The 72089-nt window shown below is 41.5% G+C and overlaps 1 protein-coding gene and 1 long non-coding RNA gene across 7 annotated transcripts; one reads left to right on the top strand and one right to left on the bottom strand.

Annotated features, from left to right (window-relative positions):
- Positions 1 to 28953: 28953 nt before the first annotated feature.
- Positions 28954 to 69038, bottom strand: Pttg1ip2 (PTTG1IP family member 2). 6 transcript variants are annotated; one of them, XR_010066086.1, is made up of 8 exons: positions 67391 to 69038; positions 61511 to 61557; positions 51151 to 51244; positions 49549 to 49642; positions 45871 to 45932; positions 44922 to 44986; positions 29281 to 29345; positions 28954 to 29081 (listed from the first exon to the last, which is right to left on the bottom strand). XR_010066086.1 is itself a non-coding variant. In XM_008762735.3 (7 exons), exons 1-6 carry the CDS (start codon positions 67536 to 67538, stop codon positions 44976 to 44978), a joined length of 456 nt encoding a protein of 151 aa, XP_008760957.1. In that variant the 5' UTR covers positions 67539 to 69038; the 3' UTR covers positions 43943 to 44069; positions 44939 to 44975. The 6 variants fall into 6 exon arrangements, 3 of the variants coding, with proteins under 3 accessions (XP_008760957.1, XP_038964508.1, XP_063142981.1); XR_010066087.1 differs by lacking the exons at positions 28954 to 29081; positions 29281 to 29345 and adding an exon at positions 41957 to 42437; XR_592010.3 differs by lacking the exons at positions 28954 to 29081; positions 29281 to 29345 and adding an exon at positions 43943 to 44069.
- On the top strand, positions 43958 to 64180 carry LOC108350663 (uncharacterized). The gene is made up of 5 exons (XR_010066089.1): positions 43958 to 47266; positions 51590 to 54931; positions 55608 to 60111; positions 62834 to 63046; positions 63958 to 64180. It is a non-coding gene; the product is annotated as an uncharacterized LOC108350663 (long non-coding RNA).
- Positions 69039 to 72089: the final 3051 nt, after the last annotated feature.

Here is a 72089-nt window from a genome sequence, read left to right as displayed (position 1 = left end):
AGAGAGAGAGAGAGAGAGAGAGAGAGAGAGAGAGAGAGAACGGAGTTGGGAAATGGGTTGGTCACAAACTCAGCTGAAGCAGCTATGTGTTCTACAGTGAGAACATTCTCCACTACTGCTTACTTTTCCCAGCAGCAGTTAGCAAGAGGGGTCTCCTATGGCTACTTCTGAGTCACTACCCACTTGCCTTAGGGGACACGGGAAAAATGAAAAGCTGGCAACACTCATCCCAAAATTCATGTAGTCGTAAGAATCAAACAAAATAGCTCCCAGTTAAAGGTCTTCTAAAAAGGAGGCTTGACATTGCCATGGGAACCCCAGACAGCCAGGGAGCACAAGCTAAGCTAAGTGCACGCCACCAGGATTTTCATTTATCAGCTTACCCTGGAATTTATGCTCAATAATGAAATCGACTATATCAATCAGAGTATCAGAAGTTTTTCATTGATTATATCGGAAAGACTATCTTAGGAAACATTCCCGAACCAAATTTTTTTTAAAGCAGGTACATGTTTCCTCTTCCTCCCGAATAAAACCTAATTAACACTCACCTTGCTTGTTTGCTTTTTGTCATATATATGTGTGTGTGTGTGTGTGTGTGTGTGTGTGTGTGTGTGTGTGTGTGTGTGTGTGTGTGTTTGTCTCATCTCAGAGGAAATAAAATAACCCCAGACTGGAGGTCTGACTACTGACAAGATGCAGATAACCCTTTTTGTCTGCTGCTCCCTGTCCTATGAGCATATTGGACGGCTTACATCCACTTGCAGCTCCAACACTAGGGGATCTGATGCCCTCTTCCACAGCCATTGCACTCATGTTCAAACCACACACAGACATACACACATATCCATGAATAAAGAAGCAAACCTTCAAAACCACAAAAAGAAAGCAGCAGCAGGGCGAGATCTGAATAATAGTGTCTAAAGAGGACTCTGAGAGACCTGGGTATGTGCTTGAAGCTGACCAAAGCCCAGTCAAGCTGCAGCTGGATGAGAGAGAGAGGAGCCCAGAGGTAGCTAGAATCACCGGCAGAAGCCCCTGGCACTTTGCAGACTGTGTGAGCACTTGCATTGCTCGAAGCACAGTAGCGAGCCATGCTGGAACGTTAGCCAAGAGAGACCCGTAATTTGATTTACATTTTTTAAAAAAGATTATTTATCTTATGTAAATGAGTGCTCTATCTATATGTACAGCCACATGCCAGAAGAGAGCATTGGATTCCCATTACAGATGGTTGTGAGCCACCACATGGTGGCTGGGAATTAACTCAGGACCTCTGGAAGAACAGAGAGTACTCCTAACCACTAAGCCATCAGATTTACATTGTTTAAAACATGGCTTTGTGGAAATGAAAATGTATCTTTTGAAAGTTGTTACATTTACAAGTATTTCAAAAACTCTAACTCTAATGAGTGCTCTTTTGTATATAAAGTCTATATCATGAGATTATAAGCATGTCACTGAAGTTCACTTCACATGTCAAACACAGTAGTGTGTGCTTGCAATCCTAATGTGTGAGAAAAGGAGACAGGGGTATAAATTGAAGGTCATCATAGGCTACAAAGCAAGTTCAAGCCCAGAATGGGCTTCATGAGAACTTACTGCAGGAAACTAATATATTCCCTTATGACTCTATTTACTAAGTAAAACCAGAGGCAGCCTTGGTGTCCCTGCCATCTAAGTTATTCTTAAGAGGAGCTCCTTGTGTGTTTTATCTCAACCATTCACATTGAAAAATTGATTTAGTTCTAATTTTATCTATTTTAATTATGCCAATTATATGGTGGAACTTGTTTCTTTGTGTGTAGGGGGGTAGTTTTTTTGCTTTTTTGTTTTTTTGTTTTGTTTTGTTTTGTTAATTCAACATAACCTAGAGTTATCTGGAAGGAGGGAACCTCAATTGGGAAAAATGTCTCCTTAAGGTCCAGCTATAACGTATTTGCTTAATTAATGATTAATGAGGAGAGGGACACACCCTTGTGGGTGGTTCCATCCCTTGCTTAGTGGTTCCGCATTTTATATAAAGGCAGGCTGAGCAAGCCATGAGGAGCAAGCCATTAAATAGCATCCCTCCATGGCCTCTTCACCAGCTCCTGCCTCTAGGATCTTGCTGTGTTTCAGTTCCTGTCTTGGTTTCCTTCAGTGATGGACTACAGTGTGGAACTATAAGGCTTCCCAGCTTGCTTTTGGTCACTGTGTTCATCACAGCAATAGAAACCCTAAGACTCTGTGTGTGCATGTGTGTGTGTGTGTGTGTGTGTGTGTGTGTGAGTATGTGTGTGTATGTGTGTGTGTGTGAATGATGATTGTGTGTGCATGTGTGCATGTTTGTGTGCATGTGTGAATATGTGTGTGAGTGTGTGTGTGTGTATGTGTGTGTGTGAGTATGTGTGTGTATGTGTGTGTATATGTGTGAATGATGATTGTGTGTGCATGTGTGCATGTTTGTGTGCGTGTGTGAATATGTGTGTGAATGTGTGTGTATGTGTGAATGATGATTGTGTGTGCATGTGTGCATGTTTGTGTGCGTGTGTGAATATGTGTGTGAATGTGTGTGTGTAAATGTGTGTATGATTGTGTGTGAGTATGTGTATGTGTGAGTGTGTGAGTGTGTGTGAATGTGTGTGAGTGTGAATGTGTGTGAATGTGTGTGAGTGTGTGAGTGTATGTGTGTGTGAGTGTGAGTGTGTGTGTTTGTGTGTATGAGTGTGTGTGTATGAATGTGTGTGAGTGTGTATGTGTGTGTGTGTATGTGAGTATGTGTGTGTATGTGTGTGTATATGTGTGAATGATGATTGTGTGTGCATGTGTGCATGTTTGTGTGCGTGTGTGAATATGTGTGTGAATGTGTGTGTGTAAATGTGTGTATGATTGTGTGTGAGTGTATGTGTATGTGTGAGTGTGTGAGTGTGTGTGAATGTGTGTGAGTGTGAATGTGTGTGAATGTGTGTGAGCGTGTGAGTGTATGTGTGTGTGAGTGTGTGTGTTTGTGTGTATGAGTGTGTGTGTATGAATGTGTGTGAGTGTGTGAGTGTATGTGTGAATGTGTATGTGAGTGTGTGAGTGTGTGTATGAATGTGTGCGAGTGTGTGAGTGAATGTGTGTGAGTGTGTGTGTGAGTGTGTGTGAGTGTGTGAGTGTGTGTGTATATGAGTGAGTGAGTGTGTGTGTGTGTGTGTGTGTGTGTGTGTGTGTGTGTGTGTAGAAAGTGGCCAATAGAGGATATCAGATCCCTAGAGCTGTAGTTACATGGTTCTGAGCCATTTGATGTGGGTACTGGGAAATGAACTAGCACAGGAGCAAGTATCTTAAGCCAGCCTGGGTTTTTTGTTCATTTTGTTGGTTTTTAAACCCTTGGCTAGGTGTTCCACTTTATCAATTTTAATCCCAGATGTGAAATGAGAACCCAGGATCAAAAGATAAGAGTTCCTTCCGCATTGTTCTACTGTCAACTTGATAAGGCTGGGGACTCTGTTTCCCACGATCCTCTCTCTATAGCTTAGGACATGGCTACACCTGGGAGATTTGTCTACTGGAAACTGGCAATGACTGCCTTGGCTTCTGAAAGCCCTAGCTGCCCGAGCAGAGGAGGATCCATGTTGCTGTTACTCTCTGCTAGTAATCATTCCCCATTTCAGATCCTGGCTGCAGGTCTACAGCTCTCTGGCTCTCCCAAGATTTTTACAGCAGCTCCCTGTTGGGAAAATCTCACATCCGTGTCTATGTTAACCACTCATAACTTTCTGAGAGCACTCATGTTTCTGAAGCACTCTGTCCACTTACTGCCATGATCCACAGTTAATGACTCACTGATTCAAAGCTCTCGGGGCTCTCTTTTCCCCTTGCTTTCCACATTTTTGTATGATATCTGTTCATATCATATTTCCCTTATTCTGTAACTTCTTCCTATTAGTGTGGTGTATTTGAATGTTCTAGTTACATACCGCCAGGGTGAGCACTCATTAATAATAACCAGTTTATGAAGACGCTCTCCTCTCCAGCCTCGTACCTGTGTTACGCTTTAAATCACTTCAATTTTAGTATGAAAAGTCAACAGGTGGCTTTATATCTCTTATACGGCTGATAAAATTAAACTTTGAGAGTCTGATACTTGTTTTATCTTTTTTATTGGGAATAGTTGCCATATTTATGGAGAGTTTAAAGTGAAAAACTTTTAAAACAGCTTTTTGAATGAATCCTTTTTGAAATTCACTCTCCACCCCCCATTGGTGATTCCTGCCCAAATTCCATCATTGACTTAAAGCTGTTTTTGAGCTTTCCTGGTTTTGTGGGGTTTTTGTTTGTTTGTTTGTTTGTTTTTGTTTTTTTCAATATCAAGTTACAAGTCAGTTGGTAGAAGGTCAATCAGTCAGAGCCTCGAGGTTGGAGTACAATGGGAACCGAATAAGCTGGGCTTACAGAGGAGGTAATCATGGCGGTGAGGAGGAGGACGATGATTTCAAAATTCCTAAACAAAAGCTCAGTGAGGTAGTACCAGGACAGAAATCAATAAATTCTGACAAAATGAGTTCATTTTTCACCAACTTCAAGTTCTCAGAAGGGAATCTGACCAACTCTATGTCGGATGCTGCTCTTCAGCTCCGTCCAAAAGGGTTGGTACAAAAAGCCCACAGAAGAGGACCCTTTTCTATGCAAGGTAGAAAGGAAAACACTGAAATTTACCATTTCCTAAGTGTCATTTCCAATTCGGAAAGTAAAAGGTCCCCAGCAGGAACTGGAGAGCGTCTAAGAAGAGAGAATGAGCTCTGGATAGCTAAGCTTCAATACTAAGGGCTAAGTCCAGCAGGTCCACATGGATTCACTCACTGGCATGTACAAGCTTTGAAATCAGAGGTTTATTTTAATACCAAGTATTTTGTGAACGATCACTTAGAAATCTATCGAGAAGAATATAAAACAGAAGAATCTCATTTTCAAGTTACTCTAAGACTGTCTGAGCACTTTGCTAATAGACCAAAGCCTTTGACAAGGGTTCTGAGTGTGTTTGTCACACTGTGGAGGAAAACCTCAATGTTAGCAATGTAAGTGTTCCTCACGATAGAGTTTCTCCTGTCTTGTGGCTTTTTTATGAGGACCGTGTGTTTGGAGAGGTTTAACAGATTTCTTAAAGTCCTGCCAGTAACTTTCAGCACCCATTCTGCATATTTTTTCATTTGTAGCTACATAGCTGAAATGTCAACAGGCATTATCAGGAGTCGTAGAGCCCTGACTTCTCTCCCACCTGTTCTTATAGCGATTAATTTTCAATAAGGATAAACAGTGAAGCCTGTTCCTCGAATTATACATTGAAAGCCAGTATGTGCTTGGCAGGTGGTTGGGTAATACGGTAGAAAAGTCACTCTGAAAGGAAACCCAAACAGGAATTTATAAGCAATTTTGAGTTTTTAAAAGGAAAAAAAAAGGCACAACCATAACAGGAAGGGTCAGAGTCGAGCTATAAAAACCTTCTTCCTTTTAGCCCTCTCTCCTTATTCTGGTCCCGCTTCCCATTTTTCTGTGTATCTCTAGCTCTCCAGTCGCTTCCTCTTCAACAGTCTTTCGGTTCTCCTTGCTGTGTTCCTTTCTGTATGGAAACCTGGTGCTGGAGCATTGTAGTAGTAAATATTTTTAAAAAGGAACACTGTCCCACGCTATGGCATGCATCATCGGCCACATGGCTCTCAGTCAGCCAGACTGGGCAGACTGTCTGGCCCAGAGCTCTCAAAACATCTTCACCCAACTCGCTAAGCTCCCAATTTCCATCCCTCGCCACCTCCAGTTACTCTCTGGGCCCTGCAGCGATCTAACAGCGCCATGGCCAGCCCCAGCAGCAACAGCCCAACTCGCGGTTAGCTGTCACAAGCCCTGCAACCCGACAATATCAAACTCTAAAAGCTTGTAATTTATCCATCAGATTTATGTCAGTAAATTCTCACCCCACCAAACGTCCACACAATAAACTCAGAGCCAATTGATACTGATATAAACTGCCCACCTAGATAAGACAAATTGTCCTGTAACCATCTGTCCCTTATAAGATATTCATAGTTACCTGTGGCCATTTAAAGCCACACACATCTGTGTCATCCTTCTCTACCTCCACCTTGGTTATTCTTCCTCTTCTCCTCCCTCTCCCGCCTTTTAAAAATTCTTCCGCCCACACCTGCCTTTCTTTTTCACTGCCCAATCACAGACCTTGTCTTATTTTGTGCCTGTCCTCACCTGCATATAGACATCAATCCACAGACTGATGACAATCTACAGCCTTGCTGGCCCTGAGGAACATAGGGGCAGAAGTGTGGGGAGAAGGAGAGCTGCTCACATTTAGCAGTGAAGGCACAAGCAGAAAGATCAGAGAAAGGAACCAGGGCGCCAGGCCTCCTCACCCCACCCACAGGGACTAACTTCCTCTGAGTTCTCACCTCCTCACTGCATTGACCACAGACCACGCCTTCAATACTTGACCTTTAAGGGGAGACCTTAGGTCTTTTAGGTCTCAGCAATAAAAGCCTGTCTCTATTAAGTGTCCCCTAATATCTATGTTTCCTTTAGCCCAAAGTAAACTGTGTTTTCTGCTAAACTCATGAATATTTAGCTCACCTCCCAGCTGTTTAATACCTAGCTGTGGGCCCATGACTGTCCTTTGACCAAAGCAGTGTGGCCAGAAAGAGTAAGTAGAACTTACTGGGAGGTGCTTTCACCTTCTTCCCACCTACTGTTCGTGATCCAGAGGATAATGTGATCCAGAAGGCAGACCGGGGTCCAGAAAGGAAGCCCACCATGGCACATACAGCCTGAAGGCCTGGATTGGATTGTAACTAGGAGATTCTCAGATGACAGAGAAACCACCTTCCTGTGTCACGGGGGCTTAAGTGGCATTGGTTCTTTCTTTCTCAGAGAACTATAGATATATAGATATACATATAGATGTGATAGATATTTATGTAAATAGATATTACATAGACTTAAATATATATCTAGATATATAGTGCATATAATATAACATATATACATGTGTATATTTACATTCCTTTAACAAGTGCTTTACTGACTGAGCTATATTCACAGCTCCCTGAAAATTCTTATGTTGGATTCCTAATCTTCAGTACCTAAGAGGATGACTGTTTTGGAAATAAAATCTTTAAGGTTAAATTGAGATCATCAGAAAGTGCTCTCTCCCAGTAGGAATTTAGACATTTAGACACCAGAAGGAACAGAAGGGCTAGATGAAGTCCCAGGGAGAGGACAAACACTGACAACCCAACAAGGGAATTCTCAGCAGAAACTTACGTCGCTAGCACCAAAATTCTGAGAAGAAATTTCTGTGACACGTAGCCTGTAACTGTGAGTTATGGCAGCCACACTAAACTCCTCTCTCTCTCTCTCTCTCTCTCTCTCTCTCTCTCTCTCTCTCACACACACACACACACACACACACACACGAAGCATATTAAAGGGTTTTCCTTTTTAATGAAAGAATATTCGATGATTAAATGTAACAGGCAGATAGAGACAATGTGGGAGGGGCTAGAGGGTTGGCTCAGTGGTTAAGAGCACTTGTTGCTCTTGCAGAGGCCCTGAGTGTGATTCCCAACACCTACATGTGTAGGAGGAACAGAAAAGTTCCTGCTGCGAGGGCAGTGGCTGCTTCCACACAAACTTTGGTAAACGTGTGTAGCCACAGAGGCAACTTCTGTATGAGGGCCAAACTGAAGCCTGCCTGAGAGCCTAGAGACTGGTGATACAGACAATGACAGCCAATCAGGAACTCCTACATAGAGGACATGCTTGCTTGGGACCAATGGGACATGGGTAGAGGGTATAAAGGGTGCTCCCTGAGACTGTATGTAGTATATGTATACACACACACACACACACACACACACACACACACTCATACACATAAAATTAAAATGAGTTATGGTAAGTCAAATGACAGTGTCCCCATAAGCCCTTATATTTGAATACTTGGTCCCCAGTTGGTGGAACTGCTTTAAGAAGAAGTTGGAGGTGTGACTTTGTTGGAATAGGTGTGTCACTCACTGTTTGAGGTTTCAAAAACCCAAGCCATTCCCACTTAGTTCTCTCTGTCTACCGCTTGGAGACAAGTGGATCAAGATGTGTGCTCTCGGCTACTGTTCCGGCACCAAGGCTGCTGCCATGCTCCCCTCCACGATGATCATGGATCCTATCTTGAAAGGATCCTATCTGATGATCATGGTCCCTCTGAAACCATGAGCCCAAAATTAAATACTTTGTTTTAGAAGTTGCCCTGGTCAGGATGTTTTATCACGGCAACAGAAAAGTAACTAAGGTAGAAATCTAGAGCGTTTTTGGAAAAGGAAAAAATATTTCTTTTTCTCAAGGAAAACATTTACGCTAGGCATCATTTTCATACGAGTCCGTTGACATAAAAGGAGAATGTCATGTGTGCTGAGGATTTCCATCAATGTGGACTTGGTCACAAATCTAATTTTGCTAAGAAACACAGGAGAGAGAACCCAAAAAATCTCACGATCATTACAAACTGCACCATTCATGCTACCTGCAGCCAAAGGGACTCATTAGGTATAACTTTCTTCTTATTTTTTAAATAGAGCTTTCCTAGGTAGCGTAGGAACAAATTCATATTTGGATGACAGCAATGACAGACTCTGGGCATGCTCAGACCCAAATGAAGCTACTCTTAAGATTTGCTTTTACGCTCAATGAGTTAAAGTCCACGGATACACGTTAGAAGAAAACTTTTTAAAATGTGTGTTTCTGTTAATTTCCACTGGAGAGAGCAGAGATAAGACAGAGCCCGACAAAAGGCTCGCATATCACGTGTCATAATGTGTTGAGAAGCTACACGAAATCTTTCTCAGAATCCATGGGTGACAAGTGCGGGAGCCTGGCAGCGTAGGTCAGCGAGCGGGACGGTGCCTTCGTCGCTCCTCTGCTTGCTTACAAGCTTCTTGGAAGCATCTTGGGCTGCCATCTCTTTACTCAACTATGTTCCTTCTCCACCCACCTTCCCTCTCAGTTTCTCTTCTCAGCCAAAGGGGAGAGGAGTTGGGACCAACTGTGTTGTAAACACAGAGCCGATGCCCCATCCACAGCTTAGGGAAAGCCATTTACCTGAGAACCAGAAAGGGACAGTGGTTCAGTTAGAATGGTTGCTATATTTACTTTTAAAAATCCACGTAGGTTGTATAACTTTGTGTCCTCAAAACAAAACAAAACAAAAACCTGGTTGATATGAAAAGCCACGCCTTTAATTAGGTCACAGCTTTGCCACAAAAATGCTGATCTAACGAATGTTGTATAACATTCTATATGACCTCAAAAAGGCAGCTTCTGAGAGTGAGGTCCAGGCTAAGGAGCCAGAATTTTGCACTGAATCTTTATTAGTTGCCAGGCTGCTGAGTTTTGGAGCAAGAAACTTTGAACAGATATATACATATATGTGCATGTGTGTGTGTGTGTGTGTGTTCAAGTTTAAAGTGCACCCTCTTGATAAACAGAAGCATCAGTTTTCGAAATAAAATACTTCCTTTCTCATACATTTGAACTGCTATTGCTGAAAATAAAAATACGACCATGAAGTTTTGCTTCTAAGATGGCGGTTTGTACGGCGCCCTCCTGTGGTGAACAACGGTACTGCGCATGCACAGGCTTTGCACCTGGCATCAGTTGGCCGGTAATATGCTAATGAGGGAGCAGCACCATGCTAATAAGATAACTCATGCTCCGCCAATCCCTGAAGGACAATTAACATAGCCTCAGCCTGCTTTTTATATAAGGCGAGCGCTTGAGGTCCCCCTGTCCCTGTTCAAGAGAACTGTACAGTAAACGCTTTGCTGCAAAAGGATCCTGGTGTCCGCGTGCGTTCTTGCATGTGCAGTACCGTTGTTCACCACAGGAGGGCGCCCTACAGAGGTTGGCTTCACTATGTTTATAAAGTCTCTTCCTGTGGTCTGTCATTGTGATATGTTCTCAGTTGGCTCTGCTGTTGGTTGTAAAAAAAAAAATTAGCAACATTTTCTAGAGTGGATTGTTGTCTGGGTGTTGACAGTCCCTTTCCTTACAAAGGAAAGGGTGTGGATGTGAGACAAGCTGGTCCCTGAGGCTGACAAGAAGAGTGATTTCTGAGCATGGAGCATAGGGAGAGAGGCAGATACCCACTTGCTGATATTGGTCAAATCAGGGGCAATCCCACCATGTTAGGAATCAATGCATTGAGACTTGAGCCACGGACGCATCAATCAGCCCATGGATATGATTCCTGAAACCTACAAATGACGCTAACCTTTCCCGAAATTGACTGAGGCAGAAGAGTTAAGTAGCTCATGGAACTGCCAAGTTGAAGGGCAGGGCTGATATTAAATGTGGCTTATGCAGAGGCCACATGATCTGATCACATCTGGATTCTCTCCTCTTCCAGAATGTTGGGTTTATTTTGACACAGGTCCTACATTCACGGTGGTGAAATTATTGCTAAATGTTAGCTTTATGGCTGTGAACCAAAAAACTGCCTGACCAAAGCAACCTAAAGAAGGGTTTGGCTTTCAGTTTGAGAAGCAAGGAATGCAGGACATCAGGAGAAACGGCTGATGCCACAATGGTTTCTGCAATGAAGAAGCAGAACGCTCTGAATGCCAGGATCCACCTCGCTCCGTCCTTTTCGTGCAGTTAGGAACCTTAGCCCATGGAATAGTACTACCCACATTCAGGATACAGCATCCCACCTCTGTGATTGAAGTTCACACTTGACTGTGTAGTGAGTTCCAACCAGTCCGTGCTACGTGAGACCTGGTCTTATGAAACAAACGATAACCTCACAAGGACAACCACTTTGTGAAAAATAGAAAAGAAAATATTCTGCTGGGAAAATGTTTACTTCTCAGACACACTCAGGAGTGAAATAAGGGCTTTCGTAAGTACATGATCCCATGTAGTACAATGACCCCTTCCTTTTCTCTTTGGTTTTGGAAATGAATATCAGCAAACTGTTAAAAGGTCCTTCAGTTCTAAAATGGGCACAAGCCCAGCCCAAGGTAAAATGGCTTTAGAACAATAGATGCTCACAAACACTAGTAACACCATGGAGTGTGAAAGAGAGGACAGATCCCCGTGACCCTCTAGTACACACACAAAAAAATTCCATTTAATCTACTTTAATCAAAAATTTCAAAATTGTAGATTAAGAGTACTGTGAATTATCCCAACTTACAAAATATCTCCATATGAAGATTAAAAAAAAGGCTCAAAGAAAATTGGTTGAGGTGAGTCTATCTGGACCAACCCATCTCTTCCTGTGTATTTTGGTCAATATAAAAGGAACCTGGGACCTGGTCCCTGGTTTTGCAATTCACTATTGCTTCTTACCTGGCATTTCTCACTTTATACCAATACTAGACAGATTTTGGCTTGTGGTATTTGTAATGTCTCAGAATCTTTTAACTGTTAGGTCCTAGGCTACTTTAAAAACTCGTGTCTTCTGAGGATACACTGAGCTGTGTTGTATATGACAGGCAGAGCTGAAGGATCCTAGGGAGATCAAGTAAAAAAAGTGACCTTTATTTTAGAGCTGAGAAAACTGAGGCTCAAACTAAGCCTTCAAAGTTATATGGCTCAGTCCGGAGCAGCTTTGGCATTGGGTAATTTATGGCTTCACTAAGGGCAACGTTCTGATTTTCATTCTGTCCCTTTCACACACCAACTTTGCCCATAAACACAGTAAGAGAACCAAAATTTACAATAAGAATCACAGCTAAGCAATTTCCTGACGAGAAGGGCGTCTTCTGTGTAAGTTACTTAAGAGAGAAGAATCTTTCTTGGAGGGTCCTAGGAGATAACCCATTCCTAACATCACTGTCAGATAAAGAGAGATGACCTTGGCTGGGAGTCAGGCCAACTTCCCTCCCTCCTATGCGAGAAGGATGCTTTGAGAACAGAATAGAATCTTTGGCACTTTGCAAAGGGCATACAGCTAAAGATCACAGGAGGTGACATCTGAGAAACCTACGGGGAATAACCAGTTGTCTACTGCTCTATTGTAGACACAGCCTTTTTCCTCCCAGCATGCCTCACCACATCTCTCTTCTTCACCCCAAGCTGGTCATGAAAGCCTGCATTGCTCTAAGTGTCTCCTGCATTCAAAGCATCTCACTAATGGTGCTTTACTTTTGGAGTGTGCCTATTTTAATTATATAGAATTATTATGTCAGTTTTATTTTATACATCACTTTCTAAACGAAACTATATAGTTCAGTATCATGCATGTCTTTCTTTTTTGCCCTGATAACCAGTAATATTCTAAATAAATAAAAGATTTTTCTACTTAGTCGTTGGCAATGAAACCTATTAAACATGTGTGATACATGGGTTTTTCCTAATTGTTTTGTTTACTCAAAATGTTGTTGCATTTATTATTACTATTATTTTGATTATGTTGCTCTGTGAACTTTAATATATTTTTTTCTGCTAGTAGGAGGTTTTCTATCTTAAATAGCATTCCTCTTCACAATTGTTTGTCCCAAAGACCATACCGGTTCCATTGCGGTAACTGAAAAACTAGTTGTACTGTACCTCGTAAACTGCTGATGTGAGGCTCTGCCCACAGCTTTGAAGGACTCTGATACTAATCATTGTGGCTTAGGCTGTGCATGAGGAAGAAATGCCCTTAGGGAGTCAGGATAATTGTTCTTAAGATAACCTTCATGGGCCAGTCCTTCACTGACTGGAAACATTCATAAGAAAGCAAAATAAAACCCCAAACCCATCTGTGGCCTGAACTGAAGTGAAGTAGCCACTGCTTCGGCACGTTGTCTCCCACTCGCATTTCCATCTCTCCAACGTTAAGAGGAAGAGGAGGGAATAAACAATGTCTCTCAGCTTACTGTGTGTCTGGGCTGCTTCTGCATGTCCTGAAAGTAAGCTTCTCAGAGTATTTATTTATTTATTTATTTATTTATTTATTTATTTATTTATTTATTTGGTGGGGTTGGGGTTGTTGAACTGTTCCGTATTTATAGAAAAGTACATATGTGCAAGTGGGTTTTCTCACGTGGAGTAAAACTGTGGTGTCCACACCCAGATTAAAAAATCTATGAAAGCAGCTTCCAAATTGAGAAATACAAGAGTACTAACACTAAGATGTGGATACTCTGGGGGTTTTGATGGGGGAATTATTTATAATGGTCTAAATGGGACACCGTTCACATACAGAAGAGTCTGTATATTTGAGTCTACAGAGGGTTTCGACAGATTCCTCTACAAACACAGCCTCATCAGGGTGGCAAAATATCCACCATCTTACCAAGGGTCTTCCTGTGCAGTTGCAGACCCTCTTCTGTGTCCCTTCCTGTTCCCAGGAAATCGACCACCTGGCTTTTGTTTTTTTTAGACTTTTATATAAAGTGATAAACAATGCTCCTTTTCCATTTAGCTTCACTCGCATAGAGATTCTTAAATGTTTTATTCGAGAATAATTTTTATTTCTGAATGGTATTCCATTTTATGGCCATACCATAATGTGTTTGTTCTTTTATTGTTGTTAACATACATGTGGATTTCGAGTTCAGAGTTATGTAGACCTAGCTTATTTACCTGCCTCTGCATCCCAAGTATGGAGACTAAGGCATGAGCTACCACATCTGGCCATTTCTTGTCCTTAATGGGAAAAGTTATAGTTTATCCATATCTGTACCTATAATTGATATGGTCAGTGTTTGTAACGTTAGCGTTTCTAATGAATATAGTAATTTAACTATGGGTTTCGCTAATGCAACTTTATTCTCCTGTAGTAATTGTTGTCTCCAAGCTTACTGCCTCTGTCTGCTAACCTACGTCTGGTATGGAGACACTTCTAGCCTCTGTACAATCTTCTCTAGACCTAAAATGTGTCAGCCTCTGAGACTTACCACTGAATAAGCTCACCCTTTCTAGCTCTTTACAAACTCTAGCTGACTGGTTCAACTCAGCTGTTCGGGCTGCTTTCCGAGCTGACAAATTCAAACTGGCTTCTCCTGCTTGGCTTCTGACTGAATTGTTCTGCTTAGCCTCGGACTAAATCTAGCAATCTGTTCTAATCTTCTACCCTCTTCTCATTTTCTGACTAATTCTGTCTTGCTCTATGTTCACCCTGTCTCTGTAAAACTCTCCTCATAAACTCAACTGACCTCTCTGAAGTAGCTTCCTTTCCCTCTCTCTTCTCTGACTTGTTTTACCCTGAGAGGAAAAATATAGCAAAGGGATCTGAGGGTTTAACATTATTATGAAAGGTACCAGAAAATATTTAAATTCAATAAATTCAAAATGCATTTATCATTAAAATGCTATATTACTATAAAATTTCAAAAAGTACATGTGAAATAGTACAACCTAATCACTGTTTAATAATATTCAATATGGCTCATTTTTAAAAAAAAATATTGAAAATGGTTTGGCTATCTAAGCAATTCCAGCCTTTATCTTTCTCACAGTCCAGCAACCGAGAAGGTGGAAGATCAAAGACTGCTACGGCCTATTTTGGAGATGCTCTGCCAGGTGTTTGAGGAATTATAGAGAAACAAACACCCAGGTGAGCATTGTGAACCACAGATGCTTTGTTTTCTGCTCTATTTTCATAAAAAGAAAAGTTGACAACTGGAGATATTTACAAAGAGTCCATCCATCCTTTTCTATTACAAATGTCTTTACTTTCTTTTTAAATTTTAAGTAAAGTAGCATCCATGTATCTTCTGCAGACTAGTGCAACAAATAGAAGGGGATATGGAAACATGCCTTCTGTGAGTTAGTCTCTGTGTCCATAGAATGTGACGCCCATTAGAACGTAAATTTTATGTGAAATACAGTTGTTGCAATCGTGTATAAAAATGTTGATTTTATACACAGTATAGCCATTTTGGGGATTAAGCATCAGACACAAAACCTCCTACAAGTGGACCTGGAGTCTCTAGGGCTTTAGTGGCTGCCTTCCTGATGGTTAGAAGATAACCTTTAATATAATCAATCATGTTCACTTGGATTTTCTATGATGAACAATGTAAACATTTGACTTGGAAAGTACTGGAAGAATCAGAGCCCAAGAGAAGACTAATAAGAAGTGAAAGTCTCCTTATCAAGTTTTAAACCAAGTACAGATTTTTCTGGGTGACCAGACACAGCTGTGAAAGCGTTGCCTCTAGAACTGTTTTGTTTCACTGACAGGCGAATTTTTCCTCTCAGGAAAATCTTCTTAAAAAATGCTTATTTTTTCAAAAATAAAAGTTAACAACAGTTATCTCACAGGAAAAAGAAGCCTATATACTGCACATCCGAGATCCGTGTCTTAACTACATGACCTTGGGCAATTAATTTTGTCTTCACTGGTTTGTGTCTTTAAATTTCTGCATAAAATAGAGGCTCTGGCAGTTTCGATCTCAAATGATTTATTTATAAAATGAGAATTTTTTCATTTTCTCCAAGTCATTTGTCAGGATCACATGAGTGTCACTGCAGAACCAGGGCAAGGTCTGATACGTCAGCCACTTGATTTTTCTATTCCAAGAACAGCACTCAGGGTCTTGAGTTGAGCCATGAAGAAACTTGTGCAGTTAGGATGCGTCCTCGAGTAGCATCTAGAATTCAATGGTTGGTTTCGATCCCTCATCAGATTGTATCTTCCTAACGTGAAAACTGCTGAGAGAGAAACCTGTCTGAGGCTGATTGCCATCTTGGTTGAGTGTTACCTATACGGCACATGCGCAGCAGGTCGACAAAGTTTTGCTGTCTCCCCGTTAAGAATCAGTAAAGTGAGGGGGTGACCCTTTTGGAGAAACTGATGCTAAGTGGGTGGCAGGGGATTAAGAAGAACTAATCAAATTCGGTTTTAATTTACTTTACTTCCCTTTGTGGAATTACTTACCCGTCTTGGTCACAGAAAGGGAAGTCTACAAAATCTGTGTTTCATGGGCTGCCAAGGAGTTGCAGATAATTGCATGCTTTTTGTCACTGTGGAAATCCTCTACACTTTTCTAACAATCTCTGAGGCCATTTTGTGGTTTTCTTTGCAAGTTGATGTCGTGCAGCTCTCTCCCGCTTCTGCCTTACTTTTCCGATTTTCTTCTCACAAACATGTGACTCCGACGAAAAATAGAATATTGGAAACAACCAGTTTACCTTTTATGGTTCTGAACGTCTTTTTATATATTTCAAAAATAAATATTCTGCCCTTGTCCCTCAATCACCCTTGAAGACTGATGGCCCACGCTGCTGAATATTTATGGACTTTAAATGTTCTTCAGGTTGCTAAGGGCATTTCAAAAGGAGAGATCCAAAGACATTTTAAATATCAGTAGCAATGAAATATGTGGATAATTCCCAATAGTGAATGCTCTCGGGGAAGAAAATTACTGTGCTGCTTTCCTTTAAAAACGTTTGTTAAATGTTGAGTCAGGTGACGTCGTAAGTGTACTTCATAGCTGTAGACGCTCAATATATGCATTTGAGTGTTTACAATGTTACAATCTTGGGTCTCGTGCACGTTTTAGAAGGAAGATGAAAATGAAAAGACAGAAGCAGAGAAAATCGGCGTGTAAAACCATGGGAGGAAACACTTGCTGGGAAAACATGGGGAAGTTTGACAGGTTCCCTAACTCAGAAAACACCAACATGTTTTAAAAAAAAATGCTGTGAAAAGGCAGTTGTATTTAGGTATTTTTGACAAACTCGAAGGCAGAAACAGAAGCCAACGAGACAGGAACCTGAATCCCTTCAAAAGCCTTTCATCTTCTAATTTTGAAATACATTTTCACTCTATCATTTTTGTTTACAGAAACTTAAGGATCCGGTTTCAACTTTATCCGCTTTAAATTTTACACGCAGGAGAAATCCTAAAACTGCATTTGTGTCTCAGATGAATGTGATTTTTGCCATAAGCCACGGAAAAGCCAGGAGTCACAAATGCTCCGACCTTTTGCTCCTGCCGGGTGAGCGCAAGCTCTCTTCAATAATTCAGTGGCTTTCTGTAACGATGACATCATAATGATGAGCTTGTCAGAAAACATTCAGAATACCGAGCCAAAACTTAAAGGGACCAGTAGGGCATAATAGAGCAATAAAAATAAGCTCTAACTGCTCAAAATGTTTTTGCTTTTTCGTATGCCTATGCATATTTCTTAAATTGTAGTGACAGCTTTTCCTTTCTTTTGTTGGAATACATGACAGCTAGTCATATTCTGGAGCAGGTGCAAGACAGAAATGCTCTCCTATTCAAATCAAGAGTGTCAGTATTCCATGTGCAGTGATGGGCAGGCCTCTGTCATTTTGCATAAGCTATCCCCTGGGACAGCTATCACCATACCTCTGCTACTACACTATCAATTTATTCTCACCTCAAACAGTTATTCTTCAAAGGCTGTCTGTCAGCCAAAAGGCTCTTTACTCTTTTAGGTTTTCTGGTAAGGAATAAAAGAGAGTAGAACATAACAGAAACAAAGTTAATGATTTTAACCTAATAGATAAAACCTAACACTTTTAATATGGCATTTTGCATTTTTTGAACAATGGCATAGTATTATTAAATCCGACAATGTAGAATAACTTATTGACAAACTGACAAGAAGTTAAAAAGTGATTTTCACAAATGGATTTGTACGGCAGATTATAAAAATGAGTCAAGGCCAGACACGAAGATGTTAATTTAAAAAATTTTCTACTATAATCAAGATAAAATAAAAGTTACCACTGTGGTTCGTATACTTTATTTCTTTTGGTGTTTTGTTTCTCAGGTTATAATGAGTCAAAATTCATGTTCAGGGTCTGGAGAGATGGTTAAGAGTGCTGGCTGTTTTTCCAGAGGCCTTGAGTTCAATCCCCAGCACCCATAAGGTGCTCTCCTCTGCTGAGCAGGTGTGTGTGTGTGTGTGTGTGTGTGTGTGTGTGTGTGTGTGTGTGTATGAGTGTGTGTGTATGAGTGTGTGTGTATGTGTGTGTATGAGTGTGTGTATGTGTATGTATGTGTTTGTGTGTGTATGTTTGTGTGTATGAGTGTGTGTGTTTGTGTGTATGTATGTGTATGTGTGTGTATGTGTTTGTGTGTGTGTGTTTGTGTGTGTGTGTGTTTGTGTGTATGTGTGTGTGTTTGTGTGTGTGTACGAGTGTGTGTGTGTATGAGTGTGTGTGTTTGTGTGTATGTATGTGTATGTGTGTGTATGAGTGTGTGTGTTTGTGTGTATGTATGTGTATGTGTGTGTATGTGTGTGTATGTGTTTGTGTGTGTGTGTGTTTGTGTGTATGTGTGTTTGTGTGTGTGTATGAGTGTGTGTGTGTATGAGTGTGTGTGTTTGTGTGTATGTGTGTGTATGTGTGTGTGTGTGTGTAGCAGAGCACTTGTACATAAAACAAACATTATAAAAAACTCATGTTTAGCTTCCTGGTTGCTCCGCTGCAGAGAGCCCCTGGGCAGCACCCCACGAGCGAACCTGAGCCTCGGGACCACAGGTAAGACCAAATTTTCTGCTGCAAGAAAGCTGCCTGGTGAGCTTGGGACACACGGAAGCAGAATTTCTCTAGGACCGGGCACGTTCTGTGTTTACCGGAAGTCCCACACCCGCGGATCCCGGCCCGCAGCAGCTCTCTGCTCCCAGACCCTGTGAGAGAGAGACCCAACCGCCTGGTCAGGTGGGCACTCCTGAGGCTGCAGAGCGGAAGAGACCACCAACACTGCCCACCCCTGCCCACATCCCTGGCCCAAGAGGAAACTGTATAAGGCCTCTGGGCTCCCGTGGGGGAGGGCCCAGGAGCGGCAGGACACCTGCCTGAGACACCGCCGGAACCTGAAAGAAACAGACCAGATAAACAGTTCTCTGCACCCAAATCCTGTGGGAGGGAGAGCTAAACCTTCAGAGAGGCAGACAAGCCTGGGAAACCAGAAGAGACTGCTCCCTGCACACACATCTCGGACGCCAGAGGAAAAAGCCAAAGACCATCTGGAACCCTGGTGCACTGAAGCTCCCGGAAGGGGCGGCACAGGTCTTCCTGGTTGCTGCCGCTGTAGAGAGCCCCTGGGCAGCACCCCACAAGCGAACTTGAGCCTCAGGACCACAGGTAAGACCAAATTTTCTGCTGCAAGAAAGCTGCCTGGTGAACTCAAGACACAGGCCCACAGGAACAGCTGAAGACCTGTAGAGAGGAAAAACTACACGCCGGAAAGCAGAACACTCTGTCCCCATAACTGATTGAAAGAGAGGAAAACAGGTCTACAGCACTCCTGGCACACAGGCTTATAGGACAGTCTAGCCACTGTCAGAAATAGCAGAACAAAGTAACACTAGAGATAATCTGATGGCGAGAGGCAAGCGCAGGAACCCAAGCAACAGAAACCAAGACTACATGCCATCATCGGAGCCCAATTCCCCCACCAAAACAAACATGGAATATCCAAACACACCAGAAAAGCAAGATCTAGTTTCAAAATCATATTTGATCATGATGCTGGAGGACTTCAAGAAAGACATGAACACACTTAGAGAAACACAGGAAAACATTAATAAACAAGTAGAAGCCTACAGAGAGGAATCGCAAAAATCCCTGAAAGAATTCCAGGAAAACACAATCAAACAGTTGAAGGAATTAAAAATGGAAATAGAAGCAATCAAGAAAGAACACATGGAAACAACCCTGGATATAGAAAACCAAAAGAAGAGACAAGGAGCTGTAGATACAAGCTTCACCAACAGAATACAAGAGATGGAAGAGAGAATCTCAGGAGCAGAAGATTCCATAGAAATCATTGACTCAACTGTCAAAGATAATGTAAAGCGGAAAAAGCTACTGGTCCAAAACATACAGGAAATCCAGGATTCAATGAGAAGATCAAACCTAAGGATAATAGGTATAGAAGAGAGTGAAGACTCCCAGCTCAAAGGACCAGTAAATATCTTCAACAGAATCATAGAAGAAAACTTCCCTAACCTAAAAAAAGAGATACCCATAGACATACAAGAAGCCTACAGAACTCCAAATAGATTGGACAAGAAAAGAAACACCTCCCGTCACATAATTGTCAAAACACCAAACGCACAAAATAAAGAAAGAATATTAAAAGCAGTAAGGGAAAAAGGTCAAGTAACATATAAAGGGAGACCTATCAGAATCACACCAGACTTCTCGCCAGAAACTATGAAGGCCAGAAGATCCTGGACTGATGTCATACAGACCCTAAGAGAACACAAATGCCAGCCCAGGTTACTGTATCCAGCAAAACTCTCAATTAACATTGATGGAGAAACCAAGATATTCCATGACAAAACCAAATTTACACAATATCTTTCTACAAATCCAGCACTACAAAGGATAATAAATGGTAAAGCCCAACATAAGGAGGCAAGCTATACCCTAGAAGAAGCAAGAAACTAATCGTCTTGACAACAAAACAAAGAGAATGAAAGCACACAAACATAACCTCACATCCAAATATGAATATAAAGGGAAACAATAATCACTATTCCTTAATATCTCTCAATATCAATGGCCTCAACTCCCCAATAAAAAGACATAGATTAACAAACTGGATACGCAACGAGGACCCTGCATTCTGCTGCCTACAGGAAACACACCTCAGAGACAAAGACAGACACTACCTCAGAGTGAAAGGCTGGAAAACAACTTTCCAAGCAAATGGTCAGAAGAAGCAAGCTGGAGTAGCCATTCTAATATCAAATAAAATCAATTTCCAACTAAAAGTCATCAAAAAAGATAAGGAAGGACACTTCATATTCATCAAAGGAAAAATCCACCAAGATGAACTCTCAATCCTAAATATCTATGCCCCAAATACAAGGGCACCTACATATGTTAAAGAAACCTTACTAAAGCTCAAAACACACATTGCACCTCACACAATAATAGTGGGAGATTTCAACACCCCACTCTCATCAATGGACAGATCATGGAGACAGAAATTAAACAGTGATGTCGACAGACTAAGAGAAGTCATGAGCCAAATGGACTTAACGGATATTTATAGAACATTCTATCCTAAAGCAAAAGGATATACCTTCTTCTCAGCTCCTCATGGTACTTTCTCCAAAATTGACCATATAATTGGTCAAAAAACGGGCCTCAACAGGTACAGAAAGATAGAAATAATCCCATGCGTGCTATCGGACCACCACGGCCTAAAATTGGTCTTCAATAACAATAAGGGAAGAATGCCCACATATACGTGGAAATTGAACAATGCTCTACTCAATGATAACCTGGTCAAGGAAGAAATAAAGAAAGAAATTAAAAACTTTTTAGAATTTAATGAAAATGAAGATACAACATACTCAAACTTATGGGACACAATGAAAGCTGTGCTAAGAGGAAAACTCATAGCGCTGAGTGCCTGCAGAAAGAAACAGGAAAGAGCATATGTCAGCAGCTTGACAGCACACCTAAAAGCTCTAGAACAAAAAGAAGCAAATACACCCAGGAGGAGCAGAAGGCAGGAAATAATCAAACTCAGAGCTGAAATCAACCAAGTAGAAACAAAAAGGACCATAGAAAGAATCAACAGAACCAAAAGTTGGTTCTTTGAGAAAATCAACAAGATAGATAAACCCTTAGCTAGACTAACGAGAGGACACAGAGAGTGCGTCCAAATTAACAAAATCAGAAATGAAAAGGGAGACATAACTACAGATTCGGAGGAAATTCAAAAAATCATCAGATCTTACTATAAAAACCTATATTCAACAAAATTTGAAAATCTTCAGGAAATGGACAATTTCCTAGACAGATACCAGGTATCGAAGTTAAATCAGGAACAGATAAACCAGTTAAACAACCCCATAACTCCTAAGGAAATAGAAGCAGTCATTAAAGGTCTCCCAACCAAAAAGAGCCCAGGTCCAGACGGGTTTAGTGCAGAATTCTATCAAACCTTCATAGAAGACCTCATACCAATATTATCCAAACTATTCCACAAAATTGAAACAGATGGAGCCCTACCGAATTCCTTCTACGAAGCCACAATTACTCTTATACCTAAACCACACAAAGACACAACAAAGAAAGAGAACTTCAGACCAATTTCCCTTATGAATATCGACGCAAAAATACTCAATAAAATTCTGGCAAACCGAATTCAAGAGCACATCAAAACAATCATCCACCATGATCAAGTAGGCTTCATCCCAGGCATGCAGGGATGGTTTAATACACGGAAAACCATCAACGTGATCCATTATATAAACAAACTGAAAGAACAGAACCACATGATCATTTCATTAGATGCTGAGAAAGCATTTGACAAAATTCAACACCCCTTCATGATAAAAGTCCTGGAAAGAATAGGAATTCAAGGCCCATACCTAAACATAGTAAAAGCCATATACAGCAAACCAGTTGCTAACATTAAACTAAATGGAGAGAAACTTGAAGCAATCCCACTAAAATCAGGGACTAGACAAGGCTGCCCACTCTCTCCCTACTTATTCAATATAGTTCTTGAAGTTCTAGCCAGAGCAATCAGACAACAAAAGGAGATCAAAGGGATACAGATCGGAAAAGAAGAGGTCAAAATATCACTATTTGCAGATGACATGATAGTATATTTAAGTGATCCCAAAAGTTCCACCAGAGAACTACTAAAGCTGATAAACAACTTCAGCAAAGTGGCTGGGTATAAAATTAACTCAAATAAATCAGTTGCCTTCCTCTATACAAAAGAGAAACAAGCCGAGAAAGAAATTAGGGAAACGACACCCTTCATAATAGACCCAAATAATATAAAGTACTTCGGGGTGACTTTAACCAAGCAAGTAAAAGATCTGTACAATAAGAACTTCAAGACACTGAGGAAAGAAATTGAAGAAGACCTCAGAAGATGGAAAGATCTCCCATGCTCATGGATTGGCAGGATTAATATAGTAAAAATGGCCATTTTACCAAAAGCAATCTACAGATTCAATGCAATCCCCATCAAAATACCAATCCAATTCTTCAAAGAGTTAGACAGAACAATTTGCAAATTCATCTGGAATAACAAAAAACCCAGGATAGCTAAAGCTATCCTCAACAATGAAAGGACTTCAGGGGGAATCACTATCCCTGAACTCAAGCAGTATTACAGAGCAATAGTGATAAAAACTGCATGGTATTGGTACAGAGACAGACAGATAAACCAATGGAATAGAATTGAAGACCCAGAAATGAACCCACACACCTATGGTCACTTGATTTTTGACAAAGGAGCCAAAACCATCCAATGGAAAAAAGATAGCATTTTCAGCAAATGGTGCTGGTTCAACTGGAGGGCAACATGTAGAAGAATGCAGATCGATCCATGCTTATCACCCTGTACAAAGCTTAAGTCCAAGTGGATCAAGGACCTCCACATCAAACCAGACACACTCAAACTAATAGAAGAAAAACTAGGGAAGCATCTGGAACACATGGGCACTGGAAAATTTTTCCTGAACAAAACACCAGTGGCTTATGCTCTAAGATCAAGAATCGACAAATGGGATCTCATAAAACTGCAAAGCTTCTGTAAGGCAAAGGACACTGTGGTTAGGACAAAACGGCAACCAACAGATTGGGAAAAGATCTTTACCAATCCTACAACAGATAGAGGCCTTATATCCAAAATATACAAAGAACTCAAGAAGTTAGACCGCAGGGAAACAAATAACCCTATTAAAAAATGGGGTTCAGAACTAAACAAAGAATTCACAGCTGAGGAATGCCGAATGGCTGAGAAACACCTAAAGAAATGTTCAACATCTTTAGTCATAAGGGAAATGCAAATCAAAACAACCGTGAGATTTCACCTCACACCAGTGCGATTGGCTAAGATCAAAAACTCAGGTGACAGCAGATGCTGGCGAGGATGTGGAGAAAGAGGAACACTCCTCCATTGTTGGTGGGATTGCAGACTGGTAAAACCATTCTGGAAATCAGTCTGGAGGTTCCTCAGAAAATTGGACATTGAACTGCCTGAGGATCCAGCTATACCTCTCTTGGGCATATACCCAAAAGATGCCTCAACATATAAAAGAGACACGTGCTCCACTATGTTCATCGCAGCCTTATTTATAATAGCCAGAAAATGGAAAGAACCCAGATGCCCTTCAACAGAGGAATGGATACAGAAAATGTGGTACATCTACACAATGGAATATTACTCAGCTATCAAAAACAACGAGTTTATGAAATTCGTAGGCAAATGGTTGGAACTGGAAAATATCATCCTGAGTGAGCTAACCCAATCACAGAAAGACATACATGGTATGCACTCATTGATAAGTGGCTATTAGCCCAAATGCTTGAATTACCCTAGATCCCTAGAACAAATGAAACTCAAGACGGATGATCAAAATGTGAATGCTTCACTCCTTCTTTAAATGAGGAAAAAGAATACCCTTGGCAGGGAAGGGAGAGGCAAAGATTAAAACAGAGACTGAAGGAACACCCATTCAGAGCCTGCCCCACATGTGGCCCATACATATACAGCCACCCAATTAGACAAGATGGATGAAGCAAAGAAGTGCAGACCGACAGGAGCCGGATGTAGATCGCTCCTGAGAGACACAGCCAGAATACAGCAAATACAGAGGCGAATGCCAGCAGCAAACCACTGAACTGAGAATAGGTCCCCTATTGAAGGAATCAGAGAAAGAACTGGAAGAGCTTGAAGGGACTCGAGACCCCAAAAGTACAACAATGCCAAGCAACCAGAGCTTCCAGGGACTAAGCCACTACCTAAAGACTATACATGGACTGACCCTGGACTCTGACCCCATAGGTAGCAATGAATATCCTAGTAAGAGCACCAGTGGAAGGGGAAGCCCTGGGTCCTGCTAAGACTGAACCCCCAGTGAACTAGTCTATGGGGGGAGGGCGGCAATGGGGGGAGGGTTGGGAGGGGAACACCCATAAGGAAGGGGAGGGGGGAGGGGGATGTTTGCCCGGAAACCGGGAAAGGGAATAACACTCGAAATGTATATAAGAAATACTCAAGTTAAAAAAAAAAAAAAAAACTCATGTTTAGGTTGCATAATTAAAGAATGATTTTTGACAGTTTATTGAAGGTGACATGACTTACACCATATAGCATAGTTTATTTGAACTAAGATAATTACTTGGAATTTTTTTTAATAATGAAAGGACAGAAAAATTTGAATTCCCCAAAAGACACATATTAATGAGATTTTGAAAGGTATGTGAAAATGACCATACGAAGAGAATTAATTTCAAAAGGGTATACTTTTAACATCCTAAAAGTTGACATGTTTTTGTGATATGAATTCTTAAAAATATACTTAAGCCCTGAAAAAATAATTTTATAAGCGGTCAAAACTGAATATCCTTCAGTGAATATTCTTCATTTTTCTGCATATCAATAACCTCACCTTTGCCTAGGATTGTGAAAATAAAGCAGTCACTTGTGGCAAACTGAATGGAGCCTCACTTACCTGGGCCCCACTCACCACATTTGCAATGAGGAATGAGGCCAGTTGGTGTACACAGCCGGCACAGACGCCAAGAAACCTACTGGGCCCTGCACGTACGTAGCATATGCTCAGCTTTATCTCCAAGTGGGTCTCCCAACAACTGGAGCAGGGGCCGTCTCTGATTCTGCTGCCTGCCTGTGGATCCTGTTCCCCTAACTGGGCTGCCTGGCCTGGCCTCAGTGGGAGAGGAGGCTCCTGGTCCTGCAGTGACTTGATGTGCCAGGGTGGGTTGGTACCCAGGCAGGGACCACCCCGTTCTCGAAAGAGAAGGGGATGGAGAGTAAGAGGGACTGTGTGAGGAGAGGACTGGGAGGTGGGGGTGGGCTGTGACCAGGATTTAAAGCAAATAATACATACATACATACATACATACATACATACATACATACATACATACATACATAAAAGAACCGACATTGAAGGTTGGGATCCATTCTGTGACATTAGACACCAGAGTACAATACTGCAAAGACAATAAAGAGGCTACCTCAACTGACCAGATGGCTTCTTACTCAGTAGGGTAGAGTAAGTTCCAAGATTCCAGCTGAACAATTTACTTATTTTCATGTTACTGTTTCAATCCATCAACCAAGATCAAAGTTTCAACCTTTGTCTGCTATGATTTGGATCCCGAGGATATAAGATGGGATCAACGGATTACACAGCAACTGGAAGACGGTAGAGTGTGTAGGAGTTGGGGCTTCATGGAAGGTCCTTGTAGAGTGACTTCGAAAACACTGACACATGGCCCCTCATCCAGGAGGGAGCTTCTTTCCTCTAATGCGTACTTCCTGCCATGATGTTCCCAAGGCAAAGAAGTCATGTGACCATTGGCTAATGACTCTAAAACCGTGACCTAAAATAATCCTTTTCTCTGTTTAAGTAAAAAAGTACAATAATTTTGGGGGGGGGGGCAATTTGTGACAGCAACAGAAAATTGGTACTTAAAAAAAGCTGGTAGGGGCTGGGGATTTAGCTCAGTGGTAGAGCGCTGACCTAGGAAGTGCAAGGCCCTGGGTTCGGTCCCCAGCTCCGAAAAAAAAGAACCAAAAAAAAAAAAAAAAAAAAGCTGGTAAAAGTCTTATGGAAGAGTTGGGGATAGGATTTAGCAAGCTGGAGGGGTCAAGGACACCACAAGACGACCTACAGATCAACTAACCTGGGCCCATGGGGCTCACAGAGATGGAACCACCAACCAAAGAGTATGCAGTTGCTGGACCTATGCTCCCTACACGTGTGTAGCAGATGCAGTTTGGTCTTCCTGTGGGCTCACTACCAATTATAATGGGGGCTGTCTCTGACTCTGTTGCTTGCCATTGGACCCCCTTCCCTTCGCTGGACTGCCTAGTTGGACATGAAAGGGGAAGGATTTGCTTAGTCCTGCTGCAACTGGATGTCCAGGAGCAGGCAGGTACTCAAGGGTATCTCCCCATTCTCTGAGGAGAAGGGGAGGGGGAGATGGAGGAGGGGGAGGGACATGTGAAGGTAGGACTGGGAGGAGAGGAGCAAGGGGGCTGCTACTGGGATGTAAAGTGAATGAATGAATGAATGAATGAATAAATAAATAGATAAATAAATAAATAAATAAATAAATAAATAAATAAATAAATAAATAAATAAGTTTTTAAAAAGTAGTAAAGCCAGGCTAGTGGTGCACAGCCCTTGGAAGACAGAGACAAGTGCCATCTCTGTGAGTTCTAGACCAGCCTGGTCTATGTAGTGAGTTCCAGGACAGGCAGGGCAATAGGGAGGTACTCCATCTCCAAACAAAAATGAAAGCAAACAAACAAAAACCCATCTGACCGGGCTGGAGAGATGGCTCAGCCATTAAAGGCTAGGCTCACAACCAAAAACCCATCTGACTGACCAACCAACAAAGAAACAAACAAAGCAAAAGAGAAGCTACTAAAAAGTGACGCATAGTAAAGGAATTAGCCTTTGACCCAATGCAAGACATGTCTTGCCTCTCGTGCACATATTGAGGTGTTTTCCTAGCTTGAAAAGCCTAGCTTCATCATGTTGGCTAAAAACTTTAAATGTATACAGAGTCAAGCTTCATTCGTCCCTTTATTACAGTGGGTGTGTCCCCCCAGTTTGTAATGCTCCATGCTCTCCGCCCTGAAGCTCAGCTGACGCCTGTCAGTTTAATACAGACGTGGTACTGCAAGCAGAAAGATGTTCAAATTTTGCATAGTTTGCATAGCAAGTGGAAATTTAAAAAAAGAACAAAACAACAGAAAAACAGTTGCTGCTTTCAGTCTCAGCTTTTTCTGATCATGAGGGATGTGGGAATTCTGGTGGCAGAACATTGACTACCAGGGCACGAGTACATGGAGTGTTGTCAAGACTGGCAGCTACACTCCTCCCAGGTATGTCCATGGCATGACTACCTTGGTCACTATGGCCTCTGTCAAGCATCTATGAGGCAAGAGTAAAAGGAGAGAGCCCCCCTGAAGAAGTTTATCAAGGCACAAGAGCTCCGTGTGACCTTCATGTAGATAACAGGGCACCAGTGACCAGCAGATGGTTATGAGCACAGCCATGCTCACTGAGGGACTCCCTGCCCAGCTGTGACCTCTGCGAGGAGCTCCACTCAGACACACAGACAGAGGGTGGATAGCTGAGCGGAGGAAGATGACGTACGATGTGGTCAGCTACATCTCAGCCTCTGTGTCCAGTGGGACTGAGGGAAGGAGGAGGAGCAGGAGAAAGGACTGTTGCTCGTTCAACTGCCACTCCACGAAACACAGTGCGTTTACTGGAAGCCATCACGTCAAATACTCTCAGAGCTAATAAGTGACTGCTAATGTGGGCAATGTTCATGAAGCAACTGTCAATGGATAAACAGAGTATTATCAAATGGTAATGAAAAAACTATTTAGTATTGACATTAACCTGATATGGTACCAGTCCATTGAAAATCCTCTAATATACTAAACTGTGAAGACCTCTCATACCTTATCTTTTGGAAAAAGAAATATATACATATACATATATATGTATATATATATGTGTGCGTGTGTATGCATGTATGTGTGTATATATGTATGTGTGCTTTAAATGATTCTTGATTTTATTTTTTATTGGATATATTTCTTTATTTGCATTTCAAATGTTATTCCCTTTCCTGGTTTCCTGTCCATAAGCCCCCTATCCCCTCCCCATATGGGTGTTCCCCCCATCTACCCCCTTTAAAATCTCCCAGCATTCCCCTGCACTAGGTGTCCAACCTTGGCAGGACCAAGGGCTTCCCCTGATGCCCCAACAAGGCCATCCTCTGCTACATACGCAGTTGGAGGCCTGAGTCAGCCCATGTATAGTCGTGTGTGTGTGTGTGTGTGTGTGTGTGTGTGTGTGTGTGTGTGTGTGTGTTTAAGGCTATTATTGACTTAATAAAAATTTTATATGAATTATTTAAAATTTACTATTGGATGGAAGCTTTGAGTAATAGAGCCCTTTTATAAAAAAATGAATGTGAACAAAATTAGGAAAAGAGTATTTATTGTCACTATAATGATTGGGAAAATAGTGCGTGACATGATCCTGAGGAAGCCAACAAAGTTGCAGCCATCCTGTGGGGATTGATACAGGAACTGACATCCATAACACTGTCTATACAGAAGCAAGAGTGCAAAGCTTAGCAAACGCATCTGGATGGAGACTACTCAAAACTAAAAGACAAAACAAAACAGAAAAGAAAACCCAAATCTTTTAAATAACGACAAAATCTTGTTCAACCCAATCTAAAATTAGTAGACAAGTAATAAAATACTCTACAAAAAAAAGTTCAATAGAATTAAAAGTCTTTAACCTAAAAGAATTTTGATGTTCAATTATTCTCGAAGAGTTCGTAGATGTTAAAATCCCAATGGGAGCCTGAAAGAAAAAAGACACAGTAATTACTGGACACATACAATGCCATGTTAATTCAAGTTGCGTGTTCTGAGCAGAAGGCTTAAAAGTTCAAGGCAACACGTTCTCTTTTCTTGTGTAGAATTGTAGTATTTTCCAAGCCAGAGTTCATCACTTGAAAACGGTCATGGTCACAATGGTTGTGAAGTCCAATTAGTCACACACACTGGAGTAAATCGAGAAGGTAAAGGCTCTTAAACTACCCAAGAGAACGCGAATGATTTCTTTTCCTTCTGCCAACATGAAAGGGAGGGAGTTAAGTGACAGAAGGATTTACCCAGTCAACCCTGAAGTTTGAGTGCACACTCAGTATAAAACTCCCAGAAAAAAAATCAACAAGGCAAAAGAGAAGCCATCTGTTTCCAATGCAATGGACACACAGCAGCAAAACAGCCATGGCTGCCCCTGAGCGCCATGTCTCCAATTCCAAGGGCAACTGCCCAACCTCATTATCTGATTTCTGATCTCTCTGAAACTCTTCTAAACTATGACCCCATGGCTTTGCTTTTCCTGAAATGTCTGCTTCCAAATAGTTCTCAGTGCGAGTCCAGATGAAAAATCACCCTCCCTATTATCTCAAGGGCAACCTTTAGTTCTGAACCACGTGGTCTGCTATGCCCTTCCCCCTACTCTTCTGGCTGACCCCCATTTCATAGTTTGGGGTGTTTTCATTATTGCATTACTTATGTATAGCAATAGTTTTAATTATGAGATTTTTTTTCATACACATATACAGCAATTTTTGTTCACGTTTACCCCTTTTATTGTACCCTCTTCTTTCCCACAGTCCTCCAAGCAGTCTCATTTCACTTTGATATATTTTTGAAAATCTAGATTTTTGCAGATATGAGAAGATACAAGTGTGCGGCGTTCTGGGCATTGATTAAGCCCCACTCCTTCAGGGGCACCTTCCTGATGATCTCAAGTAGACTACCTTATCCAGGGTCCCCTGATTTCTGTCCCTTCTTGTCCTCCAGGGATGACACAGCTTTCTTTGCATCTTTTTCTTTCCCTTAAATCCACACTAGAAATGATCTGCTCTCCCAGCATAGAGTTTTTCCTGTATTGTCTAAGTTCTATACTTAATGCTTGATGTACAGAAAAACAAAATCAGTAGCTACTCAATCAGTTCCATCCTGCTCCGATCTAGCCCATGCCAGCTTCCTTTATTCTTATCAAAATCACAGCAAAACAAGCTCACTATCTACTCAGTTTTATCATTGATACTCAAATCAATAGGCAGAGGTATAGGCCAGGGTCTGGGAGGGGCCGCTGACGAAATTATTACATGCTGAGTGTAGAAAGTATGTTTCTTGCTTTGTGTGTTACCAGTCTACCACCTCAACCATGTGGACATGCAACCGTCTTACTCCTGACTTCACAGGCAGGGACATGGAGACCTGGAAAAGTTAATAGTGTGCTCAAGACATCATGAAAAGTGAGAGTTCTATATTCTGCAAGGAAAAATGTCGTATCTATGCTGCCATGAATACCAGGGGGGAGGGGGATAACATGAGCTGGGTAATCAAGAGAAAAAAAAATATGTGGGTCAGGGAGGCCAGGCTCATTTGTATGAAGAGGAAAGTTGAGTTAAGCTCTGAGAGAAAAAAGATTAGGATTTTAATGAGTGAACACGAGGAACTGGTTTAAGGGCCCTTATCAGAAAGTAGACAGTGAGAACAAGCCTACACAGGGAAAGCTACTAAAAGAACATGAGAAATGTAAGACAAAAAGAGACCAAAAATGAGTTAAGGTTTGAAGATGACTGTGGTAAGTGCAGTTGACCTGTTTTCTAGTATTACCTCTTACTTCCTAACTGCTTCCGGCCGCCACTGCCAGCTATTATAGAAGCTTTTTGATGACAGGCACGATTAAAATCTCATACTGTCCTAAGCAGGGCAGTGAAAGAAAACTCTGACAACGTCAGCAGGGGAGAAAAAGAAAAGCCAGGGAGACTCAACAGAGGCCAGGCTTGGGTTCAATCAATGCTGAGGGTACAGAGAGAACACAACTCTTGCCTTTAAGGTCCTCGTATTCTGACGAAGACCTGACTGCTGCTATACATTCCTGAAGCAGGGTTAATACAAAAGGTCACAGCTCTCAAATTCTGGAAAAAAATATTTAAAAATTAATACTGGGGCTAGGAAGGTGGTTTGGCTGGTACACTGCTTAGTGTGCAAGAACGCCGACCTGGTTTAGAATTCCCTGCACCATCAAAAACAGTGGCACACACCTAAGCCCAGGGCTGGTGGTTGGAAGGGGCAAGAGGATAGGCAGATCCTTGAGACTCCAAAGGCCAGCTAGTGTAGCTGAAACAGTGAGCTCCAGGTTCAGCAGGGGGTGCTGTCTCAAAAACCAATGTGATGATAGACGAAGACTCCTAACATTGACCTCTGGCCTCTACATATGCACACTCATGCAAATGTACACCCATGTACACCTGAGCACACATGCTCATCCAACACACACACACACACACACACGTACACATGTGTGTACACATACATAACGTTTAGTATAAAAATTAATTCCACAGTGAGAAAGATGACTTAGCCATGAAGGGCTAGGCTCTCAACCCGAAATGCAAAAAAAAATAGTTATTTGTTAGTCATATTTTCAAAAATATTTATGCAAAAAAATTTCAATGCTAAAAAAAGTATTTGCTATGATAATTGAAAATAAAATAGAAAATAAACACTGCACATACTTATAGAGAGCAGGGAGAAGGGTATTTGAACTTACTGATGTGGCTGGGAGAATCCTCTTGGTGAATAATCAAACTCTGTATTCGTTTTTCGTGGTCCCTGCCTGCGGCTTTCTGCAGGGAAATTTCTGGAGCTGAAAAAACAGCTTTTCTCCTCTTTCAGTAGAAAGGAATTACCTTAATTCTCCTTACACACCCGTACCATCTCCCTTAGAAGTTTCTCCCTAATTTCCTAAATAAGTAAATGCACACACACACACTCATACACTCACACACACTCATATACTCACACACACACACTCATACACACACTCTCATACGCACACACACTCATACACACACATACTCATACACTCACACACACAGACACACTCACACACACATACTCATACACTCACACACACTCATATACTCACACACACACACACTCATACACACACTCTCATACGCACACACACTCATACACACACACATACTCATACACTCACACACACAGACACACTCACACACACACATACTCATACACTCACACACACTCATACACTCACATACTCATACACTCACACACACACTCATACACACACACTCATATACACACACTCATACACACACACTCATACACTCACACACACACTCATACACACACTCTCATACGCACACACACTCATACACACACACATACTCATACACTCACACACACAGACACACTCACACACACACATACTCATACACTCACACACACTCATACACTCACATACTCATACACTCACACACACACTCATACACACACACTCATATACACACACTCATACACACACACTCATACACTCACACACACACTCATACACACACTCATACACACACACTCATACACTCATACACACACGCACTCATACACACACACTCATACACACACACTCATATACACACTCATATACACACACTCATACACACACACTCATACACACACACACATACACACACAAATGTCAAAAACGTATAAAAGTACTAATAACAATCATACAACTCTGGAGTGCAAACAGTACCTTAGGAAGCACCAAAGAGAGGAGGAGGCGTGACTTGGTGGCGTGTTCCCTATTCTACCACCTCTAGGCACATATTGCCAGCCCACAGTCTTCCTTCACACAGACCCTGGGCATGGCTTAGATTCCTTTACTGCCCAATGCTTCAGGCAGCCACCATGTTTTAAGATAAAACACTTACCGTGTATGACTGCCATTCTCTTAGTGCACAGGATGCACCCTGTAACTTGAGACCCTCTAGGAAGTTAGTCTATTTTCAGTTGCCATAGAACCTATTATTTGGCACGGTGCTTCTTAGGAGCTTGAAACACGAATAGTTTGAAAGCATTACTGCAGTCCACGAAACAGGCTGTATGGACAGCTCTTGCCTGAGCTACGTGCTCTTCAGCCCCACGCTGACTCACACACTCTAAGAATCCCCCCTCCCAGTTCCCAGCCCCTCAGCAGACCCTGCTGCCTCTTTCCACACTTATAGATTAGGGGTCCTGAAGGACACGGTCTAATTCTTTATGTCTCTGCACAGTCCACAAGCATTCTCACACACATCAAGGACAGCATATGTATCTTTTTCATGTAGGTGCACAGCCTAACTGTCTCCAGGTCCAAACCAGTCTCCCCAAGTCCTTGTTGAAGTTTCAATTTGCACATCTTTCTGTTACCACAAATTCAGTGTAAGAATTTCATTCTTTTGTCTTCTTTACCGGGACCCTCCATCATGGTCCTTGGGAGTGTGATGGGCCTGTGTCGCCATCTAGAAGTACGACATGTGGCCGGGAAATGACTCCACACCCACAAGTGTGAAGAGATAGTGTTACCCCTAGTAAGAAGCTCTGCAGCATGGTGAAGCGGGTTCAGGGAAGTTCTATGAGCTATGGTATCTCTAGTGAACTACAGAAAGTGGAAAGAGGGGAGGCAATTATGTTTCTGAAGTCTCAGCCCTAGATCAGCTGCTCACTGAGGTAGATGCTGAAGCCATGGAAATGCTAAAGTTTCTAGACTTTGGCAGTCTGTCCAACCTGCATACTGCTCAGCCTATAGATGGGACTTATTTCAAAACATCATGTGGAACCATCTGAATCCATTCTGAAATATTTTTAAGGAACCTGAGGACAACTTTAAAAAACAAATACATCCTTGACGTGGAAGATTCTTGCTGAGGCAAGACCCAGGGGAGGACATGTGATGTTTAGAGAGAGTATACATAGGACTCAATGGATAGTGACAACATGCTTGCATAACTGGCTGCATAGTTCTTTGTTGGTCTTGCATCTGAGCTGATCTTTACTTCATTGAGAAAGAGGCACAGCAAAGAACTTCTGGCATTCCTGCTGGTCCTGGTCACTCCCACTGACTCATGCCGATTCTGTGGAGGCCTGGTGGTTTCTGCTGGATCTGCACTGTGGCTGCTTTGTGTTTGGTGACACTTTTGAACTGGACTGCTGGTATCCTGACAGAGATTAAAATCACCCCTAAGAACTACTTCTAAACAGGTTCACATCTTTCCTTGTGGGTTGCCCTGATGCTGTTCGTATTTGATGCTAATTACACTTCCCCAAGAGGGGCTGCCTAGGATGAGGAATGAATCACGTATTCGGGTGACTTCATCAGACCTTTCTCCCCCATTTTAACTTGTAAAATAAAGTCGAGAACCAGTGATTGGGCAGGGAAGGGAGGGTGGAGCTAAAGAGTTGGAGAGAGGGGAGAGGAGGAGAGGAGGTGGTGGAAGGAAGATGGAACTGAAGCATGTTGCCCTTAGAAACCACAAGTTATAAGGGATCGTATAGCTGGGGAATAGAGTGTGTCGTGATAGTTCTGCCCAATCTAGGCACACAGATTGTGGTCATATTAACTGAGTTGTGTTTTCTTCACATGGGCTTATTTAGGTTGAAGAATTTTCTGCAACATTTCCTCACCTCTAAATTTCTAACACCCTTATTTGGTCTTTCTCTTGTGCTCATTTTAATGTCAGGAAGGCTCCTTTTAATTATTCTCCCTGCCTCAACCTCTCCTCTTGACACAGAATCTAAAACTTCCCTGCTTCCCCTCACCTGTCAGCAACAGCATTAAAGCACGCTCTCTTCTTACAAATGTGATTATTTTATCCTTTACCCATTTGAACTGTCACATTCTTTCAAATTAAAGGTTGGATACTGCCATTGCCTGTAAAATAAGGCCTGAGCCCCAAGGTGTAGATTTTGAGATCTACTGCAGATAAAGGCCAAGTGCCTTTCTCAAAGCACAGTGCCATTAATGACAGCACAGGTGCTGGAAGCAGAGTGGCCAGCTGTGTGACAATGGGCAAGGCCGTGTGCCATGGATATTGGCTGAGCTGTCCTATCTGAGTCATCAGGCATCTGAAAACAGGTCCCTGAGCCATGACTATATTGTGTTCCCCAGGAGGGTACTGCAGATTCAGAAGAAAGTGCTACCATTTTCTCTTTTACAGAAAGACGACATAGATAAGGGCTCAGTTTCCCTCTAGGCACAGTGTGGCTAATACTGGGTTTACCTAAGGGGACTCTTGTGAGGACTCAATGATTCATATGCATGTAGCCCTTCGAACAGTGTCCAAAACATGAATCAAGAAGGGCTGCCAGCCTGCATGTGCCTATAATTTAAGTGAGTGGTAGAACTGACTTATACTTGCTCCTGTGTAATCTCTTTTCAGAGCACATTCTGCTTCTTCTTACAACCCCCCACTCCGGTCACAGATGCAATGTCTTCCTGTCAATATGCTATGACCTTCCTTGCTTAGCTGGGATGCCATGGCTGCCCGCTCTAAGCCCTACCTGATCCCGGGTGTACATATTCTCTACCCTTTAACTTATCCCTTGGACACCTCCACATCTCAGTCATGGAACTTACTAGAATACAGTTGGTACTCTATAAACTTGTCCTTGAGTTTTATTTCCCTTGAGGGATTTTTTAAGTGGCTTTTGATGTGCAAAAGCTCTCACAGAATCACAGTGGTATAGTAGGTTCAGAGAGCAAAAGTAGGGTCATTTATAAAGCACCTACTATGAATCAGAAACTAAACCAGTGCTTTACGTATGGCATTCATTTCTCAGACAGCTTTTTTCAATATTTTCTCCTTTCGTTCAGTAGTTTAAGCAATTCTCTTTAATAGCAAACGAAACAAAAAACAGTAGGAGCAAAGGCCCTCTGAGGTCTTCCTGGCTTAGACAGAGTTCTTCCTATTCCGTGGCAGTCAGTACCATGCCTGGCTACTCCCCTGTCTTTTTACCATGCCTGGTTCTCCCCTGCACTTGTTCCATGCTTTGCTCGTCCCCAGACCCAAAGCTGCCAGTCACCAACCGTGCGTTATATCCCAGGGGATTTTCTTACATTGCCCCTCACCTTTCTAGCAAAGCAATTCTTATTATACCCCCATTTCAGGTAAGAAATCAAGGCCTGGAGATATTGGACAACTACTTTAGATGCCTCAGTATTAGTAACTTCCTCGTGTAACTTACCAACACTGATTCTAGGATTCTCCTTCATTAATAGGATAAAATCGTTTATGTAAACATTTTAATATGCAAACAACTGATGAAGAATGTGAGAGATTTAAAATTAATATTTTTCATTATTAATTTAGATGTAGAATCAGAAGTAACCACCAGGTTTTAATTTCATAGAAGAAAATAATTTTAGTAAAGAAGACAACTGGGGAGAGGTTTAATGGGAATTAGTATGGCTGACTGCTAAGAAAGACTGTGTTCTCACAGAAGGAACTACGTTATGAAGGCAATGAAAAAGTCCTTAAAATAGACACGTCATTTAACCTAACATGGCTTGAACATTGCTATTCAATTTTGCCAATGACCATTAATTTGATTCGAAAACCCCTACTGTTTTTTAAAGATTATATGCATACAATTTATATACACCGCAGTATACAATTTATACACATACATACAGATGAAAAAACTGAACAAGTTATTTCCAAATAAGTGATTCTAAAACCGTAGTGCTGGTTATGACAGTGCTAGCTTCTAGAGCTCCCAGAGTAAGTAGAGCTAGCCTGCAATGCATTATAAACGGGTAATTAACATTCACACGGAGGAAGGAAGCTGGTGAGTGGAGTAAGGGAGAATCATTTTATTACTGCTAACCATAAAGCTAGCATTTCAGACAATAATAATCTAATTTACAGAGCCCCGTTAACAAGGCTATTGTTATTCTGCCACTCACCCCATGCCTTTAACTGGCACCATCTACCAGAGAAAACAATAGGTTAGGTCTTTCTTCATGATTTTCAATCACAATTTGTTCATTAGGCTCTGGCATGCTCGGCATATAATTTCATAGCATTTGTTTATCAAAACACAGCCAAGGAAATGGGAAAGGGTTTCTCTCAATTCTACTTCGAGGTAAAATTAATAAGTTATGAGATCACATTTAAATGATCATTTTTTTTTGTCGTCTAAACAAGGTGTCCACAGATCATGGCTCGCACATATACCTTGCATGTGTTTTTAAAAAACAGAACAAACTAAAACCTTGATGGGCTCACAGACACATATCCATTTTTGAATTGTGTACGATGTCTTCTCACTACCACAGCAGTGCAGATATGTCAGGAATTAGAAATCTAATTAAAAGCCTAAAATACTTACTGGCCCTTTAATAGAGACAGTCAGCCAGTTTCACCTCTTATTTTTCTAGGTGAAACGCCATGCCTTCTGGACATGCTCTTCTGTTCTCCATTCTGATTCATTCATCTTGTTTTTAATCTACTTTGCCCAAAACACTCCATTTTAAATATTTTTCGTTTCCTGGTAAACCTCCCATGTCATGTTGGTGTATATTTACCTTTTTAGTATCTGGAACAATTAACTCCGTTCTAAAATTCATTAAACTTGAATATTAAAAAGGTCAGATGTGGCCCAGTTTCTGTGTGAGATTGAATGAAAAGAAAAGTCAACTCAATGATGATGAAAAGGTAACTGGAAGAAATTTAAAGCTTTGGCTAGTGCCCTGGCTAAGGTTTCTACTGTTGCGATGAAACACCATGACCAAAGCAACCTAGAAGGAAAGGGTTTACTTGGCTTACATTTCCACGGCACTGTTCGTCATCAAAGGAAGTAGGGACAGGAATTCAAGCAGGGCAGAAACCTGGAGTAAGTTGCTGAAGCAGAGGTCATGGAAGAGGCAGGCTTACTGTCTTGCTTCCTCGGCCTGCTTTCTAGTAGAACCCAGAACCACATGGGCTTTGCCCCAACACAATGGGCAATCCCTATCAATCACTAATTAAGAAAATACTCTAAGGTTGGAGGGATGGCTCAGGGGCTAAGAGCACAGGCTGCTCTTCCAGATCAATGTCTGCTGCTGCTGTGGGGACCATACCACATTGCTTGTAGTTCTCCTTTGGGGACAAGGCATTCATTCCTCTAGATACCAGACCCATTTTGGAAACTGACCCTGTTGCTGTTAAATTATAAAAAAAAATGCTGTCTTTTACCCCACACTAGGTCTAGCACCCTAGTGCCCCAAGATATCTGAAAGAAATCTTAATCTCAGTCAGCAAAGCCTCTCACCCGCTTTGCTCCATCCCATATCACACTGCCGATGGCTTCTCTCTGAGCCTGGCAGCAATCTCTCTACCCATCTAGTTCCCAAGACGGGTTGCCACCATGCCAGACACACACATCCCAATTCCATGGTGGCCCAGGGTCTCCAGTCAGCGCACATTCTCTTTGATTAAATTGCCACATGAGAGAACACACAACACAATAACCTCCGATTCAATTGATAAGATATAATTGCCCACCTAAACATACAAAGCCCTGTACACATCCATCCCTTAAGAATATGCATAACAACTGCATAACAACCTGTAGATGTGCGGAGAGGAATCTTAACATCCACCTCCATGTTCTCTTGGCTCCTTCTCCTTCCTCTCGCTCCAGTCTCCTCCTCTCTAAAACCTTTCTCCCACCCATCCTTTCTTCTTGTCCAATGACAGGCCTCGTTCTATCTTGTACCTGCCTTCACCTGCATAATGACATCACCCCACACTGACCCCAGTCAGTCTGTGTACTGCATACCACATCTAAAGGCCTTATGGGTTCTAGGCCTATGATTTGTTCTCCCCGACCCCCTTCTTGTCTATATGGCAGTTCAACTCTTCCCTCTACCCGAGTCTGTTTCTGTCTGTGCTTCTCCTGATGGCGCCTTAACTAAAACCTTGCAGGCCTTTGACCTCCTTGGGGAGAGCAGCACTTAGCCTGGCTGTTCCAGCTCTGCTCCTCTCTTACCGTGCTCTCCACCCCAACACCTTGTCTTTCTGCCTCTTTATTCTCCACCCTCCTCCTAGCCCTGCTTCCTACATTGCTAGGTCAATGCATTTTTCCTCAATAGAGTTCATCCTTTCCTTTAAATTTACCAACAAAAAGAAATTACATGGCTAGTTCTTAAATTTGTACGTCTCAATGGCTTAGTCCAAGCTTTCAAAAATATTCCCTTATATGTATTTCCACAGTTTGTAAGTACCTGGTATAATTTTTTAACCTTTTATTATTTGTAAGTTTTACAGCATGCATTCCAATCCCACTCATCCTTTCATATCTGCCCCCTGCCCTTGCGGCCTACCCCCCTCAAAAGGGAAAAAAAAAAAGAACCAAATCATAGACATCTCGTCGTGGAAGCTGTTTGTCCCACAGTATACCCTTTTGTCCCCACATCGTTACTTGCAAATGTTCACTGCAATGAATCCAGTTCGAGGCCTCTGGATTCTGCTACACTCACTATCAATACAGGAGTCTTCTCAGATATCTTGTTGTTGCCTGTGTCATGGGGATCCTGCAGCTTTGGATCTGCAGGACCGGCCCTTTCACATGCTCCAGCAGTTCACTGAAGGGGCGGATTTAGGGATGGGCCAACTCAGCGCCCTGGATCTGGTAGCTGAGTTGGTCAGCCCACCAGCTCTTCTGCACCTGCGCCACCAGGGCGAGCTCTCCAGCACCGCCCAGCTAGCTTACCAAGTTCTGCAACCAGCAAGAGGTAGAACCAGCTCCCTTGCTCTTAGGACCTCTAAGCCAGCGCTTCCACTGCCTCAGCGGGGAACAGGGGAGGGCATCTCCCTCAGGCACAGGCTACCCCATGGCAGGGTGTGATCCAACAGCCGGCTTACCTGTGCCCTCGCCACCACGGCCAGCTCTTACTGTTCTGCCAACCAAGGTGTAAGGCCTATTCTCTGGAGTGCGGCAGATGGTGAAAGGAGAGGCCAGCTCTTTAGAATGTCCAGCCAGTGACTGCAGGACCAGCTTGGCACCCGTGGGTATCTACGTGGTCCCAGGCGGCAGCCCAGACCAGGGATGACCACGTGTTCTCTAGTAGTAACATGAACCACAGACAGAATAGACCCTTGTTAGTGCATGGCTATGGACCCAGACTTGGCCCTCTGTGGAGCACAGGTTGGGGCTTCATCATAACTTCAGACAGTGGGACTGGCTACTCCTTTCCAGCCTTGCATCTGCAGTTCCTCCTCTCTTCCTAACGCTCAAACTGTTTCGCTTCGCTTTCTCTCCCATCTGCCCACCACACACTTGCACATCGTAGTGACTTCCTGTTGTGGGCAGTCCATACTGCTAGCAGGCCTCCGGATGTCTTCCTTTGCCCACAGCGTGTGGAGTGACTCCGGGTGTGATTTTTAAGAGCGATTTACTATTTCAACAAAATACCTAATCAAAAGTACTTAAAGTTATGCCTTCCCTATGATACATTTAGAACTCTTTCCATGGTGGTTTAAGGGGAACTCTAGAGGACTTTTCTGCCCCAGCTTTGTTCTCCCGCAATGGCATTTTTAAATTATTTATTTTTATTGGCGATATGTTTCCGGAGGACAATTTCAAGGATATCCTGCACGCTCCCATATTCCTATTTCACCACGTTCTTCCTTTTCTTTCCTCCCTTACGGTTTCCTTCCCCCACTCTTCTACCTCCACCCTTTCTTGTTACTGTATAGACAGATTTAATGTATATGTATACAATCCAGGATCCAAAAACCCGAGAACACACACAGTAATTGTCTTGTTGAAACTGCCTTATTTTTATTAATACAAAGATTTTTCCCCTCCCACCTACTTTTCAGGAAAAAAAAATCACCTAATTTTGTTGCACATGGCTGAATACAACCGCATTGTACCTGTATTCCACAGTTTCGTTTTGGGAATATTTCATGCGTCTACAGAATATATTCTGATGATCTCCACCCCTCCCTCAGGCTCCCCCGGACCTCCACAGTATGCTTCCCTCATATATAAATATGATCCAAGTAGTGCTGGTCCTATGCACACAGATGCAGGGTCATCCACCGGCATGTGAGCAACCTACCAGTTGTCCGGCCCCTCAAGGGAAAAGGAATCCCCTTTCCTGTGGAGTCATTAATTGCTCCTAGGCTCTCAGATAGGGGTGGGATGCTAGGGACCCTCCCATGCTGAAATTTTGAACTGGCTTGATCTTGTTCAGATCTTGTATGAGTAGCCATGGCTACTTTAGGCTCCTGTCTGCAAGAGTTATGTCATGTCCAGAAGACATTTCACAGCACTCATTCCCATCCTCTACCACACACACACACACACACACACACACACACACACACACACACACACACACACACACAAAGAGAGAGAGAGAGAGAGAGAGGCTTCCGAGTCCATGATGTTCCCTGAGCCTTGATAAGAGTTTGGTATAGATGCCTCATGCACAGCTGAGCATCTGTAGTCACTTATACTCAGCGGTTTGACGTTATCTTCTGCAGTAAGAAGCTTGTCTGACCAAGATTGGGAGCAGCACGTGTCTACTGGTAACAGGACATAAGGGGACATATTCCACAGTTTCTTTATTCATTTGTTGAGGGAGGGAGTAGAGAGTGCAGACGACCAAGATTCGTTTGAATGTACTTTTCAGCTGGATGGTAGAGCAGTCCTATGTTTAGTCTCTTAGGGCCCACCATCTTGGTTTTCATGATGGTTGGTCCAGTTTACAGTCCCACAATCACCCTCCCAGAATCCACTGCCATTTGCTTTCTTAAGCATTTCCAGCCTCTCTGCTCCAATCTCGTCCATTTTAATTTGTATTTCCTTGACGGCTGTTAAGGATGAACGCTTTTCCGTTAGTTTGTTGGACACTTGTGGTTCATCGTTTGAGAACTGTCTATCTCATAAGTCCGCACATTAGAGTGGGTGGGTGTTTCTGGTTATTTAGTTATATTTTAGTTATGTAATTTTAAGTAATTATAAATCTAGTTAGTATAATTAACAATCTTCTGTCATCCGGTACCATTTGATTCAAAACAAAGAGTCCCTGCACAAACAGGAAGAATGAGAGATGCATTTTAAACTCTTAAGACTAAGTTAAAATAAAGCTTGTTCAGCAAACTTTGGGGGAGGATACGGTGGAAAAGAGAGGGGGATGGAAGAAAAATGGGGGTGCAACAAGGAAGAAAGTGGGAAAAGGGAAAGAATAGAAGCGAGAAAGAAACCAAAGTGAAGCAATTCTTAAAAAGAGACTGTTGATTCATGATTAGCTTTGTACATAGTATCTCAGAGCTACTGAATGGTGGTTCCCAGAGACTATACACTTAATTTTGTGAAATAGCATTGGAAGAATATAAGTACTTATTATACTTGAAGTTAAAATTAACAAAAATAGAAACAAGAAGAATAACGTATGGTAGAATTTAATTCCAACAATACCTTTAGATCACTCATGGGACTTCACAGTGTGACTATCATGGTACCAGGAAATGATCAACAGATAAATGAATGCCAGTGAATGCATATACAAAGAAATACCAAAGGGTGTGGAGATGGCTTAGTTGGAAAATGCTGGCTGCACAAGCAGAGGCAGGCAGAGCCTAGGGACCCACAGGCCAGCCAGTCTAGCTAAAACCACACATTTCTGATTAAGAGGGGCGGGGGGACCATGTATCAAATGATAAAGTAAAAATTATAGCGGAAAACACTATTACTCACCTCTGGTGTTTTCAGGGAGTGCACGGGAACGCTATATATGTTTTTGTATGTGTTTTTTTTTTACTAAAATGTGAATAGAAATCATACCATGAAAACGATTCCATCTCATATTACTGATATAAAGATAGACTTTTGAAATAACACATGTTAACATCTTTGTCGCTTCTTACAATGCTTTATTTTGATGGGGTTGAGGGTCTCCTGTATTTTATATTTGGACTTAAAATCACTGTGTAGATAAGGATGAGTTCTGATCCTACCTCTATCTTCCAAAAACTGGAATTCAGACATATGACCCCCGCACCCAGTGTATTCAATGCTAGGACTAACGTCTTTCTCAATTTCTGTTTGCATAGAATGTCTTTCACCACATGCTCATGTATCTCTTAAGAAGGAAATGGGTTTCTTGTGGACAGCATATAGCTGGGGTTGTTTTTAAATCGATTAAGTGCCCTTTTCCCCCCTTTTCTTTTATTGGATATTTTCTCTTTACATTTCTTTTTTTTTTTTTTTGGTTCTTTTTTTTTTTTTTTTCCGGAGCTGGGGACCGAACCCAGGGCCTTGCACTTCCTAGGCAAGCGCTCTACCACTGAGCTAAATCCCCAACCCCCTTCTCTTTACATTTCAAATGTTATCTCCTTTCCAGATTTCCCCTCCAGAAACCCTCTGTCCCATCCCCTCTCCCCCTGCTTCTATGAGGGTGTTTCCCCCACCCACACACCTATTCCCACCTGCCTCCCTACCCTGGCGTTCCTCTACACTGGGGCATCGAGCCTTCACAGGACCCAAGGCCTCTCCTCTATTGGATGCCTTTTGATTGCAGAAATTGTTATATTTATTTCATGATAATCGATGTTATCTTTATTAGTGTCCTTTTATGGTAACTATCTAGTGACAAAAGAGTTAATTCACCAGGAAAATGTAAGAACCATGAATACATACGCATCCATCATTGACACATCTGAAAATGCAAACAAATATTAAATAAATGAGAAGTGAAAGAAAAATAAGAGGGAATTTCAATATCCCGGTTTCAGCAGTGTATAGATTATGTATACAGAAAATTAATAAGAAAATGTGGGGTTTGAATAATATTTTAGACTATGCAGACATACACAGAATGGTAGCAACAGAACAGACATGGTCAAGAACCCATGAATCGTTTGCCAGGATAATTATGTTTCGGAACTAAATGAAACTTACCAAATTAAAAAAATTATCATGTCAATTATCTTTTCTGATCATAATATTATGAAACTAAAAATCAGGAAAAAAACCCTCAAAAGTATGAGAAAATTAAGCAACATGTTCCTGAACAATAGCAGATCGAAGACATCAAAGAGAAAAATGCAGAAACATGTAGGGTCCGTTCTAAGAGAAAAGTTAATGGCAATGAGTGACCATGGCTAGAAAAAGGAGTCATCAAGAATAAACCACGAGGTTACTCCTGAGGAAAAAGAAAGAAGCAAGCATGGAGTAGGCGGGGCATCATAAAGGCCGAAATGGAAGTAAATTAAACACAAGCCAGGGAAAACAAAAAAAGAAAGATCCACAAAGCAAGAGCTGGTTTTGCAAAAAGACATCCTTTACAGGTGTCCCTTTAGCTAGTCTGGGTCCTGCCGAGAAGAGAAGCCTGACTCAGAAACGCCTGTATCTCCATTTCCGATGGATGCGTTCTGCATTCAGGGACTGAGATTTGTCCATAGAATTTACAGAGTCTGTGTTTCTTTCTCAGTAATTCTAATTATATATCCCTGGAGAGCTATTTTATGCAAACTTCAAGTACTTCCTGTGTTGTTACTGAGAACCTTACCATGGAAGAACATTCACCTTCGCCCTGTGGAAGATCTGCCTTGTCAGCTATTTATCAGTAATACCCTATAGAAAAAGAAAATAAATCCGCCTTTTAAAATACACTTTTCACAAAATTTGCTAAAAGCATTAAAGTTTCAAGCTTTAAAACGTTAACCATAAAATGTACATATATGTCGAAAGTACATTAAGGATTTGTGTGCTGTGATTTTAATGTTCCTGCTATTTTAATATTTAGGGATCAAGAAATACAAGATGTCATTAGCCTGGGTGGAAATCTGACGAAGAAGAAAGGGCTAAATGTTTGAGGAAACCACAAGGCTAGTTGTCCTCGATGACAGAAAATCTTTGGACACTCAGTGACTCTGTAAGCCAGGAAATCATCCGGATCCATTTTCTAGGAATACAGCGTGGGCCGGAGTGCGCGACCGCTCTCCCGCTCCTTTGTGAGAAGCACTGCGTCTAGCCAGCATCGTCTAAGCTCCATATTTTCCTACCCCACAGACCAGAAACTTGTTTATTCTCCATCCCGTATAAACAAAGGTCACCAACCAGAGAAGCCACACTTTGAGCCCTCTGTGAGGGAACAGCTGAAGAAAAGCTTGGAGAAGCCAGAGATTTGGACACTGGGTGGCCTAGAGAACTCGGTGAGATGAAGGGAACGACCTTGACGATTCCTCTCAGTTAAGTGGGACGTAAGGGGAAAGGGAAGTAATTAAATCCCCAAGTAAATCCGGGACTCCAATAGTCCCAAATACTACAATTACTGTTCTTGCGAATCCCAACCTAACTACTGAGGATATAGAAGTGTATTTCAAAATGGGAGTAAAATCTGCTGTGGTGTTTCCCATGGGAACTTTAACTCTGTGGTGGAGAGGGAGAGCATGACTTCTGGTTGTCAGTCACTGAAAAAGCCTAGGGGAGCCTACTGAACCGATAAGAGCACTTGCCGGTAGCATTCCAGTTGTAATCGGGAACTTGTCCATTTCGTGCATAATAAAAGGCCATCCGCCTGTTCAAAAGGATGGTGAATATACCGTAAGTTTAAGAATGGTTACAGTTAAAATGGTCTTAATTCATTATATAGAATTAATTATAGTCAAATAATTTGTTAGCACCTTCACTTTACAAACTTGAATTCTTTCATCTACTCATCAGGAGAATTGGTACATTTTATTAAGAAAAATACAACAGCATTAAATGGAGTTCCGTCTAAAAAAAATCAATGAACAATAAAACCAACAATTGTTTCTTCGCTCATCTCCATCCCACATGAAGGCAAAGTATTGGTCTTTTCATAATTATATCTCTGGCGACAGAGACACATAGTGCCTAACAGATCATTCTTCTGACAAAGAATAGACGTACTCAAGAAAACACCAAGTATATCAAATATCGATATTTTATTAATATTCAAAACATTTAAAGTCTTTCAATTTTTATATACTAACAAAATTATATCGAGTGAAATAATAAACATTTTTAAAATAAAGACCCATGTTTCTATAAGAATTCCTCTTCAGTGTTGTGACTTGAACCCAGGGCCCTATGCATGCTAGACACTGTGCCACCATCCAGTGATGCACTGGAACCTAAGAAGGATGATTGGATTATCAAGAACGTCTCCTTGATCGAATAAAATCCTCCTGTAAGTCCTGTGCCCACTCAGTTAACAGAGGTGGAGAACGTCCACACGAGAAATTTAAAATGAAGATGGACTAAGTTAAATCAGAACTAAATGCAATTGTTAGAGCACGTTTACAATTTAAAAAAAAATTCACTAAAAGAAGCTTCAGCAGTGGTTTCCGCTAAGGCCTCTACTCTCATAGGTGTCCTTTGCTTTTTTGTTTCTAATAACTACACATAAATAATGACATAATATACCACAATCTTTTTCAAAATATAAAACAATAGTCTCTTGCCATGCACGCACTGGGCCTCATGAGTTCTCTTAACTGCTCTGTTGCTTGAGGGAAAGGAATATGAACACCTTACTCTGTCTTGAACTGGTATGTTAATAAGGAGAGGAACCCCTGATATCAGAAAAAATATCATTTTCTAGACAAAGTAGAGATGCTAAACAAGTCAACTATAATATATATATGACATATATTCTAAAAATATATGTACATTTAATATTACATGCATTAATATGTTTACATATTTTTAAAAGATTTGTAAGCATGCTCTGACAATTGTATATATATTTACATGCAGATAAGCCTAACCATGTGCATCTATTCAGACCTGCATCTACCTATCTTATCGAATGGTTCTTCTTATAAAAGGCATACAGTCTGACAAAGGAAACACTAGGCTATGAAAGAGAGGGAAAAAGACAAATTGGTAAGTGACTATGAACTATATGTTTACTTTTCAAACTCTGCAAAGCCCCTTTGGAAAAAGACACCATTCTACAGGAAAGAAAAAAGGGGGAGTCTAAAAGGAAGACATGAAATCAAAATATTCTCCTCCGTAAGCTATGAAAAGAAACTTTTTTGTGATTTGCAGTAGGGTGTTGTTGAGAACACAACTGAGGCCTACTGGAAACATGGAAGAGTGGGGGAAGGGAGTAGGGTAAGGGAGACGAAGGAGAGGGGGCGGAAGAGTAAGAACAAAGTCTTATCAAAAAGTTATAGTGAATCGTCGTGTGTATGCCAACTTAATTAAAAATTCAGAATAGGATGTCGGGAGAGGTGCAGAAGAGTGACTATAGGAAAAAATATTTTATGAAAAATAAAGTTAAATGGTTAGAATAATTTTTTTTTTTTTTGGTTTCTTAAGACAGGGTCTCTCTATGTAGTTCTGGCTATCCTGGAACTTGCTCTGTAGATCAGGCTGGGCCTCAAATACACATAGCTCTACCTGCACCTCCCCAGCGCTAGGATCAAAAGCATATGCCACCATGCTTTGGTGCATGTTTTAGTAACAAGAAATAATGAAGGTATTTTGAAAATCCGAGGTGGGAAGTAAATTCCTGGAAATACAAGGGTAGATTAAGAAAGACACAGGGCATATGTGAAGCAAGCTAATCATGGTAAGGATTTAAGAAGTGGTTGTAAGGGGCTGGGGATTTAGCTCAGTGGTAGAGCGCTTACCTAGGAAGCGCAAGGCCCTGGGTTCGGTCCCCAGCTCCGAAAAAAAAAAAAGAACAAAAAAAAAAAAAAAAAAAAAAAGAAGTGGTTGTAAAGAAAGAGAATCCCAATCACTTGGCCATTGATAATTCTCCTTCAAGAAACATGGATTGGTGGCACAGAATTCTATTTCCTACTTCCACTTTGAGTTTGTGTAGAATATTTATACAGTTGTGTCTTAGTCTCCTGAATAGTTAAAAGTTTTAGACTTAAAAAGTGAGCATCCTGCGATGTAATTAAAAACTCAAGATCGAAACTGCCAAGTACATAAAGTCAAATGATTGAGAAAGCTTACAGAACCGGGGGTCTCAAGGAAAAAGAGCAGAAGTGACAATAAGTATAGGGAGTCAAAAAAAATTTGAGGCACAGCTCTCTATGTAGATCAGACTGGTCTCCGATTCAGAGATGTCCCTACCCCTGGCCCGGGATGCTAAGGTTAAAGAAGAACACTACCACTCCTGGCAATCAAAGTTTGTATCTTAAATAAGAAGAGAAAGAGGAAAGCACTAAGTAAATTCCTAAACATAAGCAAGATACTAATCAGGTTACTGATGACACTAATGAAAAATAATTAAACATCACGCAATAATATATAAAATAGCAGAATAGCAAAACAAGAGAGATTATAAGAACAACACAAGACAAAGTTTCCAGTCTTCCTGATGGGGAGCTAAGGTTAAGGGGTGACGTCAGTGTGGTAGGAGGCATTCAGTCATCTAGTTGATCTATGTGGAGATCATCAACAGAGTCACCAACAGCCACTAAAAGATGGCTTCTGCAAAGGACAAGCTAGAGGTGGGAGTAGGACAGGAAAATAAGTTATTCTGTCTTCTCATCTCATAAGATTGCATGTTCGTTTTAATGTTTCCTTACCATATGGATAAAGTATTTTCTCTTTTTTCCAACATAATATTTTTATTGATTATTTGGGAATTTCACATCATTCACCCCAATCCCATTGACTTTCCAGTCTTCTCAGGTTCAACTCCCCAGCTTTGTGGCCTCCCTTCTCATCACCCAGAAAAATAAAAAGGGGGGAGGAGGAACGGGAAGAGGAGGAAGAGTAGAAGAAAGAGAAGGGGTAGGCGGAAGAGAGGAGGACAGGGAGGAGGAGGGAAAGAAGAGGAGGAGGAAGGGAGGAAGAGCAGAAGAGGACGAGTTAGTGTTGTCCATATACACACTGGAACAAGGTCAAACTCCCAGGGGCCAGCCCCTTAAAGAAAACCGAATCCTTCCCCACCTGCATCCCCAACAGAAGCCATCAGTTGTGGAGAGCTACACTTCTGCCTCCTTACCACAATTTTTAAGAGTCCGCTTTGATGGATTCCTGTGTAGGGTGTTATTTTGGGGGCGGGGACAGGGTGGGGTGAGGGGGTAGCAGGGGTTATCACAGAAGCCTTCGATGTCCCTCTTAGACACTTCCTGATAACTATCCTAGTATGCTTTAATGCAATCACCCCAAAGTGGATTCTTAGGGAGAATAAAACGACATACTCTTGCATGTAGAAGTAGTAGGCGAGGCAATACCAGAAGAACGCTATTACTAATACTACAATCAGTATCAGCATCACGAGTCCAAACAGGTCAACTGAAATTGAAGAAGACATACATATTTTAATAGCCGATCAAAATTTTTTCTTTTTTTTTTTTTTGTAACTTTTCTAGTTTTGTGCAGCCTTCGCTCTTGGCTGTACACTCACAGATCACTGTTGAACATAAGGCTACAACACCACTTACCGAATGTTCTAGTAAGACGACCATTAACACAGCGATTGCCGCTGTGAGATTCATCTAGGTTTTAGAAGAAGTAAACAAATCTTTGCACCATTTTTCCTCTCTTCATTTTGCCTTCTATGTAACTTCTGGGGCTTTCTCACCAGGTAAGGAAGCGGGTGCCTCAGACTGCCGTGGAGTTGAGTGCAGTGGAGTTGAGTGCAGACAGCACAGGGCGGCTTGTCGTAGGGGTGCCAGCCTTTTTTTTTTTTTTTTTTTTTTTTTTTTTGGTTCTTTTTTTTCGGAGCTGGGGACCGAACCCAGGGCCTTGTGCTTCCTAGGTAAGCGCTCTACCACTGAGCTAAATCCCCAGCCCCGCCAGCCTTTTTATTATCAGTCACAGACCACCATGGCTGGGAAAGCCGATCTCTAAGTCTGGTGAACACCACCCCCTTCGGACTAGATAATTGATTAACCTAGTGTACGGTGAAAGGAGCTAGAAGGGAAAACATCAGTTACAAGATCAGAGTTTCTGTTCAGACTGAATGCAAAGTCGTTCTCTACAAGGTGCAAAGACAGATGACTTAAGCAGATCTATACGATCTGAAACAAACATGGATTCAGGGCAGAATCATATAGTTTCACTTCAATTGAGAAAAAAAATACGAGACAACTGTTTGATAGATGGAATTTTCTCATGAAAGTAACGTTCTCTTGGAAAAAATCACCTGTTTGGGGGATTCTCTGGAAATTTCATTAAAAAATATTAGAACTTTTTTTCTCTGCTTTGTTAACTACCCTATCATACGCCCAAATTTGACATTTCAAATGTAAAGATTCCTTTTGGTAAATGATATTTGTGGTCTTAAGGAGTCACTATTCTTAGGGATAATTCTCTATACAGACTACATTAGCTGAGGAAATATGTTACAGTAACACCACTGGGCTCACTACATGTCCATTTCAGAACTAGCATGTACATACACACACACACACACACACACACACACACACACACACACACGTGATCACATATACACATACACTCTGTCAGAATTCATTAGAACATTAGAACACAAACATCCTTTAACAATATCATACTGTTATGAGTATCCTACAACAGACATTCTTACAAATGAATCTAAACTATCAAGTATTAGGGCAAGAAGCCTACCTGACTCAACTTCCATCACCCCCGCCCCCCAGCACACCAATGAGCTTAGACCAGAGGACAGTAGTGAATTAGAGCTCTGGACTAGAGAATTTTACCAAATTCTCTAGCAGATCTAGTCGTTTAAAAATCCTTCGAGTGTAACGAGAGGAGGTTCTACCCACTTGCAAGCCAATTCGAAGGAAGTCACCAACATTTAAAGGAGAACTCACCATTACAGTTCGCCCAGAACATAGAACTGAATTTACAGTCAGAATATGGAAAACAGTACTTTTTGCAAACCTTTTCTTCTCGGCACCAAATACACTGTGTGTGGAAAACAAAAGCAGTGTCAAAGTGGAACTAGTGGAATACATATTCAATAAATACCAGACATTCTCAACACTGTTTTGGGGATAGTGGAAGCCATTGGTGGTCTGTGGATAGCCTTATCAGACTGGTGTTCTCAAACCACAGCAGCAGTGAATACTGGCTGCCCGAGGCTTACAAATTCCCCGTGGCAATGTTTACCCCAGGATGGCCAGCTTGCTCCTGAGGCTGCTATCCTCAAGGGCCAGTAACTGACTAGTATGGAGTTCTAAACAGTGACCCAGTGAACACCTTTGCTTTTAGTTAAAGGACAATTCTGGTATGTCATTTTTCCCCCAACAGGTCAGGGGAAAGGTAGATGCCCAGACCTCATCCTTTCTTGGCTCTTGTCCCTTGTCTTCTTGGAATCCATTTTTCCTGGGATTTTTGCGCTACCTCAGTCACACCCTCACCGAGGTCCCCCACACTGAAATTCCTTTTTATGATGCTGCATTTGGAGGACTGTGTCAGTAAGTAGCGTTGAGAACTACCTGAGGTAGGATTTAAAATGTCTCTAATGTCTTTCCCTTTTCTGAAGCATCTACTCTGGCTTCTGAGGGAGCCTTCCTATGTGACATAAGTTTCTGGTGTCAGTCAGTCTTACGTTGGTTCCCTACATCTGATCGCTGATGGTCAGGAGGACTGAGCTCAACGCCCTTGTCAACATAAGGCACAATGAGTTCAACCACTCTGAGAAGAGACCAGAGCCTGGAAGAGGTGGACAAAATGTCAAGAGTGGAGCTGGAGAAGCTGTTCAACCATCAAGAGGAACTGTTACTCCTTCAGAAGGTCCGGATTTCAATTCCCAGTACCAAATCAGGGGGCTTACAAACAACCACCTGTAACTCCAGCTCTAGGGGAATCTAAATCCCTCTTCTGGGCTATCAGTAACACAGGCAAGCGTGTGGTACACATACATATTTGCAAACAAATACTCAAACACAAAAAATAAAAAGAAATCTCTTTTTTTTTAATGTCAAGACCTATAAACTGGCTGTCCCACAGGGCTTAGCCTGTGACAGACAGGGTTCTAAGTCTTTCATGTGCACTAATTCATTTTGTTCTCATGTAAATCCTGTACACTAGACATTATATAAGTGAGGGCAATGAGGCACAGAAGAGGTCAATGTCACACAGCTAATTAAGATGGCAGCCAGAGGCTGAACTAGTAAACCATTATGGGGGCTGATCCTAAATACACTTGCATCATTCCTTGCTGCAGAATTCCAAGACTAGCAAAGGTAATGATCGACCCAATGTAAAGAATCACCTTAGGCACTGCCTGAGAACAGAAGGTCTATCATGGACCAGCTTTTGTACCATACTGGCCGAAATCAAAGGTCAAGTTCCAGCTGGTAAAGCAAATCTAAGACTGACGACACTTAGGACACTGAACCTGCTACCTTAGGCTATGGTTGAAAGACAGAAACTACAAAGGCAAGGTCTAGGCTCAATGGAAAGGGCCCACAGCTAGCCGTAGCCGTTAGTCCTCAGAGATCCTAAGAGTCAAGCTTGTGGGATATGGCAGAGTTTTCAGAGAGCGAAATTGACAATAAATTTGAACTAACTTGCTATTCAAGTGCTAAGCTGATTGACAAGCTCCAGTAGCCATGGCTGTCCACAAGAGAACTCCTAAAGTGGCTTACTTCTCAAATGAGACATCCCCATGTATGCCTCTGTCTATCTATACATATACATATACATATACATAGACATATACATAGACATAGACATAGACATAGACATAGACATATATATGTATGTACAGGTATAGATAGATAGATATAGATATAGATATAGATAGATATAGATATAGATATATAGATATATAGATGACATAGATATAGATATAGATATAGATATAGATATAGATATAGATATAGATATAGATATAGATATAGATATAGATATAGTGACCAAAGAACTCATGGTTTGACTTAGGAAATGCCAAGATGAGAGCATAACATACACCCAGTTTGTTACAACAGCACTAACCACTGCCTTCTTCTCTGAACAGGAGTTTCAGCAATTGTTATCTTGATTTTGTTTCTGTGTTGATCAGTGGGTTCTGGAGAATTGGGAGTATAGACCATGAGGAGACACAACCAAACCCAGGATTTGTTCATGTCTCTGTGAGGGTCTAGACTTGGGGCTGGGAGCAGAGCTTACAGTGACTGTGAGTAACTCTAATTTTTAGTGAGGACCAGTAGCATCATTTTTGCCAGGGATTTTTTTAATAATATGGGAGAGGGTGTAAAATGAAATGTGTGTCTCAAGCAGACAGAACCTAAAATTCAGCAGAGGGAAGCAGGTTGTTGTTCCTGTTTTGTTTTTTTTTTATTTTTTTTGTTTGTTTGCTATCTTGTGTTTCCACTTCTGATAGTCTGTCCTTGTGGGCTTCTTCAATCAACACTCTGTGGCTGTAAAGCTGTCCATCGGCTCTTCTTTGCTCATTTCTTACAACTGGAGTGATACTCCAGCCAGTCCATCCCCTGCCCAGTCAGATGTGCTGGTTTGAGTATAAGACCGAAATAGAAGCAATTAGAACTTCCTTTGGAGTTACAGACATTGTGAGTGATTGGCTAGCTGGGAGCCTCTCCCTTGCTTGTTTAGAGAATACCCATTACAGTGGAAGGAAATGAGGTCAATATACTGGTTGTTGTGACAGGGACCTGAAGGGAAGGAGAGAAACTGGAGTGTGACCTCCTTTGAGATTCAGCTGAGCATGAAGCCCTGCACACCCAATCTCATGAAGGAGTGAATTCCCCCCTTCTATTAAATTAGTTTGCATTGAGTTTCTACAACGTACCCCCCCAAAAAAAGATAAGATACCTTAACTCCTGTAACTACGTCTAAAAAGTCTTCAAAGCACAGAACTTCATATTCATTGCCTAGAGGAACAGTATAATGTACTGAGCTTCCCTAAATTGGTAATGTATAATTTAAAGCGAATTACATGGGATTTTCCTTGTAGCTAAGGAGGCTGAACCATGTAACTATGAGAGCTTTCACTCTCAACCTCTTAAGTACGTGACAACTGAGAATCTAGCTAAAGGCTTCAGGGTGATACGTAACTGCTCCACAAGAAAACTGAAATCTTCATTTTGAAATAGAAACCTATTTTAATAACTTTCTGTAGGTATAGAAATTGCTATTTTATATGAAATGCCATTAAAATGAAAAAATACAGGAAGGAGAGGTATATAATGATGATTAGTGAGTTGTTAACATTGTATTTAAAAGGGTCTAATATTATGCTACCAGACATATAAGATGAGTGTTAGGAGGCAAGCTACAAAATGTTTCCAATACACATGCCACATGTAGCAGAGATTACACAAACCAACCCAGTACTGTTTCTCCTTCCTGGAAGGCACAGAGTGCACAAATTTACCATTTGTTTATTTCTGACTCTACTAGCCACGATTCTCTGAATGGACAAATAATTTCAGAATGGTCAATATTTAAAACGTGACAGTTAACGAGAGAAAGTACTCACTTGGATTCAGAATGACTATATAAGATTTTTTTTCAAACAATATGGAAAATAGGTCTTGAGGAACAAATGTATAGAGAGGAGGGAGAAATGCAGAAGACACAGCAGAACACTACGATGGAGACCATGATGGAAAAGTGAAAATCCTGGTAGGTTTTCATAATACCACTGGGAAAGATGATGTCTTGTGATGGGCTGTGATGGGTTGTGATTTTCAGACTAAGGAGTTTATACACCTCTTGTTTTATTTAACAAAAAAAGACTGGATCAGATTACTTGGAATTAAAAGGTGACTTCATTAGAAAAACATATTTGTAATGATAAGGCATGAGAAGAGACTGAGCGGATAGGGGTGGGGTGGGAGATAGAGGAGAAATAGGAGAGGTCTGGGATTGCTTCATTTGAAAGAAAAGAATGGACAGATGTTTTGTGGAAGGCACAGAAGCCAACAATTTTTAAAATTAGACTCCTTGAGGAATGCTGCCAGGAATAAATAAGGAAGTTTTAAAAATTAGCTTCTTTGGGAAGACAAAATGATAAATTTAGTTAGAGATATTTTAAAGTTTGAGGTGGTTAAAACAAATACCAAGAAGGATATGTCAGTCAAGCAACGGAGAGCATGACTAGTAGAGTTCTGGTAAATGTAACGGTTTCTAATAGCAGCCATGACTGCAGATAAGAGAGCACAAGATGGTCAAGCAGCATAAAAGTGCTCTTGCGGTAGATGGTAATAAACACAGAGACCCACGACTTAATGTGCAGAGGCTGAGAGGCTTTGGACTGCTCTTGTCCTAAATGGGGTGTATTTATATCCATCCCCTCAAGGCTCTATGCAGAAGAGGAAGGAGAAAGATGTTAAAGTCTGGATGTGGTGAATGACTCCAAGGAAACAGTGCTTTCCACATGCAGCGAGGCTGACGAGCATGTGAACTCCGAGACTGTGACAGCTTGCGTGAGACCTGCACAAGGTCAAAAATTGTTGCACAAAGAAGAAGTAGCCACAAAGTCTGACCCCCGAACCAAGAAGCTGTTTGTAATTGACATGCTGAGGGTATGTGTGTGTGGGGGGGAGATCAGGTTCCTTCAATGGAGTATATTCTTCATGAGTACATCAACCATATTCAAATACAGCCCTCATGGGCTCAGGAATAGTTGATCAACAGACAATGGCCTCCATGTTTTATTTTTCTTCTTTTAGGTTTTTTTTTTGTTTTGTTTTGTTTTGTTTTTTCCAGGCAGGGTTTCTCTGTATAGCCATGATTGTCTTGGAACTTGCTCTATAGAGCAGGCTAGACTTGAATTCACAGAGATCCAACTACCTCTGCCTCCTGAGTGCTGAGATTAAAGGTGTGTGCCAACCCTGCCCGGTAGGGTTGGGTTTTTGTTTTATTTTGTTGGTTTTGTTTCTTAATATCTGCTTTTTGTTTTGTTTTGGTGGGGTTCTCTTGTTGTTGAGAGAAAAAACCCTAAGTTGGGTAGGAAGGGAAAAGGATCTTTGAGGAGTTGAGAAGAGGGGAAAGAACATGATCAAAATAGGTCGTATGAAATTTTTTAATGAAAAAAAATTTTTTTAAATATCCCATGTTATGAAAACAAAGACAAATATATCAATTTTTAGAATGCTCCCATTTAGGAATCTAAATTGAAGAATTGGTAAAGGAGGCAGAAGTGTATGAAGGAGAAGATCACCACAGAGCAAGACTCATGGAGAAAGCATGGTTGGTTTGAAAGGTCATGGCATTTGCTTATGGACGGGCTTTTGTAACCTTCAAGTCAGTTTGCTAAAGGTGACATGACACCATGTGACAAGTAGTAGTAAAACGCATACACCGTCTACTAGAAAGAAAAAAAAAGGTTGTCTTAGATTTTTCTGCATTTGAAAATGTTCGTTCATTTTATTAGCATGCATCTGTGCACATGAGTGAACATGAGTTGTGGGGTCCTACCTCAGGGCCTTGGGCTCTGTGGTAAGCACTGGTACCCACTGAGCCATCTCACCAGCCCTGTTTCAGTGTTTGACCCCTGGATGGAGGCAGAGACTAAGCGCTGCACCTTGACATCAGACAGGTTTCTAAAGGAGTGTTTATGAGGAAAGACTTGGATATGGCTCAGAAGAAAAGAGAACGTAAGTCGAATGGATGGCCTTAAATATCTCAAGGAAAAGCATCATCCACAAGAAGGGTCCTGCCAAGAGCATGGAAAATGTCAGGAATACTTGCCATAGAAAAGAATCCACAGTTCTGGTTCTTGTTTGTTTACAACTGGAGGACTTTTGATAGATGACGCATATGTGTTCGATGGCACGTTTAGATTTGAACCCATAATCATATGCTCTACATGCATTTCTCTGTGTTCGCTATCAGGAAAATGAGTATTAAAATGGGTCTCTTGCTGCAGTGAGCTGCAGTATTTATAAGCGTGTTTGACAATCTTATGATAACGAACATTTCGTGTGAACTACTCCACAAATAAGGTAGGTGTGAGAGATTTACAAGGTCCCTTTAGCTTTCTGTAACTTCACCTCGTTCTGTCCTGAACAATAATCCACGTCAGGATGCAATGAAAGAGAAAAGATTTGATTTTTAGAGAGACTCTACCATCTACTCTGAGTTCTTGGTATCTTTTTAATGTATTGCAAGGTTCTGCCTTATAACTCTCAATAGTCAAGAACAAAACTTACTTATCTCAATCTGTGGCATCATTACTGAGAACTATCATTTCAAAGATTCACCAGTGATATGCAAACGCTAAATGGCAACAAAACACCAACAAAGAATGTTTAACCTGTTCTTGTTGGCTTGGTTGTTTGAAGTTTAGCTTTTAATGGAACAAATATGTCAACTTCTGCTGAATGAGTGTGTGTACACATATGTTCAAGTATGAGTGTGCGTATGAATGAGTGTGTATGCATGTCCAAGATTCAACTTTAGGTGTGGTTCTTTAGGACGAATCTACCTTACTTTTGATACAGGATCTCACATGGGCCCCAGGTTGGCCAATTAGGTCAGGGTAGCTGACGAGAAAACCCTAGGGATTTGCCTGTCTGAGCTTCTGGAGCCTTGGGATTATAAATCATGTCACCATGGGTCCTAAAGATCGTAGCTCGGTTCCTCATGCTTCACAGCAAGCATTCACTGACCCAGCAGCCCAGCCCCAACATTTTGTTTTCTATATGCTGTGTTTATGAGTAGTGAGTTAGTGGCAATGTTTTTATGCTTTTGTTTTTGGTAAGACTATTTTCTAATTCTAGGAAGGCTGGTCCTTTGCTATTGGACTACAAGGGAAACCATTCAGCCAGAATCTAAAAATTCTCTTTCACCGAAGAACCACAAACATGGACTTGACCAACCCCAACTATAATGTCCAAGGAAAACTGGGTGCTGGTGTGAAGATTTTTCTTGAGGGAAATAAAAGAATAAACATAATCAAGTAGGACATTCCAAGACGTGCCAAATACCTTTTGTGCTGTGTGAGTCCATGGATAGCCCAGATAATTCTTGGTTGCTTTAGGTACTGCCACTAATAAACCTGAACTTTTGTGCAGTAAGTGATAGAAACTATGAAGAAAGCCACTGTGCTTCTGGCTTCTGGGAGGACAGAGTCCCAGAAGACAATATGCTAATTCTGCAGAGCTACCCTTTCATTACTTCCTATGAGTTGCTGGAAATAGTTTTCACATTATCCTCTAATGTGCATCTCTTCAGACATGTTATAGTGCTTTATGTGTGGAAATGTTTTAAGATAAAATTCCTGTTACATTAGAGCGTGTATTGAATGTAATTTAAGCTTCTTCTAATAGCTCAAGGGTTAACTCAATACATTGAATGCTCTCCGTTCAGTAACTGGAAATGTGTGAGGTGTATTGACAGAAAGGTGAATATGACACCTCCTTTCTCCATGGGGAACAGAGAACAGAGGAAATATGACAGTAAAAAAATGCATATTATATGAAAGAAAAATTTTAAAATACATAGATATAAGTCCAAAAGCAATATGGCAGAGCTGCAGGAGTCATTAACCCTTCAAGGAAAAATGCCGAGGATATGTAATTCTAAATAAAACCAACAGCCACTCTCTAATTCGGTGAGTGAAGTTAATACCCAAAGTCTTCTTTTAAAAAAAATCTATAAAATCAAAGATAAAATCACCTAATATGATTGAAGGGGTGTGGGATATATTGGTACTTTAAGGGTGCTTATGAAGTTCTGGAATTATGACTATCGCCATTCTTAGAAAACACTGCTAACCAAAAGAGAAAATAATAGATAGTGTTTGGCATCAGGTGCACCTTGGAAGGTTTAAGTCTGGAGATGTCCTAATGAGGGCTTCGACGTTGTGTGCTTGTACAGTAATCAACCAATAATGCACAGCACTGAGGCATAGAAAGATCAGAGGACCAATCAGAGCTGGGCAGTGTAAGCAGCATCTAACATGAGGGCAATGATGTTAATGTAGTTAGAGTTTTTCAGCCCCCAAGGATACAGTGGATTCAGGTAAAGAGAATATCATTTCCTGGTGATAACACAAAAGACTAGACCATACTCTTAGCCCTCTAATAATTCTTCATCATGAAATATTGCTGCCAAAAATCCTTGCAGAATCTGATCAGTCCTTTATGTCTAGTTTCAAACTTATAAGAACAGAGCGGGTAGGGACAGGAAAACAACATGATAAAGCCATCTTAGTAAGGGGATCTGACCAGCAAAATCCAGCCTCTAGGAAGCTCAACAGGGCAACAATCACAACAACAAACACAAACACATCTCAATAGAAGAGAGAGAGAGAGGAGAAAGAAAATATATTGACTCAAAGAGACTTAGGGTACATATCAACAAATTACAGCATATAGATGAGATTTAGACAAAGACAAGTATGAAACAAGTTAATTGGGTAATTTTTAGATGTGATTACAGATTTAACACTTTTAAAAAAGTCTATCTATTGAAGACATATATAGAGGGTCAAATGTTTACTAATAAAATATGATATCCATATAACTATTGACTTCACAATAGTCTACTTAGGAGAGGACATTCATGAGCCCAAGTTATCCAAGATGATCTTTAGTGGTATAAAATTGTATATACTGGGGGCTGGGGATTTAGCTCAGTGGTAGAGCGCTTACCTAGGAAGTGCAAGGCCCTGGGTTTGGTCCCCAGCTCCGAAAAAAAGAACCAAAAAAAATTGTATATACTGTATCATGTATTATTGATTAAAGATGAGGTTCTTTTCAGTTGCCTAAGCTGGTCTTCAAATCCTGGACTCAAGGGATCCTTCCATCTCACCTTCCTAAAGAGGACGGAGAAGGAACTCATGCCATAGTCCACAGGTATGTTTCCTCTACTTTCATATGTTCGAAATTTTACACTTCCAAGCTATTAGCAACAAAAACGTGGGGGAATGAATTCAGGTAAATAGCCATTAGAATTCACAAGAAAGAAGAGAAACTATTAGGGCCAAGGACCTGCAGGAAAAGTGGGAGCTTGAAGGACTGGGTTGGGGTTGAAAGTCTTCTCTTGTTGAGGCATTCAAATAGGTACAGTGTCGAGAGAAGAGGAAACAACGGACATCATAGGTGATTCAGGGCTCAGAAAGAGCGGTGTTATACTGACGTCATATTCAAGAAGTGAGGACAGTGAGCGAGTGCTGTCTGTGGAAAGCCTGAAAAGTGGTAGGAACTGACTAGAGAATTCCACGAGCCAGAAGCCCAGCTCCTCATCAAAACAGAAAAGTGATGTGGAAAAGGCAAGGAGGCAGATGATAACTTGTCCAGACCACTAGGACAGGCACCACCTCCAGATTATATCCCTTTGTTATCAGCCATTCCCACAAGGTTTTGACAATGTTAGGTCTCTAGGATACCTTAGAGAAACCATTCTGCAAGACTGTTTGTCAAGTGTTGCCATAAAGTTGCCTACAGGTTGATACCATGTGCTTCATTGGTTTTAGGTGTTTGTTTGTTTGTTTTTGTATGTTTGTTGCTTTCTTCAAAGTTGTAAGTGAAAAACAATGATAAGAGACATCTTATTACTAAGTTATTGGCCTTAGTTACACTGAGGTTAAGGACCAGTGTGTCATCCCTTCTAGTCTTTAGAGATTAGAAATAGCAAAGAAAAATGTTGCCATTTTTCCAAAGCTATATTTTGCCTTGGCTTACAAAAAGTCTTCAAACATTTTGGTGTGATTTCCCTTTCTTATCAATCAATTATTTTATTTATTATTACATCCCAAACGTTGTCCCCTTCAGGTCACACCTGGAAGAGTTCTTTCCTTCATGCCCCCAAAGTTTTTTTTTTTTTTTCATTTCATGTATGTGAGTTGGTCTGCATGTGTACTATGTATGTGCAGTGCCTGAGGAAGCCAGAAGAGGTGTCAGAGGCCCTGGAACTGGAGTTACAGATGGTTGTGAGCCATGAGCCCTCATGTGGATGCCGGAAACTGAACTCAGGTTTGCAGCAGGAGCAGTATGGGCTCTTAACCACAGAGCCATCTCTCCAGCTTGTGATTGCCCTTTTCAAGAAAAACAAAAACAAAAACAAAAACAAAACTTCTTTTCTTCCTTTTTTGATGTGTAATTTCCCAGATGGGAGTACATGTTTGTACTGAATTATTCCATTCTTCCTATTAAAAGTGTGGAAAACAAAACGTAGCATATCTTTGAGATGACAGCTGTAAATGGGAGAGTTTATAATATTCCCAGAGTTTTCTTCATAAGAAAATTAACTTACTCTCTTATCTTGAGTACACAGTGGACACGTCTGCTTTTGCGCACATTCTACAAGGAAAAAAAAAAGAAGCACAAAAATTAAAACAAAAGCCAATTTATTTTATCACTCAGTTTTACGTAGAAGTACCTTTCGTTTAGTCTTTCTTGTTTCGTCATGGTCATCGGTATTCAAACATTAGCCAACTCTATGTTCACACACCTAGATCCTTTCTTCACGCTATAGTTTAAATAAGAACAAGATTCATATGCTTAATGCTTCGTCTTCAGTTGGTGGAACTAATTTGGGAAGGAATGAAAGGGATGGTGTTGCTAGAGTGGGTGTGGGCTTGTTAACAAAGGCGTGGTCTTGTTACCGGAGGCGTGGTCTTGTTAACGGAGGCGTGGAATTTTTAAGATTCAAAGCCCACACCAGACCCTTTGTCTCCCCCTGGCTCCTGCTTGTAGATCAGATCTCCAGTGCCATGCCTACCTGCCTGCCTTGATTCCCACCCTGACGGCCATAGACTCACCCTCTGAAAACTGTAAACTAAATGCTTTCTCTTATAAGTTGTTTTGTCCATGCTGTCTCCTCGCAGCTACAGAAAAGTAACTACAACACCCCACCAGTCCGATTTAGTCCTCATCTCATTTCCTCTAGTTTCTTGAAAACAAAACAAAACAAAACAAAACAAAACAAAACAAAACAAACAAACAAACAAACAAACAAACAAACCAAAAACACGAGATGGCATCATCCAACATTGATTAGCCACCTCCTAAAAACAACTTCCCTGAAACAATCAAATTAAGCACATGGCCAGCACATGTATGGTAATACATTTACTATACCGTACTTTGAAAGGAATTTAGTAATACCTTTGTTGTCAAAATAGCTTTGCAAACACATTTCTGGCTAATAAATTAATCTTTTAACTATTAAAAAAAAATTCGATGCTCCATTCTGTTTTGTTACAAAACTTAAAAACTTGTCTCGGATGAAGATTTTTTTTTCTTTTCATTTAGTAAAAAAGAAAAAAAGTATCACTTATATTGGAAAGATTCAGAATAAAAATTGAGTTCAAATTTCAAAATTCATTTTGATGGCTTATTTTATCACCCCAATGTCTTCTGAAAGTTTCTATCTGATACTCTAGTTTTATGATGCAGGAAGAATAATGTCTTTCTACCTATTGCTGTGTGGCAGAATCCGTAGGCTTTGTAAGAAAAGACTGTTTAACCTGAGATTTCGTAATTGACTGCAGATTTCACCTGATGGGGAAAAAAACCTCACAGTTCGGTTTTCAAATTAAAACCTGTTAACATATCTGTTCCTTTCTGCCCTCAGAGAATGTTAAAGTTCCTGGAGGAACATTAAGACAATGAAAAAACAAAGTAAATAGAAAAGATTGTATGGCTTCAAGTCATCCACGATGTCGCTCCAGGTTTATTTCAGGGGAAATAACTGTTATCCAAACTCCAATTGCTCCTTAAGCTTGTTTTGTCAACCAATATCATACTGTGGAATAATTTCAGACTTCAGGAACATTTTGAAGATAATGTAGGTATTCCTTTTGCATTCTTGGGTTATTTGCTCTGTTGCTAACATCCTACTACAAATCACACAAAGAAGGGAGGGCCAGCAAATTGGGCTCAGGGAATGAAGGCGAGTGCCTTGTGAGCCTGGAGACCTGAGTTCAAGGACACACAGATGTGGAATGAGAGTTGAGTACACACGGTTGGTTTTTGACTTATCACTGGCATGTGTAGACCTGCCGATGCACATCATACTCACAGCAACAATACGTTAAATTAGGCAAACGTCTAAACCTAAGAAATCAAAATTAATTAATGTATTGCTTTGAACTAAACTCCAGATTTTCTCAGGATTTACCTGGATTTTACACTAATGTCTTGTTTGTGCTCCACGATCCCGTGGGATTCCATATCGCCTGTAGTCATCTTGCATCGTTAGTCTGCAACAGGACTTAGTGTCTGCATTGGTTTGTCATGACCTTGGCGTTTCTGATGAGGGCTGATCTGCATTTTATGGGACACCCCCTCGATGTGTCTCAATGTGAGAGAGTGTGTGTGTGTGTGTGTGTGTGTGTGTGTGTGTAAGGTTCCCACATACCAAGGACATGTGTGGGTCTCAGATGACAGCCTCCAGTGTTGGTCCTCATCTTCTGCCTTGTTGAGGAAAGTCTCTTGTTTACCATGTCATATGCCAGGTTAGCTGGTCATGAGCCTTCAGGAATTAACTGTCTTCCATCTTGCCCCGATAGGGATTACAGATGCTACCACATCTGCCTTTACGGGTTCTATTGATCCCAGTCCCTGTGCTTGCAGGTCACGTGCTTTACCCACTTCCCTATCCTCTAAGCCGCAGCCTGGGTTCTGTGTTTATTTCTTCTGATTGGTCCCTTCCATTAAATCACATTTCCTGATTTCTAGAGCATCCCTTTATCCTAGATTTTGTGGAATGTTGCTGACCTCTCTTTCAAGTCCTGGGCCAGTTTCTTCTACTCTGCAATACCCACCGTGCTGCTGACCCAACAGATCTCATCTTCTTCCACGAAGAATACAATCACAAATGTCTGAAAACACCTGACCTCGGTATTGGAGGCTAATTAACTATGTACCAAATCAAAACTTCCTTTTAATTGCCATCGAAATAAATAAATTATTCAACAAAGTTACTTAGGGAAGAGATTTTTTTCAACAACAGCTAAGGGGGGGGAAGGTAAGCAATATTCTATTTACTAAATTTCTAAATACTGAGAACCTGAAACTCTGAGGTCGCCACTTAAAAGTTAAGGGGCGTTCCTAGATGTATAGCTTCCTTCTGGAGCTACCCTGGAACGTGAGGGCACCTAGTACGCTTCTGAACTACAGCACCTGTCACAGTGCTGACAGCTTTGTCTAAGAGAGAAATATCTTCTACTGTCCATTGATACTTTCTGAGGATAAAGACCTTTCCCACCCAGACCGAAAGGACTCAAGGAGCTAGTCACTAAAATAATTCCCCCTGCCCCTCTCTCTCTTGAGATCTTGAAGCTAAGGTTGCTTAGACATGTGAACTACTAAAACTTAAAATTCTCTTCAAAGGGAGAGAAAGGTTATAATTTACAACCTCGAATTTGCCATTTAGTATATTCGAAGATTGAATTCCTTCACAGAAATCTTTTATATTTTCCTCCCTGGTGTTTTTTTTTTTCTTTCTTTTTTTTTAATAACACTGTGAGGGAATCTCACTCTTAAACTCAGAAGCTAAAATGAGGACAACCGTACTCTGACCCCGGGTGGCTCCAGACATGCTAACGGCAACCCAAAGGATCTGCCAAATGCTCACAGAAAATGCTTCTGTGTTTTCTAGGACAAAGCAGTTCCAGACTAAGAAGGTTTTTGGGATATGGGGATTCCAGCCAACTTTTATCACAGCGTATACAGAGCTATGCTGAGGAGGTGGTATTGATTAACCACCCTGCCTCCATTTAAGCTCAGAGGCCATCTTATGGTGGAGACAAACTGGGTTCATCCGTGTTTACAACGAAATCTCTGGTTTTCAAGGATTGGGCTATGCCCGATCTGTAACCTTAACTATCGATGGTTCTTTACTGCCTGTTCAGGAAATGACAGCTATGCCTTTTCCCCAAAAGGTTATTGTGATCACCTGCTGTTTTGACCACCTTATGCCCACCTCGCTGTGTCTGTCATGCTATGCTCTGCTTCTATAACCCTGCCTGTCTCCCTACGGAACCTCCCTTTTAGAAACTCCCCGCCTCTGAGGTATAAAAACTTTGTTCTCATGTCCAATGCTGACTCTCGAATCCCACCTTAGAGGGAGGCAGCCCGTGTGTATAAATAAGAAAGCTTGCTTTATTGAAATGCTTGCTTCAATTATATGGATCCTGATGAGTTGTGTCCTCTCATCTTTGGGGCTAACAGTTACGGCTCTCATAGGCAGGGATCACGTACAGTGCATAGAAGTAGTTACAGAAGGCAAGTCATCGTCTTTCACTCCCTGAAAATGATTTTTGAGACCACAGTTCTCAGGGGTGATCTGAGGCAGGGGAATGGGGCAGACAGTGAAATTCAGAAGGCCTTTATAAAGGCTACAAAATTAGCATATAAAAAGACCAAGTTGGCAAAAATGAAGGCCAGAACAACCTCCCTCTAATCCTCCTGGTTACCCCAACTCCTGGAGACCAGAAGACCAAGGCCAACTAGGTTCACATAGGTGGACAGGCACCCTAGAGGGCCTAGGCTTTTACAGTGCCAGCACAGTCTCTAGATGGGATTGAGAAGCTAATGAAAAATGACACACACAAAGTTGTGCACAGAACTGCAGCAGAAGAGCATTTGAGGAAAAAACCACACTACTCGGATGACCCGACCCGCCCCCCACTGAGTATGTGCTAGTTGATATAAACACCCCAACTCTTTTTAGCTTTAAGTGCCTCTTTTCTTCATGAACTAACTGTCCCTGTTTGTGTTGGAAAAAATTCCCTCTGCCCCAATGTTGTACTTGATCTTGTCAACTTCTCATAGAAATAGGCAATTTGTCAGAGGCTCTTTCTTAAACAGCGCTTTTGCTGTATCAATCTTAAAAACGTATTTTCGGCAAATAGGAGTTCCTTGGTGTGTCGTCGTGGTTTGTTTACTGCGTGCGGAAATGAAATGCCACCGGCTCTTTTACTTGATTTTTAACTTGAAATCTCTCTATTTGATGTTAATATGGCTATACTTGCCTCCCTGAATGGCATTTGCAAAGAATTTTTTGCTTAAGCTCAAGAACAATCTTATTCATGTTTAAAAGGAAAAGCACAGGGGCTGGAGTGATGGTTAGGCAGTTAAGAGACTGCTCTTCCAGAGGTCCTGAGGCCAATTCCCATATGGTAGGAAACATATGGTGGCTCACAACCATCTGTAATGGGAATCAGACCGACGCCCTCTTCTGGTATGTCTGAAGACAGTGTACTCACATACACAAAAATAAATAAATAAATCTTTTTAAAGTGGGGCAGGGGAAGGAAAAGAACAAAACAAACCCCAAGGGACCAAGCTGGAAATCTCAGTAGCTGTCCAAAGAAGGAGGAAAGAAAAAAAAGACATGCTGTTTCATCCAGCATGGAGGTCAGGTTCATGACTGACAAACAGCCTCATGGTGGGAATGAAGGGGGGCTTTAGAGAAGGTGTCAAGGGTCCATCCGAAGTGTTGGGGAAAGCATGCTTATAAAAAGAGAGACGGAAAGAAGGTTCGGTAGAAATGGTCGGACTTGAGATTCATGGTGGCAGCTGGGTGAATTACTGTACCAGATCAGGTATTCTGGATAAACAGAATACATCATCTCAAGAAGGGACTAAGTATTAGCCCCTTGACCTGACAGATTTCCCCCTCCAACGGAATTCTGGGTCTCTACCCAAGCCAGAAATTCCAGTCTCTTGACTAGAAGTAGTTTTTACCTTAACCTGCCTGTCCTATAACTCTAATATGTCTCCCTATGGAGAGGTAAGCCTAAAACCACTTAGGAACCAAGTCACGTATGAGAGGTCTCCAAAACACTTATGACATCTCTGGCCTCTGGCGATGAGAGGGGTTGTCAAGATGCAGAAGCTGGTTACTTCTCTTTAGAGGTTTTTTTTTTTTTTTTTAATATTAATCTGGTTAGCCAGTTTATACCTCCGGCTCTCATCAATACAGTTTAGGTAGTAGAAAGAAAGCAAAAGAGGTCAATATTAACTCGATTTCCTCCCAAAACATCAAGAGGCTTTAAAAGCGTCTTACCACCACCACCACCAAAAGACAAGTTTTGAAACGAACCATTGAGCCAACCATTGCCCCAACCAAAAAGCCAGTGGGGGTACAGCCATAGCGCTCTGGCTGGTTTTACAAGTCACTCACCATGTCCTGCGTGTTTTGCTTCGATTTTCCGCTTCCAGTGCTGGTGGGATTTAGTCTTCTGGTCAGAGAAGCTGATGATCAGCTGGATGAGAGCTAGGGAGAGGAAAACCGGCAGGAGGATCTGACTCCACGCTCTCGCCCAGCACATGACTCCTCTCTCCCTCTGGGCTCCGGACTAGACAGGACGATCCTGCTCAAGGACCTTGCCCAGCCCTGGGAGCTAGCCCCTCCTGTTCTGACCCTTTCATGCCAGCATAATTAGAAGAATCTTCGAATGTTCTGGCTAGAATGAGAACTTTGAGCCCGCACTCCGGGTGCGCACTGGTCTCAAGCCCTGAACGCCTCGAGCTGTTTGTCCGCTGGACTTGATCAAGGTCTCTTTCTCTGCCCTCGAAGCCTACTTTGTTGTTTGTTTTGTTTTTCTGATATGTGGTTGATTTTTGATGAAAGGACTAAGTTCTAATGTCCAGTGTCCATAGTATATAAAGTAATTGGCCATTCGGGATAGCATGCCTCAGACATAAATGAATCTCTATGGCCTCACCCTGCTCCGCGTGGTACACGGGATGCAGCGAAACTCACTGTCTGAAAACTCCCAGTCCTGCCCTTGACTTGGCTGGGACAACTGGTGTGCTCTAATGAAGTTCCTCAGCATAAGGTGCGTTTTAGGTAGTATTCAGATAGACTTCTTATTTTCATAATCTTTTAGTAGTTAAAATATATAATGGTGATGATATAAACTTCCCCTTCAAAGTAAATCTATGTTTCCTTTAAAACTAAACTTTCAGATAGGTAATAATTGTACACAAAGGACAGGGCAAGAGTTGGGGGAGGGTGGTCCAGAATGACTGAATTTGGAGCACTACTGACTCCCTGTGAGCATAGAGAATAAATGGGAAGTGATGGAAGACTGGTGGAAATGTGTCTGAAAACTTAAAAAGACCAACTTCGTTTTGTTTTTAACGCTTTTTTTTTTTTTTTTTTTTTTTTGGAGCTGGGGACCGAACCCAGGGCCTTGCGCTTCCTAGGTAAGGGCTCTACCACTGAGCTAAATCCCCAGCCCCTCGTTTTGTTTTTAAAAAGGGAGGATGGAGTGGTTTCCTGCATTCCTGGCATAGCGATCCCGGTACTGTGACTTACTAATGAAGTATCTACTACTGACCATCAGTAAGGAGAAAAAGACATGATCAAGAATTCAGTTTTTTCCTTGTCCCTTTGTTAGGCGTACACCAAACAGAGGACTAGTTGCTGTCATATGAAGAGTGCCTTCACAAACAAGGGAGGTGCGAAAGCAAAATGAGAAAATGATCAGGGCCATCAAGAGCCCCATATACAGAAAAGTAAAGTTCAAGTCGGGAATAGGTTCTGAGGGGGGAAAAAAATCATTGCTAGTACAGAAAACAGAAAACAAACAAAAAAATAACAAAATAACAAAATAACTACATCACAGTAGCAAAGAGCTGTAATGCTGTGTTAATCCGGTAGGCAACCATTTACAAAGGAAACAAACATTGCTGCTGGAGATGTGAGGAAAGTGACCTTTGGCACAGCTGTGAATTGCTAGTGCTTTTGAAAAGCAACCGGGGTAAGCTAATGTATAATATATAATACTGTTAATATTAATTATAATAAATATTTATTTATATAAATATAATCTTCTTGCTGCTCGTTCTTGCTGCCCGTCAGCTTTTATGGCACAACTCTAGACACAGAAGTGAAGCATGAACCATTAGATCTTAGAGACTCAAGGCATGGAGTTCTTCCATCTAAGATCAAGACAGTGGTAAGGTTGGCCTCTGCGGGGGGCCCCTCTCAGTTTTGTGAGCAGCACCGTCTGTCGCTGTTCTCACATCTCGTGGGTACTTTTCTCTCTGCATGCAAACCCCTGGCAGCTTTTCTTCCCATAAGGACAGAAGCATTCATAGCTTTGGACCCCACTTTTATGACCTCATTTAACCATAATTAGTTCCTCAAAAATCTCTGTTTCTATACCGTAATACGGGGGCAGGGTGGGAGGGGGATAGGACTTCAGCGCATGTATATGGAGGGAACCCATTCACACCATCATAGTTTGCCACGGTTTGAAGAACTTCTCTATCCTTAACTTACAGGGTTTTGTTTTTTTTTTTCTTTCAGCACATTCTTTGTCTTTCAAAATTAGTCCTGGCCCCCGCCCCACAAAATCTTTCCTCATGCTTGTACAGATCCTGCTTCCTCCTCCTTCCCTGCTTCTGAAGTAGTCCCTGTTCTTGCCGTAGTCAGAAGCAAATGTGTGCCCATTCAAGTAGATTCCCAAGCACTTTAGACTTTAGACTTTCTTTAGACTTCTGCATTGATCAGGTTCAGAGTCAATACTCCCAAAAGGTGGAAATAGCCAATAAAGCAGCTAAGTGTGATGACTGCCGCCACCTGTTGGTAGGAACAATAATGGCATGTTTTTCTGCCATTATTTAAATTGTGGTTCCTGGAGAGGATGGGAGGGTAAGGGTGAGATAACATCTCTGTTAATCTTTGCTGTTCCTTACCCCTCTGCCTCAGTGCATAGCCAAGCCAGAGTATTCATTAGAATATTTAAATGGAGGGGCAAAATTCAGAGGGTGGCTGGAGTTACAAGGACAAAGGACCGGGACACACTTAGGGGTTAAGAGAGAAGGCAAGATGTTGCCAAGTATCATTAGCAGGGACTACACAGAACGCTGTATCGGAAACAGCCGATGCTCTGCAGAATGGGAGCTGTGGTCTCAAGGCTGCAGAAATTAGTTTGTCTGATAGAGTTGGCGGGGGTGAGGGTGATTTATAGCACCACTTCTCTGTCTCCTCCACTCTCTAACCCATGCTAGAGAAGCAAAGAAACTCAGGCAACACCGCTTCAAAGGGTAAGGCAGGACGTAGAAGGAGAGAAGATGGAACTGCTGCATAACCCAACCCATCCCTCTCCTGTATAAATAAAAAACACCCTGCGTTGTGCATATTTACTTCACTTGCCTGACACCTCGATTAACCTAAGGTTAAGTTATTAAATCTCTCGTCTGAGCTGGTAATACAAGTGTTTTTTAAATAAACGAGAGCATGAATGCGTTCTCGTTCTCTATCTTCAGTTTAACATCTTGCTGGAGGAAAAGGCTTAACGTAACCTGTTTTGTGTTATGTTTTAACACTCAGTGGATTTCTATCCTGAGTCCAGCATGTCAGCATTCCAGTTTTTGAATGATACACTTATCGGCAAGAGAAACGAGACAAATTCTCTTGGATCCTGGTTTATGTGAGGAGCAAATTTGAATACCATTTTCTATGACTCTTCCCCCACAGAGAGTGGCTTTTGAACATAAAATATATAGCTTTTTTTTAAAAAATAGCCTCCTATATGTATCTCTAATCTGGCTAAACATCCACATGAAGGCTTTAAATGGAAGTGAAACACATTTATCTCCAAAGGCGGCCCTAAGATCAACCCCAACTATATCCAGATGCAGCCCGACAGCTGAACTTTTAAATAAATAGCCTGTCGAAGGACAGCAGATTACAGTACCCCATCTGCCACAGGTTAATCAGGGTGTACTGTTCCAGCCAGTGCCATCTCTTCTTCTAAATACACAGAGAAACTCTGCTTGTGGTGACTGACGTCCTTCCCTTCACTCTGTCCATTGTAAAGGTACTCATACCTGTAGAGGGGGCCTGACCAGACATTTAACCCATCAGACAAGCGTCCTCATCGTGGCTGTCTAATTACCATGTTGACAGAGTGACGGGTTCACATCAATATTTTAGCAGTACTGTCAATCTCTAAACCTTGGAGCAGTTAGTTCTACAAATGTCAGGGTCCTTGTACATTCCTAATAAGGGCGGTGGCAGCATAATAGAAACGGTTGGAATTCTGTCGTTATGGGAAAAGGAATGCTTACAATCTACGAGGCGTTTCTGGGGGCACATGCAGAGCAGGAAATGGCATTTTGATGGAAAGCACACACATTCTGGCTGGTGAGTGTTGCTGAGTACAACTACTCAGCAAATGTTCCACCATATTGAGTTTCAGGCATCGGCTGAATCATATTATGGTGAGATTTGCGATTAAGGTATGCTAACACAAAACGACAAGCTGGGGCATTTAAAGCCCACATTTCAATGAGACTTGGCAGCACAAGAACAGCTGCCTTAAGTCCGCTCCTCTCGTATTTCAAAGGGAGGCTATCCACGGATTTCTGATACCATATGTGCCAACTGCAGAAATTCTAGAGCAGCGTGAGAGACTGTGGGTGAAAGGTCACTCCGCCTTGTGCAGATGGCATGTTTAATTATTAAAGGGCAATTTTCATCATTTAATCATCTTGGTCCTTGAAATAAAAGGTCTTCTTGAGTATCCTGAAGTTTGCTGCAACCTAAACTCCCCCTCTCTGACTTGCATGAAGCCAGGGAGTAGCATATGTTATTTCATACCCTAACTTGATTTACATTCTCATGGGAGCTGAATTTGTTTGTAGGAAGGCTCTAAAAGACATCGCATGAAGGAAAAAAAAATGAAGGTCATGTCTTTGGCAGAGAATTTTTAAATTAAATCTAAGTCTTTGCTGCAGTCTTAAATCCGGCTCAGATTCCGCAGGAGAATGGCCTCTCCTTTCATCAAAACCACTTGTACTTCTGTTAAACAATTTCGTCTCTAACTTCAAAATGTTTTGAAAAATAGTCACTTTAAATTCCGTCT

The sequence above is a fragment of the Rattus norvegicus genome, chromosome 4 (assembly GCF_036323735.1).
Source record: "Rattus norvegicus strain BN/NHsdMcwi chromosome 4, GRCr8, whole genome shotgun sequence".
NCBI lineage: Eukaryota > Metazoa > Chordata > Mammalia > Rodentia > Muridae > Rattus > Rattus norvegicus.
Note: the sequence above shows the minus strand (reverse complement) of the source record. Positions and strands in the feature narration are given on the sequence as shown.

What these genes read in the sequence shown, in the direction of transcription:
- Pttg1ip2 (XM_063286911.1), bottom strand. Translation starts at nt 67,538, where the DNA reads ATGTGCTGGGCGAGAGCGTGGAGTCAGATCCTCCTGCCGGTTTTCCTC. An exon ending in AGCAAAACACGCAGGACATG is followed by an intron (nt 61,558 to 67,390) that starts GTGAGTGACTTG and finishes TTTTCCTTGTAG; the next exon opens with AATGTGCGCAAAAGCAGACG. An exon ending in GTTCTGGGCGAACTGTAATG is followed by an intron (nt 49,643 to 51,150) that starts GTGAGTTCTCCT and finishes CTTCAATTTCAG; the next exon opens with TTGACCTGTTTGGACTCGTG.